A 72,089-nucleotide genomic window follows, 5' to 3' on the forward strand; every position below is an offset into this window, starting at 1 on the left:
CTATTATTTTCTCTTATAAGGCTCTATATTTATCCTACATAAATCTTGATTTTTTACTGTGAGATTGTTTGGTGAGTGCCTTTTTCTCTCACTAGAGCAAGAATTCTGGGAGTGTAGTGTCCTGGTCAATTGTATTATCTTTGATATCTCTATCATTCAGACCATTTGACAAACTCACAAACGATAAAAGAGGGTTCTTGAAGACCATATGTGCTTAGTTGCTCAGTCACACCAGACTTTTTGCGACCCTGTGGACTGTAGCCTGCCAGGCTCCTCTGTTATGGGAATTCTCCAAGCAAGAATACTGAATTGGATTGCCATGCCCTTCTCCAGGGGATCTTCTCAACCCAGGGATCAAACCCAGGTCTCCAGCATTGCAGGCAGATTCTTTACTGACTGAGCCACCAGGGAAACCCTGAAGATTATCTAGTCTACCAAATTTATAAACAAGAGTAAAGAAGGGAATTCCCCAAGTTCATACTAGAAGCCATAGCATGGTTGAGCCTGGAACTCAACTCTCTTGCCACTGTGTCCAGAACTTTCTTCAACGACTCTTTAATCTTGATTAAAATCCCAGGTCATTAGGAACCAGGGTCAAGGGATGGTCAAGACATTCAATATTTACATGTCACCTCATTTTCAGGCCTGTGCAACAGAAATAATTATTTTTCATTAACAAATATTTTTTTTATTTTTTTATTTTTCAGTGGGTTTTGTCATACATTGATGTGAATCAGCCATAGAGTTACACGAATTCCCCATCCCAGTCTCCCATCCCACCTCCCTCTCCACCCGATTCAAATATTTATTGAGCATTTACTATAAGCAAGACACTAGAGCTATAGCTGTGAATAAGTTAAAATCACTGCCCTCCTAGAGTTTGGTAGAAGACACATACAATGAGCAAAAATATAAAATGTTAGAAGCAAGGTCAAAAGACAAATGGTAAACTATTGAAAGCATCTGCAATTCTTATTACATACAAAGGGAGAAATCTATCTAATATATAAAGAACTCTCAACCACAGGAAAAATAAATCAGCAACTTTATAGAAAAGTGGATATTACAGAGACGGTTCTTGACCTCATGGAACTTGTAATCTAGTGAGAGAACCCCCTTTTCTTAAAGGTTAGGGAGAGTGGCTGGACTGCATGGTTTTAAGAGTCCAAAGGAGATGGTGAGCTTTGAGTAGCCCTTCTCATGCTTTCTTAGGTGCACATCTAACAAGACTCTAAACCTCAGCTCTGTTACTTACTAAATATGTGACTCTAAGGGAAATTGCTTAATTTTTTTTGAGCTTCTGTGTCCTCATTTTGTGAACAGGGAATAATTCTAGTTCTACAAGTTTGTTGACAGGAATGATAAAATAGATGTGAGAGTATGAAGTATATAATAAGCACTCAACAATACTTTTTTTTCCTTCCATTTCCCACATCTCATTCTGCCTAGAACTGAGAATAGAGGAGTAGTGCCTTTTCTTCCACGAATATTTAGCTTCTTTTTCTTCTTACCTTGTAATGTCTGGCCTTGAAGTAATTCTCAGCTATGTCATTCTACTGAGTCCCATGAAGTACCTATTTACTAGTTCCATTTTGAGATGGGGAAATGCATAGTCAGAAACATTAGTAATTTACCCACAGTTGTAAAGTGGCAAACTGAAGTTCAAATCCAGGTCTTTGAACTTCAAACTCAATGCTCTTATCACTATAGCTTTGGGTGACAATCTGCAATGCCTGCCACCAATCGAGTGCCCACTTTTAGCATCTTTGTTATTTGTCACTTAATCTAACTGTAGCACCATTAGCAAGAGACAACATTTGACCATCTACATTATAGCATCTTCTTAGGGGTTAGAAAATTTCAGGATATACATTGTAGATTCTGAACTACCTATTGCCATACTAATTGCTGACTCTCCTTAGATGAGCCTGTGGAAACTAACATGCCAATATAGGACAGGAACAAAAAGGAAAAGGGTTCATGGTGATTATTAGCTGTGGTGTAAGCACAAAAGTTTGACCTAAATTCTTTTTTTTTCCCCCCACAAATGCACCATTCTTGCCCTTTGTTTAGTCAGAGGAAACACTAGAAAGATGAAAATGGGATGAACATGGCTTGCATGCCAAGTCAGTGATACCAGGGGCACCCATCCCAGTCTGAATTTAGAGAATATATATTTTAAAGAAATGCAATTTTATTCCTTCCAAATATATGCAAAGGGCTATGACAAGTTTTTCCTCCTTCCTTCCTTCACTGTCCACAACTGTTGCCTATGGGATTTTGCCTTTAGGTGAACCATTGTAGGAAATAGATAGGGGCATTTGGCTAGTTTCTTCAGATAGTTTTGTCATAAATGGAAGCTTCTGAAGAACTCTGATTGGTGGTAAGATATCATCACAAGAATATAAAGTAATTATCCACCAAATAAATTAACTAACTAATTTTAAGAAGAAGAAATGAAGAGTACAACCAACTTGCTTTTCTAAGTCTTAAACAACTCTCTAGAACTCTTATCTTATTTACTTTTTTTGGCTGCACTGTTTGACTTGTGGAGTCTTAGTTTCCTTTTCAGGCATTGAACCTGTGCCCTAGTCAGTGAAAGCATGGAGTCCTAACCACCAAACCACCAGGGAATTCCCATTCATACATTTAGTTTTTCCTTTCCAAGAAGCTAAGCAAAGGTCAGCTCAGACCCTTTAATAGTCATAAATTGGAAATTAATTGAGATTTTCCTGGATAAGACTACCTTGTAGACTGAGATGATAACTGACTTGAGTTTGCTGTTTGTTAACCAGAGCCATATTAAGTATTTTTGTAGATTGCTTTAAAAATCTCACCCTTCATAAATTGTTGCATAGCCTTTGGGCAAGTGACATGACCTTGAACTTCAGCTCTTCATATGTCATATGAGGTTAATTTTAGTGTCTTCCTCATAAGGTTGTTAGGATATTGCATAAACTAATACATACAAAGGGCTTCAGACAGTGCCTGGCACTTAGTGAATTTTCTTGGTAAGTACAAGGCCTTTGCCTTGTTTCTCCCAGAACATGTTTGATAGTTGTACAGGCTTTGCAGCTGCTCTTATTCTAGTACATCTATAGATATTCAAAGATATTCTTGGGCTATATTTACCCTGTTATATCAGTGGTCCCTCAGTTCATACAAGCTCACCATGTTCTTTTTTACCTCTGCAATTTTGCTTGTGTTCATCTTTCTGCTTGGAATGTCCTTCTCTGACTATTGATCTTAATTATCTTTCAAGACTCTTTTATTTTTATTTTATTTACTTTATTTTTACTGTTCAGAATATTTTTTCTTTTTTTTCCATTTATTTTTATTAGTTGGAGGCTAATTACTTTACAATATTGTAGTAGCTTTTGCCATACATTGACATGAATCAGCCATGGATTTACATGTATTTCCCATCCTGATCCCCCTCCCACCTCCCTCACCACCTGATCCCTCTGGGTCTTCCCAGTGCACCAGCCCTGAACACTTGTCTCATGCATCCAACCTGGGCTGGTGATCTGTTTCACCCTTGATAATATACATGTTTTGATGTTGTTCTCTTGAAACATCCCACCCTCGCCTTCTCCCACAGAGTCCAAAATTCTGGTCTGTACATCAAGGCTCTTTTAAAATGTTGCCTCTTCTGTGAAGTCTCTAGTCCAAGCAATTGGAATTAATTTTTCTTTCCACACCCTTGACTCCAGAGTTCCTTGTCTTAAAAATGAAAGAATACTGCACCACCTGTACCTTCTCTGGTTTCTCATGCTTCATTGGATAAGTTTCAAACTCTCAACAGTATATAAGGGCTTCTTCAGTTTGATCTCCTCTTTGCTTCTCTTACACTGCTCTGAGCTAGTATTTCCTTCCCTTACTCTATTCTTGACCCATCAACCTCCTTATCTTCTTGGAATATGCCACATATTTTCCCACCTTAGAGATTTTACATAAGCTGTTTCTTCTGTCTAGAATAGCTTTTCACAATTATTTGCTTGACTAATTCCTTCTTATTCTTCAGTCTCACTTCAAAAGTTACTTCCTCTGAGAGATTTTCTTGACCTATCCAAGCCTTGTGGATTAGGTTCCATGTGTCCTAAGTTTCTGAGAATCCCTGTTTCTTGTCATATTTACCTGTAACTATTTGTTCAACAACTATTTTTCACCACACTGACAGTGCCAAGAAGGGAGCTGTGTTATGTGTCTTGTTCTCTGTATTCTGAGTGCCTCACATCATGCTTGATATTAAAAATAAAAAGCATAGTTGTTGAGTCAATGAATATAGTCCAGCCTCATTTTAGATATGGCTCAGAGAGGGAGAGGGTTTTACTCAAGGTCACATAAAGAATCAGTGGCAGAGAAGACTGTAGTCTACGCCTCCTGACTTCAGGTGCAGTGCTCTTTTCCTTATATTCATGCCACTATAATACTTGTTCTTTGTATGAATCTGGATCCTAGGATAGGCTGTAAATTCCTTGAGAGCAGGGACTACATCTTGCACTTTTGCTGTCCAAATGTGGCAGCTACTAACTACATGTGGTGATTGAATATTGCCATGAACTGTAAGTTTAAAATGCACACAACATTTTAGAGTGTAGAATACCTCATTAAAACATGTTTTCATTGCTTACTGGTTAAGAAAACATCTTGGATGCACTGGGTTAAATAAAATATACTATCAAAATTGCTTAATCTATTATTTTTTTCAAATTTCTAATGTGGTTATTAAAGAAAAGAAAGAAATGTGTGGCTTATGTTATATATCTATTATATGTATACTACTGCTCTGTTGTGTGTGTGTGTGTGTGTGTGTGTGTGTGTGTGTATTGCCCTTGGTACCAACTATAGAGTTTTGCAGCTGATAAGTACTTAACACACGCATGTTGAATAAACTTGAGCTATAGTTGGTATTAATTGCTACCAAGTTTCTTGTCACTCTCACTGGGTTTTGGGGAACCTCACAGTGAACCCTCTGCCCTCAAGTTTATGAGTACATGAAGTTCTTCAATCTTGGCCTGAGGGTGCCCTATGCATTGCATCAGCCTTTGGGTTTCCTTTTGGAGGAAGCCCCAGTGCAATCATATACACAACAATCACCAAGGTTGAGGTGGAGTGTGTGGACACTGGCTTCTTGCACAAGAAGTGGCCTCAGCATTGCAACTGTCCCTGGGGCCTTTTCTTGACAGGCTTCCTATAGTGGGTGGGGGTAAATGAGCAGGGAGTTGAACTCAGTGTTGAGAGGGGCTTCTCATTTCTTTTACGGGGGTGACGTAGGCTAAGGAATGTGGGGATCTTGGGATCCTTCATTTGCTTATGCACTGATGCATTCACTTATTCAACTCACAGTTATAGAGCAACTATTTCATTCTTGGTCCTGTGAAGAAATGAGGGGATCAGACATAGTCTCTATTTAGCAGTTCTTGGTCTGGCAAAAAGGCAGGCAAAGCCAGGAACAATTAATTTTGTCAAGAGATGGGTGGTCACAGAAGGCTTTCCAAGGACAGTAATCATCATTATTTTCTCTATCCATCTTTAAAAATATATGTAAAATCCTTCTTTTCTAAGAAACTTTCTAATCACCACCACCTTCTCACTCTCTGCTCAGGAAGAATCATGGCTTTCTCACTCACTTTTCTGATAGCACTGTGTACCTTCATCAAATCACTTGTCTCACAAGTAGAAATATTTATTTCCTTGGATGCATGCCTACAATCCTCTCCTCTCTAGCTTGAGAATTCCTTAATATGATGTGTGCTGGTGCTCAAACAAGTTGTACATGATTTTTCAAGGACATACAATTAATGAGTTTCAGAGCTGGATCTATAACCCAGGGGCTATAACACAGCATCTAAGACATAGGAATTCTGACTCAAAACTCAGTGTTTTTTTTACTTTTTCATTCCAGCACTGAGTGAATAAATGAATGTGCCTACAGTGTGAGACTCCAGCACCTTCTGCCTGCTCCCCTTATGCACCTCTCTTTCCCCATATCTTGGCTCATAAGTACAGTCAAGCCAAAGAACATACAGAATGAAAGAATTCTGTCTTTTGGTTGGACAACAGACCTAAAGGAAAAGTCCCTTTTTTGTACTGCTGCAAATTTGGCCCATCCCAGCATACTTTGTGTTTGTGAGGTAAAAAGAGACTCTGAGGAGCCCCATGTTATTTGCTGTAATTCAGACCTTTTGCACAGTAGGCATGAGTTGTAGATCCTCCTGACTCTGAACACTCTTTTTTCATGGACCTACTATGAAGCTCAAATTTGCCATCATGCAGAGTACATCATATGAAATTCCAGGCTGGATAAATCAAAACTGGAATCAAGATTGCTGGGAGAAATATCAACAACCTCAGACATGTAGATGATATCACTTTAATGGTAGAAAGTGAAGAGAAGCCAAAGAGTCTCCTGATGAGGGTGAAAGAGGAGAGTGAAAAAGTTGGCTTAAAACTCAACATTCAAAAAAATAAAATTAGGGCATCCAGTCCTATCACTTCATGGCAAATATAAGGGATAAAAGTGGAAGTAGTGACAGATTTTATTTTCTTAGCCTCCAAAATTACTGTGGATGGTGACTACAACCAGGAAATTAAAAGACATTTGCTCCTTGGAAAGAAAGCTATGATAAACCTCAGTTCAGTTCAGTTCAGTCGCTCAGTCATGTCCGACTCCTTGTGACCCCATGAATCGCACCATGCCAGGCCTCCCTGTCCATCAACAACTCCCGGAGCTTACTCAAACTCAGGAACATCGAGTCGGTGATGCCATCCAGCCATCTTATCCTCTGTCATCCCCTTCTCCTCCTGCCCCCAATCCCTCCCAGCATCAGGGTCTTTTCCAGTGAGTCAATTCTTCGCATGAGGTGGCCAAAGTATTGGAGTTTCAGCTTCAGCATCAGTCCTTCCAATTAACACCCAGGACTGATCTCCTTTAGAATGGACTGGTTGGATCTCCTTGCAGTCCAAGGGACTCTCAAGAGTCTTCTTCAAGCTAGAAAGCATTAAAAAGCAGAGACAACTCTTTGCCAACAAAGGTCTGTATAGTCAAAGCTATGGTTTTCCCAATAGTCATGTATGGAAGTGAGAGTTGGACCATAAATAAGGTTGAGTGCTGAAGAACTGGTGCTTTCAAATTGTGGTGCTGGAGAAGACTCTCTAGAGTCCCTTGGGCAGCAAGGAGATCAAACCAGTTAATCATAAAGAAAATCAACCCTGAATATTCATTAGAAAGGCTGATGCTGAAACTGAAGCTCTAATACTTTGACCACCTGATGTGAAGAGCTGACTTATTGGAAAAGACTCTGATGGGAAAGAATGAAGGCAAAAGAAGAAGGGGGCAGTAGAGAATGAGATGGTTAGATAGCATCACCGACTCAATGGACATGAATCTGAGCAAACTACAAGAGATAGTGAAGGACCAGAAAGCCTGTCCATGGGACAGAAAGAGTCAAACATGATAGCAACTCAATAACAACAATTGCTACTTTAATTGAAGATGTTGTTTCCAGGGGGTCCCTGTTAAAAATCTAGGAGAGTACCTTAACTGATAAATGAGAAAAAAAAAGAAAAAGAGTGGGTAGCTGAAATTACTCAATCTCTAGGATATAAGTAGAGAAGAAGGGTCCCTCCCTAGGATGGTGCTCAAGGGACAACCCTGACTCCACCCCAAGTTTTAGTAAGAAACAACAACAACAACAAAAAAGGAACTGAATCTTTCTAGAAGATAGATCTGGGGAAACTAGTCTCAAGGACTAAGCCAATAAATTATTCCAGTAGAAGAAAGTTTTCTACAGAGCAGTGTGAATGTGAGTGAATCCCTATTCAAGCTATCCCCTAGAGCCTCTAGGCCCTGCATATGCAGAGAAGACCATAGTGAGAGAGGGGCAATGATCGAAGGGGTTATAAAGGAACCAGGGAATGTTTGAGTTGGAGAGGCCACCAAGATCATCTAGTTCAATTTCTGTTGGTTAAATAGGAAACTAAGATTAAGGGAGGGAACAGAGCTGGCAGATCTGGGAGTAGGACACAAAACTCCTGGCTCCCAGGATGTGTTTTTTTTTTTTTTTTTTTTTTTTTTTTTTCTCTCTTGAACCTGAATTTATACTACTGTATGTGGCTTGGATAGATTATTCACTGAGCCTTGAGTACTGCAAAGAGTCCTATTTCTGTTCTGTAGACTAAGGACTGAGACTTGGGCACTGCAATCATTGAGAGTGATCATGCAAATATAGCCTGAAAACACAGCAGGAATTGCCTCTATGACATGCCATCTGCCATGTCATCAGGTTTCATGATGTAGTGTCCTGCATAATGGGAATTCAGTCTTCCTGACTGTGAACGGGGACTGCCCAAGGATTGTAAACAAGAGGATCTAGGAAATCGTTTACTTTCTTCTCGTAACTGTCATGTTCCTCATGAATCCTGAAGGTCACAGTTGAATTTAAGGGTCTGATATTATCTTTTCCTTCTCAAGGTCAATTGCTTTCTTTGTAATCAACATGAGAGGGTAGAAAAAGCCTAATATTTGGAATCAGAAAGACCTGAGTGCAAATTCTGCCTTCTCAATGATTTCCCAGTTTTGTTTCTTTAGGCAAGTCACTTCTATGTGTCTCAGTTTCCTCACCTATAAATAGGAATAATGATAATACTATACCAGATGGTTGTTGATTAAATAACACATGTAAAATACATAATAAAAGCATTATGCAAAACATATAATAAATGCTTTGCCAGTGTGAATTTTCTTTTTTCATTCTGTCTTAAGTTCCCTAGATGCCAGAATGCAAGCTGTGGGCAGAACTGTGCTAGCAAGGCCAGCTTCAAAGGTATGTGATATGTAAAGTTTCACAGGGTCTCGTGCTTAAAAAGACCCCAAACCTAGCTTAATGTTCTGCTGTCACCATCTTGATTTTTCCTAAAGGAGCCCTTCATTTTGTACCTGTAAATTTACCCTTGTAAATTATGTTTTGTGCCAATGGAGTTAAAATGAATGTTTCAGGAACGGGAAACATTCCAACAGAGTGAGAGAATGTATGAATTTGGAATTGACAGAAATAGATTCAAATTCCATGTATGACACTAATTTGCTTTTTTATATCAGGCATTTCCTTTTATCCTTCAGAGGATCAGTTTCTCAATTTTGACAATGGACATTTTCATTTGATAATGTCTTAGCTTTTACATTTCAGGACTTCTTCAATAATTCTGAAGAAAACTCTCTGGCCATAGGCAGAACCTAAGGCAGCCAGAGTTCTCTACTCTGACTTTCTGAAGCTTGGGGAATTAATACCTGGTGAAGTTCAGTGGCAGTAGGCAAGAACATGGCAGTGGGGACTGTTGCTGCAGTAGGAGACCCTTTCACAACGGCACTGTTTTGTCATTTTGCACTCAGATTTCCGTTGGCTAACCTCAGCCTTATCTTCCTCATTTCTGTTTCCTCTTGAAGACACCAAAGGCCCTTCAAAACATAGGACCTTCCTGCTCAAAGCATAAAGCCCAGTTCCCTCTGACTTCTGCAGGATGGCTCATCACCAGGGAACCTATGGCTCCTACAAGATGAAGGCACCAATTCAGAAACAGGTATAGTATTCACTTGCCCTCTTTGTTTGGGTTCCCAAACTGGGGCAGTGTCCATGGCTACTAAAGGTGGTTTGGATCTACTCATCTCATTCTCTTTGGACACTTCTCATGAACCCTGGATCAAGGGTGGGGGAGAAGAAGGGTCCCATTGGTCCCCTTCTGTCCTGAATCCTATAATGGTAATAACAGACAGTTTAGAAGACAGCCAAGTGGAAGTGGAAAGTTCTCTGGAACCAGGAGTCAGGATATTTGTATAGCAGTTCTGGTTTTGCTGTTTACCCATTATGTATCTTTGAACAACTCCTTTATCTATTCCAGGACACATATTTTTGGCCTCTTCTGCAAAAAAGAGGAGGGGGAGGATTAGATGAATTGTGTCCAGAGACTTTTAGTTTTTATATTTCTTATTTTGAAGGTTGTCAGCCCTCTGTTGAGAAGGGATGTGAAAGTGATGCTGAGTAAATATCTCTGGGTGAGGTTGAGCAGGGGGTTTAACTATGCCTGAAAAAAAATCCATACTGCTCCCACTATGAGGAGGCCCAACAGGGTCAGTTGCAGGGCAAGTCTTAACTACTTGGTGTGTTAGACCTCCCAGGGTAGGCAGAGAACAGGTGATATTTTGTGTAGTGTAACAGACCAAGAGAAAAGCTTTCAGTGTCCCTCAATACCACTCCATGTAGATATCCACCTCTTCTTCCTATGGGGTTGGCCAGCCTTTCTCAGCTAAACTTGCTTTCATTATACTCTATGGGAGAGACATGGGCTAGAACATCAAAAGTGGAAATAAAATCAATATAGTTTTAGCTCAACTACTGACCCTTTCCATTAATACTGGGACAAAATGGTCTATAAGGCTCTTAAATTTTATGTACTGAAAAGAATCTTTATATCTCTTCATATCTCTCTTCCCTTTGGATGAAGTCAGAAAGGGTGTTCAGAAGGCTGTGGGAACCTCCAGTTTATCCAGGTCTTCTCACAGAAGCTGGTAGTCAATAAAGATGATAATAGAAGAAATGCATCAGTACAGTTCTCTCTCTCTCAGGCCACCCTGAGCTCAAACTCTGTTAATCAGATTCCTTTACTGGCTTCTCCAGGGACCAAGCTAAGGTGTCCATGAGCTCCTATACGAAAGGCTCTGGAAAGGCCGCCAGACACTTTTACAACAATTTTACCAGGTAAGTTTTCTTGTTACCATTTCCAGGGGAGACAACTGAAGCTCAAAGGACAACTGAAACCTAAGGGAAAACTTCCCCAAAGCCATGGTCGGCTAATTGGTGCCCACAGCAGCATTAGAATCAAAGTTTGTCTGATTCTTTCCACTATGGCATATCTGGTGATCATGATTGTTGCTTTGGCTGAAAAAGCCACACTTCTGGGTCACTTGGAATGGATTGGGTAGGTAGAGAGGGAAATGATTGGATAGGTAGAGAGTGGAAAATACTGTTTAGAGCTTTAAGTTTGAAGTCACTCTCAGATATCAAATTGGAGGAGCATGTCACCCTTTTGAGTCTTCCTGCTGGGGCTAGTGGTAAAGAACCTGCCTGTCAATGCAGGAGACATGAGATGCGGGTTCGATCCATGGGGTGGGATGTTCCCCTGGAGGAGGGCATGGCAGCCCACTCCAGTATTCTTGCCTGGAGACAAGAGGACAGAGGAGCCTGGTAGGTTACAGCCCACAGGGTTGCAAAGAGTCAGACTCAACTGAAGCAACATAGCATGCATGCACACACATCACTCCCTTACCAACATATATTCAGCTGAAAGAGTTAAGGTTTATTTTTTTTAAACAAAAATGCACTCTGCTGTTTTATTGACAAAAAAGTCCCTCTGCCTTGTCTTATCTGGGATAAGACCTTCTCATCTCATGAGGCAGTTTTATATTCCTTGGAATGTTTGCAATTTTCATGCCAGTATTTAATATAAGCAAGTTACTTTCTCATAGATCAACTACCACACCTGGGAAGGGGAAGAATTTGACACAGACAACCCAGAACTTTTAGCAATAGGATTTGGGCATTGCTAAGGGAATTCTCTCAGAAGTTCCAGGCATGCATGATCATGCTCCTGGTAGCTTCTTTATTTTTCTGATGACTGCATTGAATGATCCCAGTACCTGACTGCCAAGTCCACTGCCAACAATACTTACACCCATTTTGTGGATGTGGAAAATTAGAGTTCAGAAAGATGGAAAGATTTACCCAAGATTTCTCAACTACTTATGGAAAAGCCAGAATTCATGCCCACACTTAGCCTAAAAGCCTTTGTTCATAGCCATAACACTGTGAGAACATAACGCACTGAGTAGCACATGTAGCACACATAGCATAGGACACTGTGTGAGCTGTGAGAACACTGTGAGAACCATAGGGAGGTGGGACATGGGCATTAACTCTGGGACCTGGTCCTGTCCTGCACAGAGAACCTCACTGTAGCTCAGGACCCCTAGAAATGCCATAGCTGTAGGACTCAGGCCTGAGAACCTCCCAATTGGGCACTGGGACTTCACCTGCAGTATCAACTGGGCCTTCCACATATACCATAAAGATCCTTCTTCTGGTTAAAAGTCTTATTGCCTATTTCATTCACTTCCTTGTTCTGGTGATTCACCTAGTCCCTACAGCCTCTGCAGTTTCCCTGGTGCTCAGGGTGTGACTCCTTTCTCTCTCTTTCAATCCAAGGTCACATCTTCCAGGAAGATCTTGTCTCTCCACCGAAGACCCTGGCCCAACCTCCTGCAGTGCCATGCTCCGTGTATTTGACAAGCTGAGTTGGACACTCCATGTAGTAGTGTCAGTTTGTCAAATACCCCAAGTGTGGCATATGCCTAGCAACTCCAGGCTGGGACACTTGAGATACAACAGAAGAGAGACAGTTGGATACAAGAACACTCAGCAAATACCAACTAAGTTCTCAGAAGTTATTTTCGGTGACTTTGAGGGAAATAAACCATTATATGTGAACATGTGGGAGAAAAATGAAGCAGCTCTGCTATACACAGTGGGAGTCCTAGGGGGACACAATAGTCTTGAAAAGGCATTTGGGCATTTTCAAGGGATGTAAGTGTTCTTTGATTCATACTTTCTTCCTTCACATTCCCCTTCCTGAGCCACCTAGCAAGGACATCAGGACTTAGGCACCCAGTTTCTTGACACTTAATCTTGACTTCTAAACACACTTTGACCTTACTTATCTCTCTCCTTTGTTTCATGGTCTTTCTCCTCCTGGGAACACCTTCTTTATTTCTCTCTTCTCTTCCAATTCTTTCCCATACTTCCTGGTCCAGCCAAAGTCCTTACCTCCAAAGACTTTTGAAAGTTAACTTATATTCTTTCCTGCTTTGTTCTTCAACACACTCCTTGCCTGGTTGCTTGTATGTACCTATTTATCTCTTACTGCCCAATGGTACCTTTTGAATTGCTAGTGAACTTCTAAGGGAGGTAATTTTTAATCCCCCACTATATTGTGAACTCCTAGAGAACAATACTCTTGTGTGATTGCTCTCTCCCCATTCCACCCCTACTCCAACCTCAGCACAGTACTCTAGTTACAGAAAATACTTAATAAATGCTTATTGATTAAAATGCTTTCCACTAGTCCCTTATCTTTGGGCCTTTGGGTCAAACGTTACCCAGGAACTTTGTGAAAAAGCAATTAAATTTTGGTAACCACAATGCTATAGGATGTGTGAGGTAATTGCCAACATGGAGGGTTTTATCCCTGAGAAACAGGGTCAACAGTCAGAGGAGGAGGGCGAAAAAGTAGACTCAGAGAGCAAGTAAGTTTTGGAATCACTTGGTGGCAAAAAGGTATATAGATACTTCATTGCAGGATTTTCCAGAAACTTTAGTATTGAAATATTGCTTTGTAAATCTCCAAGAGAGAGCGATAGAGTAAAACATTTCCCATGCCTATCTGATTATGGAAATTTTTTCTGTGGGCCATTTCCTGGATCTTGTATTTCATGGAACAAAATCTGAGAAACTACCTTAGAGGAACTTTATATTTTTCCTCTCTTCTGGAGATCTTGTCTTTTTCCCAACCAGTTACTTGCTTAAGACAGGTCCAATGTTATCACATCATTTTTGTTTAGTCTACACTGTATAGACTAGGTCTATACTTAGGACTTTCTTACTGGCTTATTTTGTATGTAAAACATTATCAGGTTTTGGACAGAGATGATCTCTGGAAGTTTCCTGCTGTAATATAGATATGATCCTAAGTCTGTAATTTTATCTTTTGTGTGACATTTATCTTTTGTAATATCCATGTTAACTGGCATCATTAAAATAATTTAGATGTTTGCTTTCTTTTTTTTTCCTACTCTGGAACAATTTATGTAGCAACAACAAAAGGCATACAGGCCCTGGGGATGGTACTACTCCTTGATTCATTACTTTTATTACTGTAAAACAAAGGGCTCCTTGTTCACTTTTGTGTATAATTCTGACTTTTGTAATCAGTGTATGGGAGGCAGCTGTTGGTTAAATCTGAAATGACCTTGGAGTTACATTGTATTGAAAAGTGGTGCATGTCAGCTTCCATAGAGGGTGAAGAAGTTGATTTGACATGAATTACCTTAGGAAAAGTTGAACTTGCCCAGAACAGGTCTTCACCGAGGAGAATGATTTAAAAAGTACATTGCATGTGCACATATTCAGAAAGATAAACACACACACACACACACACACACACACACACACACACACACACGCTCACACTCCTAGTATCTATTCCTGCTTGAGAAGAAAGACTTCCATGCTGTGACTTTCACCCCACATTGTAAGAAGATGTCAGGAGATAAAGATGACCTATGAAAAGTATAACTTTTCCAAAGATTTCAGGAATCTAGGAAGTAAAAATCCCTGAGGGTGATGCATCCATGCTTTGGAAAGAAGTTGAGTTCTTTATCTTTGCACCCACAGATCCTGAGACAGAATAAAGACTCCTTTTTTTATGATTTCCAATTAACCTGGGAAGAGTCACCCAGGTGGAGCTGGCAGGATGATTAAGAGGTGAATAGAAGACAGTTGAGTACTCTTTTACCAAAGATTTATTGTGTTTCAGTGAGCTCACTGCTGAAGTGAAGTAAGGATAGTGTGGGTGTGACGGAAGAAAAACCAAAAAAGCAAAGGTTCTATCCATACTCCCAGGGCCTCAACCATCTCAACTAGTCTCCCTTTAATAACTCTTGGTAGGTACTTGAGAGAGGGCCAATATGACCAATGATGTTATTATGCTTAGGTATTTATTGAGCATCAAAAGAATACCAGAACACTAGGCGCACAGTACAGGAGCAGAACTGAACCCTGGTCTGTTCCACGATAATCCTGATTCAAAGCTCTCTGGCACTAGGGAAAGGGAAGTGACCCTGAACCCAACTAATCCTTTGAGCTGGCAGAGCTGAGCCTCCCTCTGGTCATTCAGTGGTAAGAGACCAAAGTTGAGGGGTATCTGGAGACATGGTGACCAAATCCTAGTGTTATGGATACTTTCTTCTGGTGTTTGGAGAAAAGCAATGGAAGCTGTAGGCAGGAATACTAGAAGGGTCTAGGGCATGACCCAGCAGCAGACTTGCTTGAGTTACATATGGTAATTTCTTAGGCAAAACCAGTTACTCTTAGCAACCCTATTGTTGGCAAAGAAGACATGTTGGACTAACCAGGAAGAAACAGCAGGGAAAGGGGCCGTGTAGACTGTCTGGGCTGAATAGGCAATTATGTCAATAGACACCAGCCCAGTAGGACATTTTTAGCAGACAATCTTGCCCTTGGTGGCTAGAAGCTCATAGTCCAGGGGATCTGTATGCAGCAGACAAGCATAGTCACTGTTGATCTGGGTGATGATCTGGTACTCCTGGCCCAGGCAAGGCTCATCAGAGTAGTCATTGTCCAGAGTCTGGGAAGCTGGTTCTTCACTGGAACAGCCACTTGCGAAGAGGGCCACCCTCATTGTTTCACCAGAGCCACTGGCCTTCCTGGCACGAAACCTGTGGTCCAAGAGCCCACCACTCATGAGAAGAAACTTGAATCTGGTATCTTGGTTTCCCGCTTTTCTGCCCCAGTTATTGACAACTGACCATCAGGCACCTGCCACCCAAGGATTCTAGGAACAGAGGGCTAGTGGACTTGGATTATTTTGTGTGTTCACTGGGTCAGGACAGTACCACAGGAGGTGCTTTTGAGAGGGAAGAAAGTTGTTCCCTGACCTTGAAGGCCTCTGGGCTTAATATTTGGTCTGTACCAAACCCCCTTGCCCTCTCTGCCAATAACCAACAAACTTGAGGACAAGGAACAGGCCAAAAGATAGAAGATGAGAAGCTATCTTACCTGGCTACTTCATAGACATGATCTAGAAAAAAAAAAGAAGAAGAATCAAGTCAGAAGTCTCCATAGGGAATGGGTAAGGGCCAAATGTGAGTCCTTGTGAAAAGAAAAGGGAAGAGGAGACAGAAAGGGGGATCTCAATATGTCTCAGCCTTCCAACAAATAGGAGCTGTTAGGAAGGTGGATTGAAATACAGATTTACCTGTTTTTCAACAGATGCAGATTTATTCAGGAAAGGAAGAGGAAGCACACTTGATCACTGTCATCTTTGGCACAATCTGACTCTGGACATTTGGCTAGAGCTTGGTGAGATGGGGGGAGGGACACTGGAACTGGATCCACTCTCCACCCAGGAGTCTTGTCAAATATCCTTTAGGGAGTCCTTATGAAAAACTTGGCAGCCATTCAGAGCCCAGACAAATGCTTCAGTCATTCTCAAGTGCACTTATCCCCATCCTGCATCCAGGAAAGATCTTGGAATAAGTCACCATTGCCCCCTAGTGTCTGTGGAGGAGAAGTAGCTACATTCCATGTAGGCTTAAAAACTCTGTAACCTGGTACAAAGATGGATGTCTCTTAGTACTGCCCTCTAGGTGCTTGTAATCTTTCAGAGATGCAACTGGGAACGTATACATTAAACCACAATAAAGCAAAAACAGAATGCTGCAGGTCTTTTGTTTTGTGATAAAGCCTTACATTTCCATGTCTTACCTCCCTGATTGGCCCGGCACCTTTCATACTGTAGGATCTTTTTCATTTTTATATGCCTAGTGAATGGTACATAGTAGGTACTCAGAAGCTACATGTTAAATTGAGATGATGCCCTGAGGTTCTCTCCCTTATAGAGAGATAGAATGCATGAATTCTGGAAAGGCAATTCAGGAAGGAAAAAGTATAAAGACATGAGGTGTGTCACCTATTTGCCTGTTTGACTCCAGTTACTGGGAATGAAATTAGGTCTAAGAGAATGGTGGGGGTTGACAAGATAGGCCAGAGCCACATTACAGAGGGCCTTCAATGGGGTGCTACATTTTTACCTCTGCCCTCTGAGTCATGGTGAACCCTGGACTGTTTTTGAAAGGGAAATAATCTAATATGGTTACAGTTTATATTCAGTCTCATTGAGACTATGATGAATGTTTTCCTTTTAGTACTCCCAGGATTTGTGGCAACTTAAGATATCTCCACTTCCAAGTTTAGCCTCACGGATCATAGCCATGGTAATTGGCCAAGACAAGAGTTTTTACTTCAAACCCAGGAGAAGGAGAAACTCAAGGCTTCCTCCTCTTTTTGGGTTGGAGAGACCTATGGTAGAAATCAGACTATTAGAGAGTAGGAGATACTTCAAAGGAAGAGACACACAAATGCTAGTTAAAATGACTAGTGCAAAAGGAATTGAGGTGTAGTTAGGCTTTACTTAAAAATAAACATTAAGATTCTCTTTTTCCTCTGTTGGCAAACAGATGTTAAATGACCCTGACAACTACACTTGTAATCATATCACTGCCTGGCTTAAAATTTTAAGTGATTTTTAATGCAAGGTTTAGAGAAGAAATTCCAAATTCCTTAACCTGTCATTCAAGACTTTCTAGAGTCAGGAATGAACTTATCATTTCCTTTGTATTTGTCTATTGCTTGGCTACATGAAGTTTCTCTATTCTCCACTCACATTTGTCTTTTACAATTTCACTCCTTTATTCATGTAATTTCATGTATTTGTAGACTATTGTCCCCTTTCAATGACTTTCATCCCCCAAGTTATGATCTAAGTCTGCCTCCTTCTGAAAGCCCTTGATAATTATTCTAACCCTAACTCATTCTCCTATCCTTTGGATCCCTTTAGCATTGATTATCTTCTCCAAACCTTAACTTCATAGCCTTTATAGCTATGTATTGTTATTGATAAACTACATGACTCTACCTTGATTCCATTAATTAAACTGTAAATAACTTGAGGCAAGTAATTGTGACTTCTCCTTCTCCTCATTAAAAATCCACTATGTAGATGCTGTGCCAGGTTGAGTAAAAAGATTTGTGAATTAACTTTCATATGTTGTACTCTTATTGCATGTCTGTCTCCATGGATTCCCTATCCTCACTTTCAGGGGACCCTTTGAAATACCTAACATAGTGCTTGATACAGAGTTTATGCTCAACTGTACTGCTGAATGAAAGAATAAGCAAAAGCCACCCATTCATATTCATCACTCACCCTGTTGGGATGTCTTCCGGCAGACCATGATATAAGTCATGGTGATGAACACTATACAGCACAAGGAGATGATGAGAATTATGGCAAAGATAGATAGGCCTTTTCCTAGAGGGCAAAACAAGACCAAATGGTGTCTAGTTGAAAACAGTCCAGAAACAGAGACTCCAAGGATCAGTCCAGACTAGCCCACAGTTCTTTCTTTTCCATCTTCTCCTAACTTTCTTAGCTAGCCAGAGAGACAAACAAAACCTTGGATCCATGAGAAAGACTTGAGAAAAGCTAGAGACTCCATGAATGTGCAAGTTATTTCAGATCCACTCATTGTTGGTTGATTGGCCTGGGCATTTGAACCAGTACTCCATGCTTTCCATGGGGCCAGAGGTTTTTCACATTTTCTTAGGAGAAAGTGTTTCCCAGATTCACAAAAACACTACCTTATTGAGATTATGATCAATTACTTCTAGTCACAATGATTCTTTTATTCAAACACTCTGCCCAAGTATTCAGATTTCTTAATCCTCAAAACATATTTCCACTGAGTCTCCTGGGTTACTTATCTAAATCATGCCTATAAGTTGAAGGAAACCCCTGGACTAGGCTTCTGGTCCTGGATCTGTTATTTATTTGCTGTATGACTGTGGTAGGCAAAATAAGGGTCCTCCAAAGACATTCATATTCATATCCCCAGTATATTAGTTTACACTGTAGGGAAGAATTAAGGTTACAGATATATTTAGGGTTGTTAATTCATTGACTTTGAAGTGAGGAGATTATCTTGAAATATCTGGGTGGGCTCAATGGAATCTCAAGGGTCTTCCAAAAGTGGAAGAAGGAAAAAGAAGAGGAGATGATAGTGAGATATTTGAAAATGCTACATTGCTAGTTTTGAAAATGGTGGAAGGTAACCAGAAGCCAAGGAAAGAAGGTAACCTCTAGGAACTGAAAGGAGGACAAAGAAACTGATTATCCCCAGTCTCCAAAAAGCTGAATTATACCTTAATTTTATCCCAGTGTGTCAGACTTCTGATGTCCAGAAGTATAGGATAATACATTTGTGTTATTTTAAGGTGCTAAGTATGGGGTACTTTTTCAGCAGTCCTAGAAGGCTAAATACATAGAAGTCATAGAAGAATAAATACAGTGACTTTAATCAGATTTTTGACTAATACCTTAGTTTCCCCATAAGTTCAATGAAAAGACTGGATGATGTCTAATGCACTTGTAGCTATAATATTCTGAATCTAGGGAGTGAGGTCAGGGGATATGGATGGAGAGGGGAAGGAATCCAAGTATCCTTAGGATTTACTGCTGCAACTGACTTTGTTTTCTCTAGATCCCAAAATATTATACCTTAGAACTCTGGTATTTGTGGTCCTTAGAGCTCTGATTGGAGTTGAGAGAACCCAAGTTATGAAAAGATACAGATCAAGGGAAGGTTCCTCATGGGAGAGAGTCAAGTTTTAAAATAATAGAGGATGTAGGACATAAACCCCAAATATTAGAGTATCCATTCCTCCAAAAGTTATTTTCTCATGTTCTCAAATCAACTGTCTTAAGAAGTATCTTCTAGACCCCCTTCTCCTATGGATATTGCCAAAAGAGACATGGAACTATGGAAGTCTTCAAGCCAAAAGTGACACCACAAAAATGGAACACAAAACAATTTTAAGCTGTGACCTGAGACAACCAAGAAACTCTGCAACCAGGAGGGCAGAAGTACAGAGGCATTAAGTCCACCATCAATGACACACAACCAGAGGATAAGACCAGGAGTGATAGTCATCAAACTACTATGTACCTATCAATCAAAACAGATACCTACTCTAGACTGGGAGTCTTAGAGGTATCCAGGCATCAATACTTTTGTTGCAGGACCATGGGAGTGGTCTAGAGAGTTCTGAGGGATGGGCCAAGGCAGTCAAGGTGATAACGGGAAACAGTGGTTAAAGGAAACATCTAGCATCAACTAGTATTGTTGATGAAATAAAATGATATAAAATACAAGTATTTCTTTGTTTTAATAATCAGTGTAGTCATACCACTGCATACTAGCTATTAGCTCCAGGTGAAAACCCAAAGAACTTATCTTTGGGGTTTGCATCTCTGAGACTTTGACTTAGTGATCCTTGAAACTTTGAAGGAATCAGAAATCAGCTGCAAGCTGCTTGGTGACCTCTGAAGAATTACTCAAGTAATGAAGCCTTGCCACTACCCTTACCTGGTCCAATGCCTGTTTCCCTAGGAGAGCTGGCTGAAGCCATAGTCCCATTCAAATTTTACATAGAATGTTTAGGAAGTATATTCTTATGCCAACAGAGAACACATCTATCACTACCCTTAAACCCATTCTGACTTTGACCATCCCTATATCTCTATCTTTCCCTCTCCATTCTCCATTTTATCCACCTCATCTGTCTAGGAGGTAACAGTTTGTGGAGTAGAATGACATAGAATAGTGTGTATAGTGGAAAGTTTTTGTTTCAAAGTTAAGAGCCAAAAAGAAGGAATAGAAGTGTTAACATTTCCCTTACCTGGTCCAGCACTTGTCTTTCCAATATAACCATCCACTTCTGTTATTCTGCCCCAGGATGTATTCACTGTGGATGTTGCTATAACAACAGGATTATTAGTGTCAGAGACCTCTCTTCCAGATAGGAAATTTTAAGATGGAGGGTGGCTACAAAGAATGCAGTTCTTCCTTGGGTATCTGTGCTAAGATTTCCAGAATTCCTGGCCATGTCATTGACCACTATTATTGGGTTGGCCAAAAAGTTCATTTGGGTTTTTCCATAATACCTTAGAGAAAAACTTGGTTGAACGTTTTGGCCAATTAAATACAATAATGTGATAGCTTACTTTTTTTTTTTTTTAACGCTGGTGGGAAGAAGGGCCATAAAGGAGAGAAAATATACCTAAAGTCCCATAACAATTCAGACTAGGAGCAGAGGAGAAGTCAGTTTTCTTTTTCCACTTTTCCTATAGGGTTATTCTTTTTGCCTCAATCATTTTTACAAAGATATATATATATATATATGATTTATATATATATGATTTATACATATATATTTATTATTTTAAATAATAATTTATTAATTATTATTTATTTATTATATTTATATACATATAAATAAATTTATTGTATATAAACATTTATTATATATTTATATATATATTTACACACACACATATATATATATATGATTCAATTCTTCATGACCCTTAAGTCTTTTTATTTCCATGTTTTTATTACTATGTTCCTTATGAAGAACCCAGTAACCTCTTATTACCTGTCTAATGGCATTGAGCCTCCTCCCTTGGCTTCCATGACACCATTTCAGACCTTCCCTGTTCCCACAGAACCCCAGTAAAACTCACCTTCCAAGGGGGTTTGCATGGTTGGAAGTGACTTAGTCTTGGTATCAAGTGGCTTTGAGGAATCTGCAAGGAAATTTATTGTATATAAACATGTATTATATATTTATATATATATTTACACACACACACACACACACATATATATATATATATATGATTCAATTCTTCATGACCCTTAAGTCTTTTTATTTCCATGTTTTTATTACTATGTTCCTTATGAAGAACCCAGTAACCTCTTATTACCTGTCTAATGGCATTGAGCCTCCTCCCTTGGCTTCCATGACACCATTTCAGACCTTCCCTGTTCCCACAGAACCCCAGTAAAACTCACCTTCCAAGGGGGTTTGCATGGTTGGAAGTGACTTAGTCTTGGTATCAAGTGGCTTTGAGGAATCTGCAAGGAAATTTATTGTATATAAACATGTATTATATATTTATATATATATTTACACACACACACACACACACACATATATATATATATATATGATTCAATTCTTCATGACCCTTAAGTCTTTTTATTTCCATGTTTTTATTACTATGTTCCTTATGAAGAACCCAGTAACCTCTTATTACCTGTCTAATGGCATTGAGCCTCCTCCCTTGGCTTCCATGACACCATTTCAGACCTTCCCTGTTCCCACAGAATCCCAGTAAAACTCACCTTCCAAAGGGGTTTGCATGGTTGGAAGTGACTTAGTCTTGGTATCAAGTGGCTTTGAGGAATCTGCAAAGAAAAGGGAGTCCATTCAAGGGTCCTGGCACCCCTGAGTGAACAGTTGAATGCTTTAGGAAAAAATGGGAAATAAGTAATGGCCAGTCAGATACTTAATCAATCTGGATGGGGAAAAAATTTTGTTTTAACTAACTTCCAGTTGAAATTTAGCTGCTTATTCTCTTGAGAGGGTCTTAGAAGTATTACAAAGAAGGTGACTGTGGTGAGTTAGTAAAGATAACAGAATAATAACCTTCAAATACTTACTTCATAAAAGCAGTGAAGTGACTGACAAAATTTTTCACAATTTTTTTTTCTTTAAGATTTTGGGAAAATAGCCAAAGATTTGAATCAACCCAGGTAGCATTTATGGAAGAAAAACACTCCAGTCTTGTTAAGTACAGCAAATATTGTTGCATTTTAATTTATCTCAGCTCTATTACCCTGTCCCAGGCCAGTAGTAGCCTTGAAAATAAGCCTTGTTCAAGGTACTAGACTGAACAAAACAGATTTAATACTCCCCAAAATTGTCATTATTTGACTTCTGTGGCAATTCCTGAAAGACCTGATTCAAAAGGTTTGTCTTTATTGGTCATCCAGTGCTAAAACTCTTGCCAGGGAAAGGGTGTATTTGTCAGACAGATGCCTGGAGCATTAGACAACAATTGAGGTAAACAAGAGACTTGCCAAAAAGCTTAAAAGAAAAAAAAAAGTAATTAAATGTTCAGAGACTTTGAAAATCTCTGACACATTCCTGGAATCTGGAAAGCCAAGACATGCATAGGGTTGTGTGCATGCTCAGGAAAGACATGAGAATGTCATATGTTCTTATCTCTGACTAGCCTTGAGGCTCTGCATTAGCAGGAAATGAAGGCTACAGCACAGTTATAAACTTACTGGGTAAGCATTGAAAACAGTTAAACAGGCAACAGAACCCTTGGAGTTTTAATGATTCCAAGTATTTAAAGAAATATCTGTCCAATCAATAGTTTACCACTAAATTGATCAGAGACTTCAGTGGTAATCCATGACAAAGAATACAAGAGACTACATAGAATTAGCTCAGACAGTCATTGAACAAACAAATAGCAATTAGTACAGAAAGCAGTGACAAAAGCAAGCCCTGGAGAGAGAGACAGAGACTCAGAATTCTAGATTTTTCACATTATATTTTCAACAAAATATGAGACATGCAAAGAAAGTTATGTCCCAGATGAAAGGGCAAGATAAAACCCAAGAAAAACAGCTAAATGAAGTGGAGATAGGCAAAGTTCCAGGAAAAGAATTCAGAGTAATGATAGTGAAGATGATTCAGGATCTCAGAAAAATAACGGAGGCAAAGATTGAGAAGATGCAAGAAATGTTTACCAAAGACCTACAAGAACTAAAGAACAAACAGATGAATAATACACTAGAAGAAATCCATAGCAGAATAACTGAGGCAGAAGAACAGATAACTGACCTGGAGGACAGAAAGTTGAAAATCACTGCAGCAGAACAGAATATAGAGGAAAGAATGAAAAGAAATGAAGATAGCCAGATAAAAAAATAAAAGATAATTGCAATTGCAAGCCATAATGGGAACATGATTAGCCTAATAATTATAAAATTATTACACACAACTCAGGGGGAGGATCAAGCACAGTGATAAGTGGAAGTGCATACATGCACATATTTTCATCTACTCAGCCAGTCTATGTCTATTGTTTGGTGTGTTTAATTTATTTGCATTTAAGGTATTTACTCTTTACAATTTTCGTGTTTTGGGTTCATTTTCTGTAGGTAGATCTTTTCCTTCTCTTGCTTCCTGCTTGGAGAAATTCCTTTAGCATTTGTTGTAAAGCTGGTTTGGTGGTGCTGAATTCTCTTAACTTTTGCTTGTCTGGAAAGCTTTTGATTTCTCCATCAAATCTTAAGGAGAGAGTCTTGCCAGGTAGAGTATTCAGTTTTTCCCACCACCAGTCCCTCCCATCAAGAAGCTTACACAACTGTAAATAATATGTATAATATATATATTTTTTAGAAAACTTATGAACTTTTGCCTAACTAAAAAAAATTTTTTGACAGTTTGATTTCCACTTATTTGACTTAGTATGAATAGAATGCTAGATTTATAATTTAAAAAAACAGGCAAGAAGTGGCAAAGGTTTACTGTGTAGCATGGGGAAATATAGTCAATATCTTATATTATCCTATAATGGAAAATAATTTAAAAGATAATATATGCATGTATGTATAACTGAATCACACAAGAAAATTCTACATTTTGAAATTTAGTATTGTTTGCCAGTTTTTCTAAATGTCCTATGGATATCTAATAGCAGCATATGAGATATAAAATTTTAAATACATTTTGCAGGATATAAAATTCACGTAAATTTATATAAATAGAAATCAACTGTATTTAAATTATTGACTGCATCATCAAGATGGTCCTATTCTTATATTTTCTGCATTTGATAAAATATTCTCAGAGATATGTTAATATTTCTCACATGATTATATATATATTTTTTCCCTTATACTTCTTCTGAGGTTTTTGCTTTATGTGTCTTTGTTTCTTTGCTGTTAGGTATCTCATGGTTTATGATATCAATCTTTGTGAATTTTGCTTTTTATCTTTAAAAATATTCATCTTTGTTTAATTTAAAAATAAATAAAGTTATTAAAATAAAAAAAAAGAAATTGGAAAATATAGTCCATCAACATGTTAAGAAAAAAAGCAATGAATAGAAACTTTCTCTGAGGAAGTACAGATACTGTACTCATTAGAATAAAATACTTTAAATCAACTAAATTTGTTATTTAAAAAAAAATAAAGGAAATTGTGTCCAAAAACTAAAATAGTGAGGGCAGTTCAAACCAAGTTGTTGTTCTGTCACTTAGTTGTGTCTGACTCTTTGTGACCCCATGGGCTGTAGCACACCAGATTTCCCTGTCCTTCATTATCACCCAGAGTTTGCTCAAATTCATGTCCATTGAGTCAGTGATGCTATCTAACCATCTCATCTGCTGAAATGTTCTTCTCCTTTTCTCTTCAAATTTTCCCTAGGATAAGGGTCGTTTCCAATGAGTCTACTCTTCCCATCAAATAGCCAAAGTACTGAAGCTTCAGCATCAGTTCTTCCAATGAATATTCTCATTACCTTAAGAATTTTCCATACTTTGTGGGTGTTAATGCACACAGTGAAAGGCTTTAGTGTAGTCAATGAAGCAGAAGTAGATATTTTCATGAAATTCCTTTGCTTTCTCTGTGATCCAGCAAATGTTGGCAATTTGATCTCTTGTTACTCAGCCTTTTCTAAACCGAACTTGTACATCTGGATGATATCAATTCATGTACTGCTGAAGTCTAGCTTGAAGGGTTTTGAGCAGAACCTTACTAGGATGTGAAATGAGTGCAACTGTATGGTAGTTTGAACATCCTTTGGTATTGCCCTTCTTTAGGATTGGAATGAAAACTGGCCTTTCCTGTTCTGTGGCCACTGCTGAGTTTTCTATACTTGCTGACATATTGAGTGCAGAACTTTTACAGCATCATCTTTTAGGATTTTAAATAACTCAGTTAGAATTCCGTCATATTCATTAGCTGTTTCTGTGGTCATGTTCTTAAGGCCCGCTTGACTTCACACTCCAGAATGTCTGGCTCTAGGTGAGTGACCACACCATCATAGTTATCTTGGTCATTAAGACCTCTTTTGTAGAGTTCTGCCACTTCTTAACTTTTTCTGCTTCTGTTAATTCCCTACCATTTATGTCATCTATCATGACAAACCTTGCAAGAAATTTTCCCTTGACCTCTCCAATTTTCTTGAAGAAATCTCTAGTCTTTCCATTCTACTATCATCTTATACTTCTTTGCATTGTTCACTTAAGAAGACCTTTTTATCTCTCCTTGCTATTCTCTGGAACTCTGCATTCAGTTGGGTATATTTTTCCCTTTCTCCCATGCCTTTCAGTTCTCTTCTTCCCTCAGCTATTTGGAAAGCCTCCTCAGACAAACATTTTGCCTTCTTGCATTTATTTTTCTTTGGGGTAGTTTTGGTCACTTCCCCCTGTGCAATGTTACAAACTTCAAACCAAGTAGAAAATGTTATTAAACAAAAATTATAAAACAGGAACAAACTAGGAATCCTGGAGATGAAAGATACAATAACCGAAAACATGCATGCTAAGTTGCTTCAGTTATGTATGACTCTTTGCAATCCTATGGACTGTAGCCTGTCAGATTCCTCCCTCCATGAGATTTTCCAAGCAAGAATTTTCCAGGGGCTCTTCCTGATCCAGGAATTAAACTGGCATCTCTTATGTTTCCTGCCTTGACAGTTGAATTCTTTACCGCTTCTGACACCTGGAAAGCCCCAGCTGAAAGAATAAAACCCACTAAAAAGAAGAATTCACTAAAACAGATTTAAACAGGCAGAAGAAAGAATCAGTAAAACTGGTGACAATTGAAATTAGCAGATTAGAGAAACAGAAAGGAAAGTGAATGAAGAAAATGACCAGCACCTCAGAGAACTGCAGGGCACCATCAAATGCACCAATATACACATAATGGAAGTTACAGAAGAGGATAGAAAAGTATAGACAAAATATTCTAAAGTGCTATGTAATGTCAAACAACTTTTGACATTTTAATTTTTTATTGACATTTTTATTTTTGTTACTTTTTTATTCTTGTTCAATTGTGTCTGACTCTTTGCAACCCCATTGACTGCAGCCCCATCTGACTCTTTGCTACCCCATTGACTGTAGCACACAAGGCTTCCCTGACCTCCACTATCTCCCTGAGCTTGCTCAAGCTCTTGTCCATTGAGTCCATGATGTCATCCAAACATCTCACCCTCTGTCACCCCTTTCTCCTCCTGCTCTCAACCTTTCTCAGCTTCAGGGTCTTTTCCAATGAATCTTCTTGGCCAAAGTATTAGAACTTCAGCTTCAGCACCAGTCCTTCCAATGAATATTTGGGACGAATTTCCTTTAGGATTGACTGGTTTGATCTCCTTGCTGTCTAAAGAATTCTCAAGAGTCTTTTACAACACAACCATTCAAAAGCATAAATTCTTTGGTGCTCAGTCTTCTTTATGGTCCAACTCTCACATCTGTACATGACTATTGGAAAAATGATAGCTTTGACTAAAAAGACTTTTGCAGGCAAAGTAATGTTTCTGCTTTTTAATACACTGTCTAGGTTTGTCAGAGCTTTCCCTCAAAGGATAGAATGTCTTAATTTCATGACAGCAGTCACCATCCACAGTGATTTTGGAGCCCAAGAAATTAAAATCTGTCAGTTTCCATTGTTTCCCCATCTCTTTGCCATGAAACAGTGGGACTGGATGCCATGATTTTCATTTTTTTTAATAATGAGTTTTTGGCTAGCTCTTTCACTCTCCTCTTTCATCTTCATAAAGAGGCTCTTTATTTCCTCTTTGGTTTCTGCCATTAGGGTGATATTGCCTGCATATTTGAGGTTGTTGATATTCTCCTGGCAATATTGATTCCAGTTTGTTATTCATCCAGCCCAGCATTTCACATGATGTACTCTGCATAGAAGTTAAATAAATACATATACAATGTGTTAAAATGCAGAGACACCACTATACTGGCAAAGGTGATACCACAGTAATGGCAGAAACCAAAGAGGAACTAAAAAGCCTCTTGATGAAGGTGAAAGAGAAGAATGAAAAAGCTGGCTTAATACTCAACATTAAAAAAACAAAGATCATGGCATCTGGTCCCATACTTCATGGCAATTAGAAGGGAAAAAAGTAGAAGCAGTTGCATATTTTATTTTCTTGGGTTCCAAAATTACTGGTGATGGTGACTGCAATCACGAAATTAAAAAACACCAGCTCCTTGGAAGGCAAGCTGTGACAAACCTAGAGAGTGTATTAAAAAGTAGAGACATCAGTTTGCAGACAAATTTCTGTATAGTCAAAACTATTGTTTTTCCTGTAGTCATGTACAGATATGAAAATTGAACCATAAAGAATGCTGAGTGCTGAAAAATCGATGCTTTCAAATTGTGGTACTGGAGAAGACTCTTGAGAGTCCTTAGGACTGCAAGGTGATCAAAAAGTCAATCTTAAAGGAAATTGGCTCTGAATATTCATTGGAATGACTGATGCTTAAACTGAAGCTACAATACTTTGGCCACCCCATGTGAAAAGACAACTCATTGGAAAAGACTCTGATGCTGGGAAAGATTGAAGGCAAAAACAGAAGCGAGTGGCTGAGGATGAGATGGTTAGATAGCATCACCGACCCAATGGACATGAGTCTGAGCAAACACCAGGTGATAGTGAAGGACAGGGGAGATTGGTAGTCTGCAGTTCATGGCGTCTCATCGCAAAGATTCAGACACGACTTAGCAACTGAATATTGTTTTCCATCTGTCTCCTAAAACAAAAGAAGCAAAAATAAACAAATAAGACCTAATTAAATCCTTTTATACAGAAAAAAAAATCAATGAAACAAAAGACTGCCTACTGAATGAGAGAAAATATTTGCAACTAAGAATGATAAAGTGTTAATGCCCAAAATATATATAGAGCTCATATAACTCAATAAAACAACAACAGCAAAAAATAACTCAATTGGAAAATGGTCAGTTCAGTTCAGTGGCTCAGTCATGTCTGACTCTGTGCAACCCCATGAACTGAAGCACGCCAAACCTCCTTGTCCATCACCAATCCCTGGAGTTCACTCAAATTCATATCCTTTATGTCAGTGATGCCATCCAAGCATCTCTTCTTCTATCGTCCCCTTCTCCTTCCGCCTTCAATCTCTCCCAGCATCAGGGTCTTTTCAAATGCGTCAGTTCTTGGAATCAGATGGCCAAAGTATTGGAGTTTCAGCTTCAACATCAGTCCTTCCAATGAATATTCAGGATTGATTTCCTTTAGGATGGACTGGTTGGAACTCCTTGCAGTCCAAGGGATTCTCAAGAGTCTTCTCCAACACCACAGTTCAAAAGCATAAATTCTTCGGTGCTCAGCTTGCTTTGTAGTACAAATTTCATATCCATACATGACTACTGGAAAAACCGTAGCTTTGGCTACATGGAACTTTGTTGGCAAAGTAATGTCTCTGCTTTATAATATGCTGTCTAGGTTGGTCATAACTTTTCTTCCAAGGAGCAAGCGTCTTTTAATTTCATGGCTGCAGTCACCATCTGCAGTGATTTTGGAGCCCACAAAAATAAAGTCTCTGACTGTTTCCACTGTTTCACAATCTGTTTGCCATAAAGTGATGGAACCAAATGAAATTATCTTAGTTTTCTAAGTGTTGAGCTTTAAGTCAACTTTTTCAGTCTCCTCTTTCACTTTCACCAAGAGGCTCTTTAGTTCTTCACTTTCTGCCATATGGGTGGAGCCACCTGCATATCAGAGCTTATTGATATTTCTCCCGACAATCTTGACTCCAGCTTGTGCTTCATCTAGCCTAGCGTTTCTCATGTTGTACTCTGCATATAAGTTAAATAAGCAGGGTGACAATATACAGCCTTGACGTACTCCTTTCCCGATTTGGAACCAGTCTGTTGTTCCATGTCCAATTCTAACTGTTGCTTCCTGACCTGCATACAGATTTCTCAAGATGCAGGACAGGTGCTCTGGTATTCCTGTCTCTTTCAGAATTTTCCAGGGTTTGTTGTGGTCCACACAGTCAAAGGCTTTGGCATAGTCAATAAAGCAGAGGTAGAAGTTTTTTTCTGGAATTCTTGCTTTTTTGATGATCCAGCGGATGTTGGAAATTTGATCTCTGGTTCCTCTGCCTTTTCTAAATTAAGCTTGAGCATCTGGAAATTCATTGTTAATGTACTGTTGAAGCCCGGTTTGGAGAATTTTGAGCATTACTTTACTAGTTTGTGAGATGAGTGCAATTGTGTGGTAGTTTGAGCATTCTTTGGCATTACCTTTCATTGGGATTGGAATGAAAACTGACCTTATCCAGTCCTGTGGCCACTGCTGAGCTTTCAAAATTTGCTGGTATATTGATTGCAGCACTTGTACAGCATCGTCTTTTAGGATTTGAAATAGCTCAACTGTAATTCCATGAACTCCACTAGCTTTTTCTATAGTGATGCTTCCTAAGGCCCACTTGACTTCACATTCCAGGATGTCTGGCTCTAGGTGAGTGATCACACTATTGTGATTATCTGGGACATGAAGATCTTTTTTGTATAGTTCTTCTGCGTATAATTGCTGCCTCTTCTTAATATATTCTGCTTCTGTTAGGTCCATGACAGTTCTGTCCTTTATTGTGCCCATCTTTGTATGAAATGTTCCCTTGGTATTTCTAATTTTCTTGAAGAGATCTCTAGTCTTTCCCATTCTATTGTTTTCCTCTATTTCTTTGCACTGATCACTGAGTAAGACTTTCTTATCTCTCCCTGCTATTCTTCGGAACTCTGAATTCAAATAGGTATATCTTCCCTTTTCTCCTTTGCCTTTCACTTCTCTTCTCTTCACAGCTATTTGTACGGCCTCCTCAAACAACCGTTTTACCTTTTTGTATTTTTTTTCCTTGGGTTTGATCTTGATCACTGCCTCCTGTACAATGTCATGAACCTCCGTCCATAGGTCTTCAGGCATTCTGTCTAGCAGATCTAATCCATTGAATCTATTTGTCACTTCCACTGTATAATCATAAGGGATTTGATTTAGGTCATACCTGAATGGTCTAATGACTTTCCCTACTTTCTTAAATGTAAGTCTGAATTTGTCAATAAAGAGAGCATGGTTTTAGCCACAGTAAATTCCTGGTCTTGTTTTTGCTGACTGTATAGAACTTCTCCATCTTTGGCTGCAAAGAATATAGTCAATCTGATTTCAGTATTGACCATCTGGTGATGTCCATGTGTAGAGTCTTCTCTGTGTTTGCTGAGACAGGTGAGTTATCTTGGCAAAACTCTATTAGCCTTTGCCCTGCTTTATTCTTTCACCCAATGCCAAATTTGCCTATTACTCCAGGTATGTCTTGACTTCCTACATCTGCATTCCAGTCCCCTATAATGAAAAAGACATCTTTTTTGGGTATTAGTTCTAGAAGGTCTTGTACGTCTTCATAGATCCATTCAACTTCAGTTTCTTTAGCATTACTGGTCAGAGCATAGAGTTGGATTACTGTGACATTGAATGGTTTGCCTTGGAAATGAAAAGAGATCATTCTGTCATTTTTGAGATTGCATACAAGTACTGCATTTCAGACTCTTTTGTTGACTATCATGGCTACTTCATTTCTTCTAAGGGATTCTTACCCACAGTAGTAGATATAATGGTCATCTGAGTTAAATTCACCTATTCCAGTCTATTTTAGTTTGCTGATTCTAAAATGTTAATGCTCACTCTTTGCCATCTCCTTTTTGACCACTTCCAATTTGCCTTGATCCATGGGTCTAACATTCCAGGTTCCTATGAAATATTAGTCTTTATAGCATCAGACTTTACTTCCATCACCAGTCACATCCACAACTGGGTATTGTTTTTGCTTTGGCTCCATCTCTTCATTCTTTCTGGCGTTGTTTCTCCACTCTTCTCCCATAGCATATTTGGCACCTACCAACCTGGGGAGTTAATCTTTCAGTGCCCTATCTTTTTGCCTTTTCATACTATTTAATGGCTTTCTCATGGCAAGAGAACTAGTGGTTGTCATTCCCTTCAGAAGATCTGAATGGTCATTTTTTTTCCCAAAGAAGTATACAGAGGGCTAACAGTCTCATGAAAAGTTGCTAAGCACCTTTAAAAATCCAAGAAATGGAAATTAGAACCACAATTTGATGCCACTTCACACCTATCAGAATGGGTATTATGAAGAAAATCACAAACAGCAAGTGTTGATGAAGATATGGAGAAAGGGGCACTGTAGCACACTCTTGAAGGGAATGTAAAAGTGTTACAGCCACTGTGGAAAACTGCACGGACGTTTCTCAAAAAAAAAAAAAAAAGAAAAAGAAAAGAAAAAAAAAAAACTAAACTAAAAATAAAACTATCATATGACCCAACAATTCCACTCCTGTGCATTTATTTGAAAAAAAAAAAAAGAAAAAAATTGCACTCCAATTTTTATTGCAGCACCATTTACAATTGCCAAGACATGGAAAGAACTTAAATGACCATTATCGGATAAATGGATTAAAGAAAGTGTGAATGGGGAGAGGAACAGGCAAGAAGGGCTAGATAATTAAGAGTTACAAGCTATTATGTATAAAATGAATAAACTACAAGGATATATGGTAGAACCCCAAAATATATAGCCACTATTTCATAGCAACTGTAAAGGGAGTATAACCTTTAAAATTTGTGAATCACTACATTGTACACCAGAAGCTTAATATTGTATGCCAACTATACCACAATAAAATCAATGCAAAAATCCTAAATAAAATATTAGCAACCATAAAAAAAAGATAGCTGATTTCTTATTGAAAACAATGGAGGTCATGAGGCAGAGGGCTTACAAATTCAAAGTATGTGCATGCTAAGTTGCTTCAGTCGTGTCCAGTTTTTTGCAACCCAGTGGACAGTAACCCACCAGGCTTTTCTCTCCATGGGAGTCTCCAGGCAGAAATACTGGAGTGGGTTGCAATGCTCTCCTCCAGGAGATCTTCCCTACCCAGGGATCTAACTCTCATGTCTTATGTCTCCTGCATTGGCAGGCAGGTTCTTTACCACTAGTGCCAAATGAGAAGCCCCATTCAAAGTACATATTCTATCAATCAGTAGTTCTATATTTAGCAAAATTGTACTTTTTCTAGAATTGGAGAATAACACAGAATGTGAAGTATATGTAGGACAGAGATGAATTAGGTGACCAGACTCAAGGAACCATGTTGAGGTGGAAGAGAAGGTAGGTAGAAGAAGCCAAGAGAAAGTAACTTGGATCAGAGAGCAGGAAAGGACATAACTTCTCTGGGCTTCAATTTCCTTATCCGTCAGTAGAGGTCAGTTGTGAGCACTGCCTAATAGTTTTACTGCCTGTAAGCATGGACTGGAAAAGGAATAGACAGGCTAATTGGTTGTTAGCAAGGTCATGCCCAAATGGGCTAGAAATGCACTTATAGAAAGGTGAGAATGTTCAACTTGTCTCTTTATGAAGCACACACATTTTTTTTTTTTTTTACTTTCTGGCCATGTCTTTCTCTGCTTGACCAGATTGTCATCTCTCAAAGAACTGGATCAGTGTCCATAAATGTCTCTCAGGATGAGGCTGCCCTTATTCCTTCCTAAACTAACAGACCATAACTTACAGCACACACGTCCTTACTACATCTAAACTTTGGCAAACAAATCCCTGCAGGCCAAACAGGAGTCTCAAACCAATATCAGCCTCCTAACCCAAGTGGAAGGGGACCCAAGTGCTTACTTTTGTTACACTGAGATATCTTCTGAAGATAAAAATTTCAGGAGGCTCTGAAGATAATCTCCTAAAGGAAGTTAGCCCTCAATGTGTTTTGGGAAATAAAAACCTTCTTGGAATAAGTATCTTCCCTTCCAAGGAGATTTCTTGAAGGGCAACAAGATTCATTTGGCCATATCACTGCTGGGCTGTTCATTTAAATCCCAGTCTACAATCTTTATGCACACAGTTTGCAGGTTTCCAAATAATTCTGTAATAAACATTCAAACCTTGATTAGACATCAACCAGAACTTGCATTTGGCTTAAGGGTAAAAGAGGGGAGATTTAAAGAAACTATGCAGAGATGAGGGCTTTATTTCATAAAGCAAAACTGAATAACCAACCAACAAAATAAAAATAACGACTGCAAAAAACCCCATCAAAGCACAGCAAAAACAAACCAATAAAAATTATCCCAAAAGGTGCCCAGGAACTGGCATAGGTTCAATCACAAAAGGCAATCAGACATAGTGGAAGAACATGAAATCTGAGTACAAATCCTTCCTTGAACTTCCAAGCAGTAAGCCCCTGGACAAGTAGATTTACCTTTCTGACTTGTAGTTTTTTCTTCTGTAAAATAAGGGTAATGATAGCTATCTCATGAGATAATTGTGGGATTCAGTGAGAAAACATGTGCCAACTTCTTCTGCATTGTATATGGCAAATAAGGGTACTTAGTTAAATATTACTTTTCCCTTTACCATCTTCATCTACTTAACCTACATCATGACAGGCAAAGTCTCCAGTGTTATTGTGCCAGTCCAGAATTTTTCTTTAGTAATTGAACAACCCAGGACTCCCTCCCCACTCTGCCCCAATCGATTTTCTCTGGGATAAGTACATTATGTTGATATATCTCTGGAACAATTTAGTCCACTGAGATTCTCACCAAGAAAGAATGTTGTTCACCTTTGACCACAAATTTCACAGTGTTACTGTGCTGCTCAAAGCCTAACCAGCCCTTGATAGTACAGAAATAGGAACCTGAGTCATCTACCACTGCAGACTTCAAAAGTAAGATACTGAAGATTCCTACTTTAATGGGTACTTGGTTGCTAGTCTATTCCTTGTATAAAACATAACTGATCAGGGGAGAACCCCAAGCCTGGCATTGAAGGCTAATCCTCATTCCTTTGGGTACTGTGAAGCCATAGCCACTGCCAGTCATCAGTGTGGGTTTACAAACATATACTGCAAAGGGAAGACAAAAGAGGAGGCTCTGGGAAGTTACAAGGATATGAGAACACAAGGCTGTCATCCATGTTGAGTCTAGGGTTATGAATATCTCTGCAAAGGGAACTAAAAAGGGCTGCTGATGTGGGGAAAAAAGGGAATAAGACAACTTAAATAAAAATAATTTCTTTGGAAAGAATAAGTATCATTTTGTATTATTTGGGGATTTGTGCTATCTGGAGTGAAAAAAAATCAACTGACTAAAACAAAGCCCAAACAGATTTTTTGTTTTGGTTTGGTTTTTCATTTTGCTCTGTTTGCTTGTTTTTGTTCAGAGTTTTTGGTTTATCTGAAGTTTTGGATTAGCAGGGGTCATATTTTGTAAAATTGTCAAGCTAGCTAAGCTTATCTTGACTAATCCATGCATACCCTTCCGCAGAGTTTCTCTGCCAATATTTATCCATTCTCTGATAACCTTATCAGATATACTTATTTTTATGAGTTTTAAGAGAGTCCAAGGATACAATCAGGCTATGGGTGCTAGATTTTCTGGGACACTTGAAGGAGTAGAGATCTGAAGGCCAGAAAACCTTCCCAGCATTTATTAAATTCTGCCACGAGAGTGATAACCCTGAGAATATCCTGTTCACTACCTCTGATTAGTACATATCATTGAAGAGAGACTATGTGAAGGTAAACTAAGGACTCTGGGTTTCTCAGGGTTTTCTAGGATTATAGTCCTTTATTGGGTCTTTGCTTACCAGTACTTTCTTAACACCCACAGTGACTCACGTTTCTGGACCCGGAGTTCAATGATCTTATCTTTCACAACTTGGTTGCCATCAGGGGTCTGCCAAGTGACTTCACATGTGTAGTGGCTCCGGTCATCCATCTCCAGGGTATTCAGGTGGAGGGACACATCTCCTGGAACCTCATGATTTACACGCAGGCGACCCCGGTACTTTGCTTGCTGGATATGGTCTCCGGAGAGGTCACGTAGAAAAATGGTGACTGAGTCAGATCCACGTTCTACCAGCCACTTTACTAAGACTTGTGTATAGCCTTGCAGAGGACCATAGGTACAGGGAATATTTACATCCCCTTTCCAAGGCCCTGTCACACTCTGAGGCACTTCCAGGATGGGATGTCCTGAAGAGCGGGGAAGAGAAGAAGGAAGAAGACACAGATGGTACACTCATCTGAGAACTAAATGGCAGTGACAGGCTTCAAGAGGGTTCTGAGAAACACACCCTTAACTCATACATTCAGATTTCCCATGATCTTTTGTTCTCTGCCAGCTCTCTCATCAATCAGAACCAGTCCTTAGAAGGAAAGCCCTAAAGTTTTTTAGTACTTGTGAGTTTCAAGTTCTTTTCCTGTCACTGCCTTGCTTTGAAGTGACCCTGTGTAAGTCCATTTACACCATGGTAGACCTACTTTTTTCATATATTATATAGAAATTCTGATTGAAATTATCGCTAAGGATCCTACAAACTCTAATATTCTGTAAATCCATGAAAAAAATCTCTTTCAACATTTTCCAAAAGAAGTATGGGAGCAAACGCTGAGCAATCAGGTCTGAGCTATTTTACTGCATGTAATTATGCACTTGGAGAAAAGCGGTGGCTTCCGGGTTCAGAAAGAAAGGACTATCTACCCTGCTTATTCCTCACTGCTCCCTCAGAAATGCTCAGTGATTGGGTCCTTGCACTAAAATTATTTTCTGGAAGGGAAGAAAGAGGTAGGCAAAGGACAATTCTCAGGGTGTAAACTTGTATAAGATGCATTTCTGTTTAGCAAAATCATTAGTTATTGTTAAATGTTAAAAACATGCAATTTGTAAGCTTGACATTTTTTCTGATTTCTATCCTTTCTTTATCTTCCTTTTGGTTTCTCTGAGATCTCAGAAAAAGTACATTGGAAAGTTTTATTCTGAGGAGGAATGGAGAGGAAAATATCTGGAAGGGAAAAGGTTCTGAGTATAATTCTAGAGTTGACTGGTAGGAATGGTGGTAGGGCCAAAGGGTGATTTTTTTCTTGGCTTGCTGGGAAAGGAAACTAAGAGGGAAATGTTGGGGATGTTGAGAGAGACACCACATTCCATCAACAATTTCCATCCATAAGCTCATATCTTGAAGATTTTGTGTTTTATTTAACTGAGTCAGGAACGAGGGATTGCATTTAGATATGTCTTTGTATCTCTCTTAGGAGAGGTAGTTTCAAAGTGTAGAAAGTAAAAGAGTTAGTCACTCAGTTATATCTGACTCTTTGCAACTCCATGGAGTGTAGCCCACCACGCTCTTTGGTCCATAGAATTCTCCAGATAAGGAACTTGGAGTGGGTAGCCATTCCCTTTTCCAGGAGATGCTCCTGACCCAGGGATCAAACCCAAGTCTCCTGCATTGCAGATAGATTCTTTACTGTATGAGCCACCAGGGAAACCCTCAACAAATAAAAGATTTTTATATAACCTAAGATTTCCAGGCTTTAATCAAGCAGATGGAAGATACAGTGGGGGCATGTGTTCCAGCTCCCAGAATGTATTGCCAAATACCAGGGCTTCTATCAATGAGAATGCTAAAGTCTAGCCTTTGGTCTGTGCCCTCAACAGAGACTCTACTACAACTCCTTTACAACCTGCTTGGACCTACCAAGTTATGGACAGTTTCCCTTTGTTGTAGGGAAACTAGAGAGGACACTTTAGCAACAAGGCAGCTTGTCAGCCAATGTGAAATGTAAGTCAAATTAATAAATACTCATCACTTTCCTGGAAAGTTGGGTAGGGGAAAATCTATTTCAGGAAATTCCCAACTCTTGGGGAAACACTTTGCCCATTGTGGATCCTTATAAACCACCAAATGGTGAGGTATTTTGTATAACAGGGTTTGAAGTACCAGGCAGGATGGAATTTGGAGACTTCCAGTATGGTATAGCTCGAAGGTCTTTTGGAATCCATCTAGTCATATTCCCTCATGGTACATATGCACAAGCTGAGGCTCAGTGAAAGAAAGATGCTTACTCAAAGTTATACAGAAAGTAGGGGCACAGCCAGGCCTGGAGGACTAGAATGAAGTCTTTCAGATGCCACACTGCCTCCTTACTTTTTAAACTGATTAATCTATAGCCACAACTGAAACCAGAAACTTGTTATCTGGGCCTATTTGATATGGTTTAACAGTGCTATCCTAGGGCTGGAAAATATCCTCCTGACAGCCTAAAAAATAATTCTCTCATCTGCCACCTGCTTTCTGAGAAATCTTTCCCAGAACTTCAGAGCTTAGCTCTCCTTCCTCAGGAGACTGAATATTATTCAAATATTTCATCCCTTCAGAAGAAAGAAAAGGGCTGGACATTGACTCAAAGGGCTTTGTTGGAAAATGTTTTGACTTGAGAAAGAAGGGCTAGTACTGGTGCCCACACTAGTCCTGGGACCTGGATTTAAGAAGTAAAGAGAGCTGTGGCTTGTGTGATGATCCTAAAGCAAGGAAAGGCCTGGTTTGGGTGGGAGGTTAAGCCCCTTTATGAGATCTATTATGGGCTCCATTTAAAATATTCATCTTCATATCATCAAACAGGCAGTGAGATCTTCTGATGACCCTGAACATCTGTGCCTGGCCTCTCTTCCCCTATTAGAATGCCCACTCAATAGAGGATTAGCTTACATAACAGATATTTGAAAAATGTTTATAGTGTTTATAAAATGCAAATGTTAGGATTTATTTTTATTTTTTCAACATATGTCTTAAATCGAGCGGCTTTTTAGAAATGAAGCCACAGTCCTCCAGAGCTGTCCACCTGGCAGGGTGTTTTGAGATCAGCCAAACTGATCTCCTTACTATATAGATGAGCTGGGGACACTGAGATTAAGGGAGAAGGAAGGAGTTATTGGCCATTCAGTTTGTTCCCAGTCTCAGGTCTGTAGTGTAAGACTCTCAACACAAATGACAGACCCGCTTCTAGGTCTAAATGACCTCCAAAAGCTGTGGAGGGAACAATACACACACACACACACACACACACACACACACACACACACACACACACACACACACACACATGATTTACATTTAACATTTACAAAATGATTCTCTGAGCTCCAGTCCTGTCTCTTTAATTCCCAGATCAAATCAACTGATTTGGAGAAAGTAGAGAGGAGCACTCTAAAATGTATTAGAGAGTGAAAATATTGTATTTGTAGAAAGAACACTAATTTTTAGGAGCATTAACTCTGCTGCTAATGCTTTGTGGCCTAGAGCAAGTTATTTTCCTTCTTTAGTGACTTAATTCAGTGTCTCTTCTAAGTCTGAGGTTCTAGAATTTGATGGATGATGGAGCTCCAGGACAAGGTGATTTAATCTGAGTCGTTTATGGAAAGTTGAATTCTTTCTAACCGCACAAATAGCACCAAGTTAGCACTCATCTAGTCTCTACTTCTAAGGATATGGAATAAGCAGGGATGAATCAAGGATACTTTTACCTTATTTACCTTCACTTAGCTATTACTCAGGCTTAGTTTCCTAAAGGGAGAAGGAAATGGCAACCCACTGCAGTATTCTTGTTAAGAGAATCCTGTGGACAGATGAGCCCAGTGGGCTGCTGTCCATGGGGTCGCAGAGAGTCAGGTAGGACTGAATCGACTTAGCATGCATTGGAGAGGGAAATGGCAACCCACTCCAGTATTCTTGCCTGGAGAATCCCAGGGACAGAGGAGTCTGGTGGGCTGCCATCTATGGGTTCACACAGAGTTGGACATGACTGAAGTGACTTAGCAGCAGCAGCGGTTTCCTAAAAGGCTATTTCAGTTATCAAGGGTATAAATGAGGATACAGTAGGATTTCACAAAATAATGCTGCTATGAGACAGTCAATCCTCTTTTGGTGTATAAGTCCAGCATTGAGCTGGACAAATTACCCTAGACAAATTGGGCCATGTCCACAGGGAAGTGAGTCATCCCAAGAAATGGTAAGAGACCAAATCCCGTGAAGAACAGTTGAAGGAGCTAAAGCTGTTTAACTTGGAGAAGAGATGAATCAAAGGAACATGGTTTATGTCCATAGCACTCTAAAGACCTGTCACAATATGAAGAAGATGTATTCTTTGTGTTTCCAAGAAACAGGGCTGGGATTCTTTGATAGAAGCCACAAGGGAATTGATTTAGTTCAACACAATGAAGTATTTTCTGAAAGTTCATTGGATAGACTAGATGGTCTGGACAGGTAGTGGATTCTTAGTCACTGCAAGTATGTAAACAAATATTCTGAGCACTTGTCCAAAACACTGAATGGTGGATCTAGGTTACTTCTAAGGTCCCATCTAGCTCCTAACAACATTACTTATCCAGAGGCTGTATATCTTAACAAAGATCCAAACCGGGGCACATAGAAGTAAACATATGGTAGAATTCTAGTGGTAGAATTTCAGGTGAAGGGCAATAAATGGGGAAGGGAATTGAGTGGTGTTGGGAACATTTCTAATGTCCCTGAGATACAACAAATACTAGAAAATAATATGTATGTTTTACAGGAGAGGATCCTTTCCAGTTTCTACCCAAACTTATCTCCTGGCTTCTTCAATAACCTCCAACCACTTCCCTCCCTTCTGCCCAAAGCTGAGAGAATTTGGAGCATTGGCTGAGAACAGTCACTCATTTAGCAGGAGTAGGCTTTCCTCAGTAGGCATTCAGTCCCACCTCTCCCCACTCCCCCATTTCTGCCTGTGCCAAAAGTGGCAGCCAGGCCCCCCTTTTGCTACTTTACCATAAATGACCACCAGTAGGTAGCTCAGGAGCAGCAGGCCCAGTAAGAGCCCCATCACAGCCAGAGCCACTTCTGTCCTTTCTTCTGGCCTCCTGATATTAAAAAGATGAACTCCTGATGGCTTCCAGAGTCTGTGCTTGCTTACTTCCTTTTCTTCCTTATATCTCTCACACGGACTCCCAGTCTCATCTAACATTCCCCTTCCTTCCCTATTTCAGTACCAGTCCTTCCCCTATTTCAGTACCAGTCACATGAGCACCCCCCCTACCCTGCCTGGGGGTGGAGTTTTAACTGTGAGTGAAGCAATTCTTCCCCTTACTAAAGTATTGACTTGACTTTCCCTGGAGCCAATAGGAGTTTCCGGTCTTTGATTTCCCAAGCTGTGTTTATTTTGTGTTTCCTCAATAAGATGAGGTTGAGGAATAACATCTGGGATGAGTGTGCTCCCTCCACCATGGGAGTATTTCCCTTTCTGATGTGCCCGGGTAGAATAGGTCAACTTTGCTGGCCTATGCAATATTTAGCAGTCATACTGTTAACCCCTGTCTACTCAGTCTATGCAAATAAACAAAGGGTTGGAGATGGGTATTTGTGGGTCTCAGAATGCAGGAGATTAAGTTTATGAAAGATATTTTTATACATCAGTGCTTACATAATTTTTAAGCTCATGAATAATGTTGTTATGGGGGAATATACCCCCGCATCTCCTATAGGGAAAGCTTTCTCTGATAGCTCAGCCTCTTTAGTGGTAAGGGTAAAGTTTCCATTACTGCTCATAAGGAATCTTTTATTTATTTATTTAGTTGAAAAGTTAGGTCTGGCATCCAGTGTACTTGTCAGTTGATTTGACAGTGGTATGCTCTATTAGGTTGACTTTTTTAATGGTTTTACACTGGTACATACACCTGACCCATAAAAGAGAGATATTAAGCCTTATGAGAAGCTTAATTACTTCTCTTCACAGGCTTCAGGGTGACTTTAAGTCCACCAGAAGTTTGCCTCTAGGTTTGGCACTGCTAACAATTCACTAACCTTTGAAAATATAAACACTTCCAAGAGGAAAAATACACCCAACAAATTCACACTGAAGTGGGTCTCCAAAGAGAGACATTGTCTCCATTCCTGTGTGTAACCACCCCTAGTAACTGTCAAGGAGTCGTTACATATGGATGATTTGAGGCTGGACAAGGGCTAAGAGGAGACTAGCATTTCAGATTCTGCCATTATCACATGGGATTCTGTTAAGTCCCCCCTCCCCCTTCCCCAGCTTCCAAATTCAGTCCCCCTTGTCTGGCTGTCCCTTGCTTTTTGGTTACTTCATTTAGTCTACCTCACTGGAACTTTTAGTCATTCTTTTCCATCAGGTCCTCACTCAGGGAACCCTAAACTTTGGAGAACCCTGCTTTTGTATTTTCCAACCAGCATCCTACTACCATCACCACCATTCACACACACACACACACACACACACACACACACCACTTCACCTACACAGTCTTTTCCTGATGAAGAGCTGAAACCCCATGCCCCCTTGGACTGGTGTCAATTTCTGTATGGCCTGGTGATTGCATTATTGGATTGCCTCTTGCCTCTTGTTAGGATCTCCTAGATCTGAATATAAATAAATGTCCTCAAGAGCATGCACAGCATTTCTCTGGAGAAGACTTCCAGTCCTGCAGTAGGCTCAGTAACTCTGTTGAGAAAGAAGGACATTGAAGGGAAACTTAGAAATTCCATTGAAGGTGAAGTTAGAAATTCCAGAGACAAACCTGACTGCATCTTTCTGAGACTTTAGAGAAGTTAAATCTTTCTGCACCTCAACTTCTCCAACTATAACATGAGCACTGCTAAACTTGATATTTGTATCTTTTCTGATCTTCAAAAATCAAACTATAATATACTTACAGTAACAAGTATAATAATGACAGCTACTATTTCTTAATCATTTGCTTTTCCAGGCACTGTACTAAGCACTTAGTGCAGATTATTTCATTGAGTATCTACAATCTCCTAGGTAGGTATTTTGGTATTATTGTACTCACTCTCATGTCTCTTTTGTAACTCTATTCTCCCTCATACTATTATTCTTTTTCTTTGTAGAACTTGCCAATACTTGGCAGGTTGTATATTTATAATCTGTTGTCTGTCCTCCAATCTAGAATGTAAACACTATGAAGACATGTTTGCTACAATGTCCCCAGTGCCTAGAACAGTGACTAGCATATAATAGATACTCAATAAAGATTTTTCATGAATGAATTGCACAAGTCACCATTTTAAAAATAAGACGGAAGCCCAGAATAGTGAAATCAGTTACCTGTATAGAGCAACCTAAATAAGATTCAAATGCATATCTGTATGTCTCCAAAAATGATGTTGTTAAGCACAGTGTGCATGAGTACCTTGGGTTTGACTGAGCTGGAAGGAAGCAGTGGTGCAAAAAGGAAATCCACACAGGTCTTGCTCAAGAACATGCATACAAACAAACCCATAAACCCATAAATACCATATAAAAACATCGATGCATATACATAAGGACAAATACATATATACATGTGTATATATATGTGTGTGTGTGTGCTAAGCTGATTCACTTGTGGTCAACTCTTTGTGGAACTATGGTCTGTAGCCCACCAAGCTCCTCTGTCCAGACAAGAATAATGAAGTGGTTTGCCATGCCCTCCTTCAGGGGATCTTCCTGACCTAGGGATCAAACTGGCAACTTTTATGTCTCCTGCATTGGCAGGTGGGTTCTTTACCACTAGTACCACATCAATTCACTTCAGTTCAGTGGTTCAGTCATGTCCAACTATTTTAGACCCCATGGATTGCAGCACACCAGGCCACCCTGTCCATCACCAACTCCTGGGGTTTACTCAAACTCACGTCTATGAGTCGATGATGCCATCCAACCATCTCATCTTCTGTTGTCCTCTTCTCCTTCCACCTTCAAACTTTCCTAGCATCAGGGTCTTCTCAAATGAGTCAGTTATTCACATCAGGTGACCAAAGTATTGGAGTTTAAGCTTCAGGGTCAGTCCTTCCAAGGAATATTCAGGACTGATTTCCTTTAGGATGGACTGGTTGGGTCTTGTAGTCCAAGGGACTCTCAAGAGTCTTCTCCAACACCACACTTCAAAAGGACCATCTTCGGTGCTCAGCTTTCTTCATAGTCCAACTCTCACATCCATACATGACTACTGAAAAACCATAGCCTTGACTAGATGGACCTTTGTTGGCAAAGTAATGTCTCTGCTTTTTAATATGCTGTCTAAGTTGGTCATAACTTTTCTTCTAATGAGTAAGCATTTTTAATTTCATGGCTGCAGTCACCATCTGTAGTGATTTTGGAGCCCAAGTAAATAGTCTGTCACTGTTTCCATTGTTTCCCAATCTATTTGCCATGAAGTGGTGTGACCAGATGACATAATCTTAGTTTTCTGAATGTTGAGTTTTAAGCCAATTTTTTCAGTCTCCTCTTTCACTTTCATCAAGAGGCTCTTTTGTTCTTCACCTTCTGCCATAAAGGTCGTGTCATCTGCATATCTTAGGTTATTGTTATTTCTTCTGGGAATCTTGATTGCAGCTTGTGCTTCATCCAGCCCAGCGTTTCTCATGATGTACTCTGCATATAATTTAAATAAGCAGAGTAACAATATACAGCCTTAATGTACTCCTTTCCCGATTTGGAACCAGTCTGTCTTTCCATGTCCAGTTCTATCTGTTGCTTCCTGACCTGCATACAGATTTCTCAAGAGGCAGGACAGGTGCTCTGGTATTCCTGTCTCTTTCAGAATTTTCCAGAGTTTGTTGTGGTCCACATAGTCAAAGGCTTTGACATAGTAAATAAATCAGAAGTAGATGTTTTTCTGGAATGCTCTTGCTTTTTTGATGATCTAGTGGATGTTAGCAATTTGATCTCTGGTTCCTCTGCCTTTTCTAAATCCAGCTTGAACATCTGGAGCTTCACGGTTCATGTACTGTTAAAGCCTGGCTTGGAGAATTTTCAGCATTACTTTACTAGTGTGTGAGATGAGTGCAATTGCGTGGTAGTTTGAGCATTTTTTGGCATTGCCTTTCTTTGGGATTGGAATGAAAACGGACCTTTTCCAGTCCTGTGGCCACTGCTGAGCTTTCCAAATTTGCTGCCATATTGAGAGCAGCACTTTCACAGCATCATCTTTTATTATTTGAAATAGTTCAACTGGAATTCCATCACATCCACTAGCTTTGTTCATAGTGATGCTTCCTAAGGCCCACTTGACTTAGCATTCCATGATGTCTGGCTCTAGGTTGGTGATCACACCATCGTGATTTTCTGGTTTGTGTATAGTTCTTCTGTGTATTCTTGTCTCCTTTTCTTAATATCTTCTGCTTCTGTTAGGTCCATGATATTTCTGTCCTTTATTGTGCCCATCTTTGCATGAAATGTTCCCTTGGTATTTCTAATTTTCTTGAAGAGATCTCTAGTCTTTCCCAGTCTATTGTTTTCCTCTATTTCATTGCACTGATTGCTGAGGAAGGCTTTCTCATCTCTCTTTGCTATTCTGTGGAACTCTGCATTCAAATGGGCATGTCTTTCCTTTTCTCCTTTGCCTTTCGTTTCTCTTCTATTTACAACTATTTGTAAGGCCTCCTCAGACAACCGTTTGGCGTTTTTGCATTTCTTTTCCTTAGGGATGGTCTTGATTCCTGCCTCCTGTACAATGTCAAGAATCTCCATCCATAGTTCTTCAGGCACTCTGTCTATCAGATCTAATCCCTTGAATCTATTTGTCACTTCCACTGTATAATCGTAGGGATTTGATTTAGGATATACCTGAATGGTCTAGTGGTTTCCCTACTTTCTTCAATATAAGTCTGAATATGGCAATGAGGAGTTCATGATATGAGCCACAGTCAGTTCCCAGTCTTGTTTTTGCTGACTGTATAGAACTTCTCCATCTTTGGCTGCAAAGAACATAATCAATCTGATTTCAGTATTGACCATCTGCGGATGTTCATGTGTAGAGTTGTTTCTTATGTTGTTGGAAGATGGTGTTTGCTATGACCAGTGCATTCTCTTGGCAAAACTCTGTTAGCCTTTGCCTTGCTTCATTCTGTCCTCCAAGGCCAAATTTGCCTATGCTGTTGCTGCTAAGTCGCTTCAGTCGTGTCCGACTCTGTGCAATCCCATAGACAGCAGCCCACCAGGCTCCCCCGTCCCTGGGATTTTCCAGCCAAGAGTACTGGAGTGAGTTGTCGTTGCCTTCTCCGAAATTTGCCTATTACTCCAGGTATTTCTTGACTTCCTACATTTGCATTCCAGTCCCCTATAATGAAAAAGACATCTTTTTTTGTTGTTAGTTCTAGAAGGTCTTGTAGGTCTTCATAGATCCATTCAACTTCAGTTTCTTCAGCATTACAGGTTGGGGCATAGACTTGGATTACTGTAATGTTGAATGGTTTTCCTTGGAAATGAACAGAGATCATTCTGTTGTTTTTGAGATTGCATCCAAGTACTGCATTTCAGACTCTTTTGTTGACTATCATGGCTATTCCATTTCTTCTAAGGGATTCTTACCCACAGTAGTAGATATAATGGTCATCTGAGTTAAATTCACCTATTCCAGTCCATTTTAGTTTGCTGATTCTAAAATGTTAATGCTCACTCTTTGCCATCTCCTTTTTGACCACTTCCAATTTGCCTTGATCCATGGGTCTAACATTCCAGGTTCCTATGAAATATTAGTCTTTATAGCATCAGACTTTACTTCCATCACCAGTCACATCCACAACTGGGTATTGTTTTTGCTTTGGCTCCATCTCTTCATTCTTTCTGGAGTTGTTTCTCCACTCTTCTCCCGTAGCATATTTGGCACCTACCAACCTGGGGAGTTCATCTTTCAGCGTCCTATCTTTTTGCCTTTTCATACTGTTTATGGGTTTCTCAAGGCAAGAATGCTGAAGTGATTTGCCAATCCCTTCTCCAGTGGACCACATTTTCTCAGAACTCTCCACCATGACCCATCTGTCTTGGGTGGCCCTACACTGCATGGCTCATACTTTCATTGAGTTAGACAAGGCTGTGGTCCATGTAATCAGATTGGTTAGTTACCTGTGATTGTGGTTTTTAGTCTGTCTACCCTTTGATTCAGAAGAGTAAGAGGCTTATGGAAGCTTCCTGATGAGAGAGACTGACTGAGGGGGAAATTGGGTCTTGTTCTGATGGTTGGGGCCATATTCAGTAAATCTTTATTTCAATTTTCTATAGATGGGTGGGGCTGTGTTCCTTCCCTGTTATTTGACCTGAGGCCAAACTATGGTGGAGATAATGAAGATAATGGCGACCTCCTTCGAAAGGTCCCATGAATACATTGCTACACTCAGTGCCCCCAGCCCTGCAGCAGGCCACCACTGACCCACGCCTCCACCAGAGACTTCTGGACACTCACGGGCAAGTCTGGGTCAGTGTCTTGTGGGGTCATGGTGCACACAAGGTTCTGTTTGTACCCGCCAATAGTTTGCTTCCCAGTCCTGTGTAAGTTCTGGCAGCTTCGTGGTGGGGTTAATGGTGACCTCCTCCAAGAAGGCTTATGCCACACCCAGGCCTGCTGCACCCAGGTCCCTTGCCCCTGCAGCAGTCCACTGCTGACCCATAGAGTCTCTGTGGGGTCTCTGGGTCTTGGTGGACATAACGTTTGGTTGAGCCCTCTGAGCATTTCCAGTGAGTATGGGTTTGATTTTAAACATGATTTTGCGCCTCCTACTCTCTTGCTGGGGCTTCTCTGCCCTTGGACGTGGGGTATCTCTTCACAGTCGCTCCCACACTGCAAAGCTAGCACCACATGGGAAGCCCCATATATGTATGCATATATATGTATACATATGAGTATGTAATGACTATAAGCATAAATATTAATACATAGACACAAAACACATGAAATATACATGCAGACAAAAACAACATACAGACACATAAAACAGTCATATAGATGCACAAATATACACAGACATACACATGGACACAAAAACAAGGGTTGAAACACAGACCCATGTGCTGTGCTGTTTTGTCAGCTATGTCCAACTGTTTACGACCCTATGGATTGTAGTCTACCAGGCTTCTCTGTCCATGGAGATTCTCCAGGCAAGAATACTGGAGTGGGTTGCCATGTCCTCCTCCAGGGGATCTTTCCCACCCAGGGATTGTACCCGTGTCTCCTGCAGCTTCTGCATTGCAGGCATATTATTTACCACTGAGTTACCAGGGAAGCCATAAACCGTAGGACAACCTAAAGACTTTCAACCTTTTCAAAAACAAGCATTGAAACACAGATCCATATATCTAAGAAAAACAGAAGACAACAGCAGAAGCTTGTGCATACATATGCAAACACTCACACACACATATAAAACATAACTCAAATATTAACCAAAGAAACATAAAAAAGAGGGGGATTCATTTAAAAGTAAACTAACAACAAGCCTCACATACTAAATGATAAGGCAATGATAGAAATTTATTTGTACAGTGGGTATACAGAAATGGTAAAAATTTCTATGGACTTCACTGGTTTAAGACTTCTGAGAATAGCTGAAACGTGGACTGGAACCTGAGATTTTGCTAGCATTAACTAGACAAAGAGGATGGAGAAGGAATTATTGATTTCAGTCATAGAAAAAGCTTTGGAATCAAGCAAATTTGGGCTATAGTTTCAACTGTGCTTGATTCCAAAGCTCTTTCTATGACTGAACACTTAGAATAGAAAGGACAAGGGTATATAAGAGAATAAGAAGCCAAGCAAAATATTTCTGAAAAGCACAGAAGAATTGTCAGACGTCTCTTGGAGCTAAGTAGGAGAAACCCAAAGTTCAAGAGGGAAAAACCACTTTGGAGTTGATATGTCTGTACCTTAAATGTGGGTATGTTATAAACATACACACAAGACTAGATTCATTGATTCCATGTATGTACAAAGAATGCAAAGCAAACAAAAAAATTAAAAATGAAACAAGTATTAATATATGCCACCAGTTTTTTTTTTTTTTTTCTTTTTGGGCTGAACAACAAAAAGCAAAGTTTCTCTTGCTCTGATTCTTAAAGTGAAAGAAAAAAAGGAAGTGAGACATGTGTGCTGACTAAGTGGGTGAATGTGATGTATACACACTGTCCACATTTCATGCACTTGCTACTTCCATTCATTTTACCCATTGACTTGGAGAGTTGAGCAAGAAACCCTGACATCCTATTGTCTAGGAAGATCCCTGACAGTCTGGGCCTGCCAATCTTTCCCTTTAGTTATGTTCAGTTCAGTCACTCAGTTGTATCTGACTCTTTGTGACCCCATGAACCACAACACGCCAGGCCTCCCTGTCCACCACCAGCTCCCAGAGTTCTCAAACCCATATCCACTGAGTTGGTGATGCCATCCAACCATCTCATCCTCTGTCATCCGCTTCTCCTCCTGCCCTCAATCTTTCCCAGCATCAGGGTCTTTTCAAATGAGTCAGCTGGTTGCATCAGGTGGCAAAAGTACTGGAGTTTCACCACTCTCGTGAATGGACTTTCAATTTAACTCCAATTCATTTCACTAAAATGTTTGATTACTGACTTGTGTCAGGTTTGTCTTAGGTTCCTTACATGGATTGTGTCCCTTATTTAACCCTAAACCTTAAGGTTATGAAGAAGGTACTAATTTTATTCATATTTTGCAAATAATCAGGGCAAAATGTCTACATTGTGGAATGTAGATAGCTTTCTTGAGGTTTTATAGCTAATTTGAATCAGAGCTGGGAATTGAGCCTATGCAGTCTGTAGTCAGTGTCCATATTTTGAGTTACTCCTATCAGTACTGTGTCTTGTACTATGAGGTTTTTTTTTTTAAAGTTTATTTATTTTTAACTGAAAGATAATTATTTTACAATATTGTGTTGATTTCTGCTGTATTTTAACATGAATCAGGCATAGGTGTACATATGTGCCCTCCCTCCTGAATCTCTATAATTCTGGGCCCAGCCAAGGGCCTAGTATGTACCAGATGCTTAGTGTCTGATAAGTTTAACAAAACTGAATGTAGAAGGTGCTATAACTAAGAGTTTAAAATACTATAAAGTCATAGCAAAATGAAAATTAAATCCCCCAAAGATTAGGAAAACTTCTGAGCAGAAAGTGGTGACATTTGAAATGAACTTTGAAGACATGATAGATCTTCTATAGGAAGAATTGGGGGGAATGGTGGTTTCTTCAAGCTCAAGTTCAGGGTGGAGCATGGCCACTTTTGCATGAATGAATGACTTCCTCTTCAGCACTTCTACCCTTGACTAACATGCTAGATTTTAGCCTTCAGATGTGAGAAGCTACTTTGCCTTCAGACAGGATTTGACAAATGACACACCAAAAGTTACATAATTGCACACCACGTGATAACATTTCTACTGTGCCAAGCCTAAATTTACATTCCCTAAGCACACATCATCTGGAGGATATTAAGAAAATATCTGTATCTATGTTGGTAGGTAGAAACAAGTAAGTCATTATTAAAATTTCATTAACAAATAGGACAATATACAGAGTCAGAAGATAGATTTATTTGTATCCTAGGATTGGGAAATAGGGGAAGGGATAAGAAGTGACTGCTAATAAGTAAAGTTTTCTTTTGGGGATTATGAAATATTCTAAAATTGATTATGATCATGATTATACTACTTTGTGATATTAAATGATTAAATTGTATACTCTGAATAAGTAAACTTCATAGTTTGTAAAATATATATCAATAAAGCTGTAAAAAAGTTCATTATGGTTTTGGAGAAATTTTTAAAGGTCTAGGAAAAAATTTATAATCTAATATTAAGCAATGAAGTGTAGTATGAAACTGTAAATAAGTTATTATCTTAATTAGGTTAATTATATGATGTACTTGCCTATAATGATTCAAAAAAACTTTAAAGTTTTTTTTTTAATTTTCCCATTTTTCCCGATGATCATGTATTTTCTTTAATAATCTTTTTGTAATTATATTAAGTGGAAAAAAGCATCAGATATTAATATTTGCTTTTAGGTGGTGGGCTTAAATAAGTTTCCTTTTATACTTGTTATTTTTCATAATTTTCTGAAATTAAAATGCATTATTTTAATAAACAGATTTTTTAAAGTATTTTAAAAAAACATAAGACACCCATTGTTAATAATATCTACCAATAAATAGAAATGATTTGAGTTACAGCAGCTTTAAAGGTGGAGCCATTGTCACTCTGAGTTTAAGATTCTGCTCATATCATGAGACGTCAGTACAGTAAGTTTTCACCCATTAGTAAGTTTCGGGCACTAGCAAAACAATAGAGGCTACAGGATGTTGGTGAGGCCCTTGGGGTTGCGTTATCACTCCCAAGGCCATACCTTTTCTTTCAGTAACAAACAGATTAAACTCTGACCCTGTGGGTAAGCTCAAAGCAGGAGCTTGTAAGAGAGCAGCTTGAAGAGTCTTAAAAGCCTTTTGAGTCTCTGGTGACCAAACCAGCTTTTCAGTCTTGGCCTGTTGTGTTTCAGTTAGAAGTGTATATAAAAGCCAGGGAAGTTCCCCATAACCTGGAATCCAAATGTGGCAATAGACTGCAATGTCCAAGAATCCTCTTAGTAGTCTTAAAGTCATAGGTAGAGGATTATTTAGTATAGGTTTAACTCTAGAAAGCATCCTGCAAATCAATGACTGAAAAATATTTGGTTCATTCAGGAATTTCAGACAATAAAGTATAAGGGTTAGACACTTATTATTCATATATCTTGAACAAGTCTCCACTAATCATTTGACTTTTTTACACCCAAGGTAAGAGTGTTGCATGGACTGTTACAGGGAATTAATAGCCCTTGTTCTTTTAAATTTTCAATGTTGAGTTTTCACCCATCCTAAACCTTGGGCTTTAGTGGATACTGCTTTTGATGTGGAAATAGGTGAGGGTCTTTGAACTTGATAGCCATAGGAACAGCATTTTGTGCTCTATCCACAGTTTTTCCATCAGTCCATGCTCTAGGATTTACATTTTGTTTAATTAATGGGAGAAAGAGTAGGCTCCATATTCATGAGAACAGAGGCCTAAACCTTGCTCAGTATATCCCTCCTCAGAAGGAGTGAGGGAGACTCTGTCAAGATTAGAAACTTGTGAGAAAACAACACAAAGTCCAAGTTTCAGCTTAGAGGACAATTGAAATAATAATGTTTGGCTCATCCAAACAGCCCCATTATGGTAGTGGGTCAGGAGAAAAGTGAAACAGGGACTTCACTGAGCACAGAAAAAGTTGTGCCAGTGTCCAAAAGGAAATCGTCTGATTGTTCCTCCCCCCACAGTTATTAATACCCAGGGTTCCTCGGGTGTAATTAGGATGGTAGTTTGTGTCCGGACCCCCAGGCACCTTTAGTTCTGATTTCCTTGAGAGTCCGACCCCTGAGGCCTATGCTCACCTATGGTTTTTCCAGTAGTTAAGTATGGATATGAGAGTTGGACCATAAAGAAAGCTGAGGGCTGAAGAATTGATGGTTTTGAACTGTGGTGTTGGAGAAGACTCTTGACAGTCCCTTGGACTGCAAGATCAAACCAGTCAATCCTAAAGGAAATCAGTCCTGAATATTCATTGGAAGGACTGATGCTAAAGCTGAAGCTCCAATACTTCGGCCACCTGATGTGACGAACTGACTCCTTGGAAAAGACCCTGATGCTAGGAAAGATCGAAGGCAGAAGGAGAGGAGATGACAGAGGATGAGATGACTGGATGGCATCATTGACTCGATCAACATGAGTTTAAACAAACTTCAGGAGCTGGTGATAGATAGGGAAGCTTGGCATGCTGCAGTCCATGGGGTTGCAAAGTGTTGGACACAACTGAGCAATTGAACTGATATGAACAAATGAAAATTTTAGCAATCGTTAGAGGACAAATTCACAAGAAGTAATACATTTGGCTAGCTAACACATGGAAATATGCTAAACCTCACCTGTAATAGACAGAAGATAAAAACAGTTGTTATTGCCCATTGTTGGTGGAGGTGTGGGGAAAGAGGCAGTCTCCCATGAGGATGGCCAGAGTGTAGACGTGTGCCACTATTTTGGAAAACAATATGGGCAATATTTATCAGTATTAAAAAAGCATATTTACTGAGCTATTGATTTTTTTAATTAATTTTAAGACATCATTATACAGAAACATTTGGACATGATACAATGAAATACAAAAAGGATGCTTATTGCATCATTCCTTATAATAGGGAAAATTAGAAGGAACAAATCAATATACAAGTGAATATGTCCATTGATTCAAACTATAATTTAAAATTATTTAAATAATTTAACGTAATTTAAATAAATTGCATTTTATCAGTATTATAAAAAATACATGAGGATATATACATATATATATGAATATATGAGGATATATAAATATATATATATGAAAAGAAAAGGGGGAAAAAGATATCTCCACATAGCAGTGTTTAACACTTAATAATGGACACAATGCTTATTTGCTCATATTTACACTTCTAAAGCAAATATCTAGGTATCTAAATTTCAAACAACAAAAATATACTATTCACACAGTCCGCTGAACACAAGGTAGGCAAGGCTTAAACTAAGAGGTTGGAAGATGCAAGGAACCGTAGGACATGCAAAGACATTTATTCTCTCCTGGCTGGCATGGCAGCCATAACACAGCCTCTCTCCTTGCTGATGCAGCAGCTGTAGCAGCAGTCATAACATAACCATAATGTAGCCATTGCGTAACCTCACATAACATAACCATGGTGTCACTCCAATGTAGCCCCAAAGCAGCAGCAAAATCTTCCCATATGGTGCCCATATAAGTGTACTGCACAAAGTAGCCTGTGTATAAGTGTATTGCACAAGGAAGCCCATGACCAAGTGAGTACCTTGTGAAGCACATGTGCAGTGCTATATGTGATCTCAGCTGTTACAAAGTCATTGTTTACAGAACATGGGGCTAGAGGGTGTGAGAGTGTGGGAAAAGAGATCCTGACTGATGCCATCTTGTTAATTTTTCCCCCACCTAATAACTAAAAAAAATAATAAAATGAAAGGGGTCAATTCTATATGTGCAGATACAGAAAGAGGTCTACAATATATTCTTAACTGAATAAAGAGCAAAGTTTAAAAGAATGTATGAGTTATTTTATACATTACATGTATGTATATATATGGGGGGCAAATTTTAAACTGTAATCTATAGGGTGGATTTACAGGAGACTTTCACTTTGTAAAGGAGGAAGATTGAGTTTTAATCCTAGATATGCTACTTTCTAAGGCCTAGGACCTTATACAAATCACTTCATCTAAGCTCAGTTTTCTTATATGTAATAGAGAGCTAAAATTTGTGCATATTTCATAAGACTGTGTTGAAGATAACATGGAAAATGCATATAAATACTCAATAAACATCAGCTATTTCTGCTTTGTGTTATTCTGATTTTTAATAATTTCATGCATTGTTGCTGATATCAGAGAAAATGGTGAAGAAAAAAATAGACAGCCTACATTCATAGAATGGTTTGGTGGCTTTGTCAGAGTATCCAGTAAAGTCAGCAAAAATTTAAAAACTTCCCTATGAGGAAAAGTATCTGGTAACCTAAAAAAGTGCACACTAGATGGTAAAGCCTTAGATCTCTATTCTTAAGGATTATTAGAAACTGAAATATTTTTACATCATTTTCCAAACTCTATCTGTTGTTATTATCACTCTATATGATACAAAGGCTCTTAAGTTTAGTAACTTGATCAGAGTCAAACATAGTGGAACCAGGAATCTAAACCTGTTCCTTGTGCCTCCAAGTTTGTGCTTTTTCATATTGTATGACACTGTCCAGATTAGTTCAAGTGGAGAGCAAGTAAACTTTCCCTGGTGTATCCCCTTAGTCCCTTGCACAGCCATCAACTTTCACACACTAAGATTATTTCTTTGCTTTGGGGACTAGAAGGTGGAAGTAGAACTCCCTATGTTCTGTTTTGGGATATTTCTGAACTGAGCCAAGAGTATGTCCTACTAGGTCATGGGCTTTCACTGACCACAGAATTTGAAAACTCTTGAGCAAATCAGTTTCTTCTGTCTCACTGGTTTGAAAGCAAAGCAGAAGTGGCAAAAGCTGACAAAGCTCAGCTGGAGCACGGATGTTGAAATGGACAAAAATAACATGCCCTCATGATCAACAGACATGTTCTAAACAATTATTTTCCAATGCTTATACTTACTATTTTATCCCTAATCTTAGAGGTAGTAGGTAGTCTTCCTTTTTCTTTCCTCTCCTTTTCCAGGTGCCTCATTGTGCTACTATCACCTTTTTATCCTTATGGTCAAATTTCTTATTGAGGTTCTGTGTAGCTCACTGTTGGTCTCTTCACCCTTTCTCCTCATGGACATAGCTATCTCAAATTTATCTTTAAATCTACAAGAAATAACTTTTTACTATCTTTTCTCAGTCTGCAAAGCTCCTCACCAATTTATCCTCCTCATCTGGCTTTTATTATCCGAGTCCTTAAATATAAATTTAATTACCCCAAATATTCGAGCAGAAGGCAGATGTTAGACACTCAGTCATGTCCGACTCTTTGCAACCTCATGGACCAGAGTCTGCCAAGCTCCTAAGTCCATAGAATTCAATGGGTTGTCATTCCCTTTTCCAGGGTACTTTGCCAACCCAGGGATTGAACCAGAATCTCTTGTGTCTCCTGCATTGACGGGTAGATTCTAAAATTTATTATCTGCTAGAATGTGATCCCTGAGGCAGGGATATTGTGTATTATGTTTACTGATGTCATAAGTTCCTAGACAGAAACACTCAGGGATTAATAAATATTTGTTGAGTGAGTAAATGTATGAGTATTCTAAGATCTTGTTCATTCTCTTCCTGGCTCAAACATGAATCAAACCTGTATCTAAAGCATTTGTTGTTGTTTAGTCACAAAGTCATGTCTGACTCTTTTGTGACCCCATGGACTGTAGCCTGCCAGACTCCTCTGTTCATGGGATTTCCCAGGCAAGAATACTAGAGTGGCTTGCCATTTCCTTCTCGAGTTGATCTTTCTGACTCAGGGACTGAAACTGGATATCTTGCATCTCCTGCACTGGCAAGTGGATTCTTTAGCACTGAGCCACCAGGGAAGTCCACAGAGGCTATATATCCTAAGGAATAAGACTGTATATTTTCTCAAAAACTACTCACTGCTGGATTTTGTTCTTCTGTCCATGTACTCATTCAGTTCTTGAGTACCTGCCATGTGCCTGAAACTAAGCTGGTGACAGAATTACAAAAGTGAATAAAAAGTATTCATGTTTTCAAGAAACAGAGAATATAAAATGAGACATAGACACAAAGACCAACTAGAGGTGTAGTTCAGTTCAGTTGCTCAGTCATGTCCAACTCTTTGTGATCCCATGGACTGCAGCACACCAGGCTTCCCTGACCACCTTCAACTCCCAGGACTTGCTCAAACTCATGTCCATCAAATCAGTGATGACATCTAACCATCTCATCCTCCATCATCCCCTTCTTCTCCTGCCTTCAATCTTTTCCAGCATCAGGGTCTTTTCAAATGAGTCAGTCCTTCACATCTGGTGGCCAAAATATTTGAGCTTCAGCTTCAGCATCAGTCCTTCCAATGAATATTCAGAACTTATTTCCTTTAGAATTGACTGGTTTGATCTCCTTGCAGTCCAACGGACTCTCAAGAGTCTTCTCCAACACCACAGTTCAAAAAAATCAATTCTTTGGTTCTCAGCTTTCTTTATGGTCCAACTCTTACATCTGTACATGACTACCAGAAAAGCCACAACTTTGACTATATGGACTTTTGTCTACAAAATAATGTCTCTGCTTTTTAATATGCTGTCTAGATTACTCATAGCTTTTCTTCCATGCAGCAAGTGTATTTTTATTTCGTGGCTGCAGTCACTGTCTGCAGTGATTTTGGAGCCCAAGAAAATAAAGTATGTCACTGTTTCCATTGTTTCCCCATCTATTTGCCATAAAGTGATGGGACTGGATATCAAGAGTAATGATAACCCTATATGGAAAACAGAAAAAGAGACACAGATGTACAGAACAGACTTTTGGACTCTGTGGGAGAAGGCGAGGGTGGGATGTTTCGGGAGAATAGCATCGAAACATGTATATTATCAAGGGTGAAACAGATCACCAGTCCAGGTTGGATGCATGAGACAAGTGCTCGGAGCTGGTGCACTGGGAAGACCCAGAGGGATAGGGTGGAGAGGGAGGTGGGAGGGGGGATCGGGATGGGGAATGCATGTAAATCCATGGCTGATTCATGTCAATGTATGGCAAAAACCACTACAATACTGTAAAGTAATTAGCCTCCAACTAATAAAAATAAATGGGAAAAAAAAGATCTTAGTTTTCTGAATGTTGAGATTTAATGCAACTTTTCCACTCTCCTCTTTCAATTTCATCAAGAGGCTCTTTAGTTCTTCTTCACTCTCTGACATAAGGATGGTGTTATCTGCATGTCTGAGGTTATTGTCACTTCTCTCAGCAATCTTGATTCCATCTTATGCTTCATTGGGCCCACATTTTGCATAATGTACTCTGTATATAAGTTAAATAAGCAGGATGACAATATACAGCCCTGACATAATCCTCTCCCAATTTGTAACCAGTCCGTTGCTCCATGTCCAGTTCTAACTGTTGCTTCTTGACCTGCATACAGATTTCTCAGAAGGCAGGTAAGGTGCTCTGGTATTTCCATGTCGTGAAGAATTTTTCACAGTTTGTTGTGATCCACACAATCAAAGGCTTTAGCATAGTCAAAGAAGAAGTAGATGTTTTTCTGGAATTCACTTGCTTTTTCTAAGTTACAACGGATGTTGGTAATTTGATCTCTGGTTCTTCTACCTTTTCTAAATCCAGCTTGAACATCTGGAAGTTCTCAGATCACGTACTGCTGAAACCCACCTTGAAGAATATTGAGCATTACTTTGCTAGCATGTGAGATGAGTGGAAAAGTGTAGTAGTCTGTACATTCTTCGGCTTTGCCTTTTTTTGGGATTGCAATGAAAACTGACCTTTTCCAGTCCTGTGGCCACTGCTGAGTTTTCCAAATTTGCTGGCATAATGAGTGCAGCACTTTTACACAATCATCTTTTAGGATTTGAAATAGCTCAACTGCAATCCCATTACCTGCACTAGCTTTGTTTGTAATGAGGCTTCCTAAGGCCCACTTGATTTTTGCATTCCAGGATGTTTGACTCTAGGTGAATGATCACACCATGGTAGTTATCTGGGTCATTAAGATCTCTTTTATAAAGTTCTTCTGTGCATTGCCACCTTTTCTTAATATGTTCTGCTTCTGTTAGGTCCATACCGTTTCTGTCCTATATTGTGCACATTTTTGCATGAAATGTTCCCTTGGTATCTCTAATTTTCTTGATGATATTGTTAGTCTTTCCCATTTTATTGTTTTCCTCTGTTTCTTTGCATTGATCACTTAAGAAGGCTTTCTTAACTCTCCTTGCTATTCTTTAAAACTCTGCATTCAGATAGATTTATCTTTCCTTTTCTCCTTATCCTTTTGCTTCTCTTGTTTTCTCAGCTTATTTATAAGCCCTTCTCAAACAACCATTTTACTTTTTTGCATTTTGTTTTCTTGGCGATGACTTTGATAGCTACCTCCCATACAATGTTATGAACCTCCATCCATAGTTCTTCAGGCACTCTGTCTATCAGAACTAATCCCTTAAATTTGTCACTTCCAGTGTATAATCATAAGGGATTTAACTTATTTTGTACCTGTATGATCTAGTGGTTTTCCATACTTTATTCAATTTAAGTCAGAATTTGGGAATAAGGGGTTCATGATCTGAGTCATAGTTAGCCCTTGGTCTTTTATTTTTTTGCTGACTGTATAGAGTTTCTCCATTTTTAGCTGCAAAGAATACAATCAATCTGATTTCAGTATTAACCATCTGGCTATATCCACGTGTAGAGTGGTCTCTTGTCTTGTTGGAAGAGGTTTTTCGCTATGACCAGTGCCTTCACTTGACAAAACTCTGTCATCTTTTGATCTGCATCATTTTGTACTCCAAGACCAAACTTTCCTGATGCTCTAGATATCTCTTGACTTCCTATTTCTGCATTCCAGTCCTCTGTGATGAAAAGGACATATTTTTTGGTATTAGTTTAGAAAGTTTTGTAGGTCTTCATACAACTGTTCAAGTTCAATTTCTTCAGACATTAGTGGTTGAGGCATAGACTTGGATTACTGCAATATTGAATGATTTTCCTTGGAAACGTATAGAGATCATTCTGTCATTTTTGAGGTTACACCCAAGTACTACATTTTGGGCTCTTTTGTTGACTATGAGGGCCACCCCATTTCTTCTAAGGGATGGAAATGGGCAAATTTAACTTAGATGACCATTTTGTCTACTACTGTGAGTTAGAATCCCTTATAAGAAATGGAGTAGCCTTCATAGTCAAAAGAAGAGTGTGAAGTGCAGTATTTGGGTGCAGTCTTAAAAATGGCAGGGTGATCTCTGTTCATTTCCAAAGAAAACTATTCAATATCAAAACAATCCAAGTCTGTGTCCCAACCACTAATGCTGAAGTTGGAGATGGGAATGGCAAACCACTTCAGTATTCTTGTCTTGAGAACGTCATGAATAGTTCAGGTCAGTTCAGTCACTCAGTCATGTCCGACTCTTTGCGACCCCATGAATTGCAGCACGCCAGGCCTCCCTATCCATCACAAACTCCTGGAGTTTACTCAAACCCATGTCCATTGAGTCGGTGATGTCATCCAGCCATCTCATTCTCTGTCGTCCCCTTCTCCTCCTGCCCCCAATCCCTCCCAGCATCAGGGTCTTTTCCAATGGGTCAACTCTTCATATGAGGTGGCCAGAGTATTGGAGTTTCAGCTTCAGCATCAGTCATTCCAATGAATACCCAGGACTTATTTCCTTTAGGATGAACTGGTTGGATGTCCTTGCAGTCCAAGGGACTCTCAAGAGTCTGCTCCAACACCACAGTTCAAAAGCATCAATTTTTCGGTGCTCAGCTTTCTTCACAGCCCAACTCTCACATCCATACATGACCACTGGAAAAGCCATAGCCTTGACTAGATGGACCTTTGTTGGCAAAGTAATGCCCCTGCTTTTTAATATGCTATCTAGGGTGGTCATAACTTTCCTTCTAAGGAGTAAGCGTCTTTTAGTTTCATGGCTGCAGTCACCACCATCTGCAGTGATTTTGGAGCCCCCAAATATAAAGTCTGACACTGTTTCCACTCTCTCCCCATCTGTTTTCCATGAGGTGATGGGACCAGATGCCATGATCTCAGTTTTCTGAATGTTGAGCTTTAAGCCAACTTTTTCACTCTCCTCTTTCACTTTCATCAAGAGGCTTTTTAGTTCCTCCTCACTTTCCGCCATAAGGGTGGTGTCATCTGCATATCTGAGGTCATGAATAGTATGAAAAGGCAAATATATACACACACACACACACACATATATATATATATATATATAATATTGAAAGATGAACTCTCCAGGTCAGTAGGTGCCCAACATGCTATTGAGGAAGAGTGGAAAATTAACTCCAGAAAGAGTGAAGGGATAGAACCAAAGGGAGAACAATGCCCAGCTGTGGATGTGATTGGTGATGTATGTAAAATCCAATGCTGTAAAGAAAAATATTGCATAGGAACATGGAACATAAGCTCCAAGAATCAAGGTAAATTGGAAGTCTTCAAACAAGTGATGTCAAGAGTGAACATTGACATTTTAGCAATCAGTGAACTAAAATGGACTAAACTTCTAGGCTGCATATTAGTGCCATGTTATATATACCCACCCAGACTAGTCTGAGAGTGGAAAAAGTGGAGAGATCACTTTTAATTCTGTCCATTAATATCACCTTTAAATCCAGTACAGGATATATTTTGTATGGCAGCTTAAGCCCACTAAATATTAACAGAAAAATAGGTAGGTGCCATTAGCATGAATATCCATGACTGTAACTAAAATGTCCCCTTCCTTTAATACTCCTCCCAGCCTTTTCTTCTCTATAATATAAAATCCCAGTTCTATTTACCTTGCTTCATAGGTCATTATCTCATGACCTTCAACACTTTCTTAGGGTTCTTATTAGGATTTCCTCTTAAGGACTATTCCAGTAAGTTACGATAGTCAACCGCATGACTGAGAAGTTGGGAAATTAAAGGACTCTCATGTATGCTGACTGAGATGGAGAAATACCCTTGATGACCCAATAGTGAAATCAGTCCTACATTCCCAAAGATCATCAAGCAACTGGGATGATGTAGCAACAAAGTGGGGTTGAGAGACAGAGGTAGAAAGTGAAAGAAACAACAAAGATAGAATTAAATAGAGTCACCAGAATGCACGGAGCTCAAGAGGTCACCATCCTCACTTGCACTTCCTTGATTGGCTTTTTTTCACTATCACCTAAAGAAAAAGTGGTGATATTAAATTTATTATGTTACTTTGTAAAGCAGTTCCTGGCTGGTACTACTGAAGATGATTTACAAATAGCCCAGTGATGTGATAGCTTTACTAAACAGCCCAGTAAAGTGATGGCTTTACTAAAGCCCGGCTACCTGTGGCAAAACTGGATCATTGGAACTATACCACTGCTGTGTCACATAAGTGTCCGACAGTAGTACCACAGTACAACAGCAGATGCTGCTTTTTTCGATATACATGGACCACGTAACTCAAACACAGCTGTTGCCCATCTTGACTTTCAAAGCCGTTACAAGGAAATAGAGCTTTACAGTTAATCATACTTCTATTTGTTTGTCTCCGTTTAATTGTTATTATCTCTCAAAATGAGAGTTATATCAATATATAACTGAGATGTGAAAAAGACATTGCCAATAGCAATTTATTTTCCCAAAAACTTGATAAATATTTTATATTTTTCAGATATTAGGAAGAAGTATTGGTGTATACTTCTTATGCTATTTGGGGACACATAGCCATGTTGCTGTGGTTGAAGATGTTTCAAGGGTTAAATTGGTTCTAATTGCTCAGGGTGAATTCAAAACTTTATAGATTCAGAAAGTTACTTTTATCAACTTTGATGAATGATGTCAAATTAATCAAATACATAAAGCAGTGTTTCTCAGTGTGGTTATACCTCAGAATCACCTGGTGGAGTTTTAAAATCCCCGTGCCCAGATATTACCTCAGAGAAGTTAAATTGGTGTCTTTTGATATAGGTCTCAGACTCCGGTATTTTGTAAACTTCCCAGCTGATTCCAACGTGCCTCTAAGTTTGAGAACCATTGCATTAGAGAGACCACTGTGTAAATCCAAATGTCATTTGAGTTACTGTGATGACAGTAAGATACAACTAGCAAGAATTCCAGGGATTGCCATTTCTTCTTTCTTCCCCGTTTTTGGTATGGACATTAATAAATACTATCCTGAGAAATCAAGCTAAGTACCACCCTTCATGGTCATGTGATCAAAGTGTATAATCAGGGTCTCACCAGTAGTGGGATGAATTTTATAATTTGGGAAAGTACATAAATTAAATAAAGGGTAAGGTGAGATCCTGCAATTAGATAACAAATAACACATATCCTTCTATATCAGCAAGCCTTAGAAATACTATTGCATAATACTATCTTATATGTAAAGTGATGCAACTATAAAAATTCTTTGGTAAGTTTCCTACTCTACAATTTCTTATTGCAATTTATTTATTTAATGTTAACCAACGTGACTTAAAATTTTATTTTAGCAAGCTCATTTCCTATTCAATTTTTTGGAATACATATGCCATAAAACAAGCAATAACTGCACTTACCATGATAAGATAAAAATAATTAGAACAGGAAACTTCTTGAAGAATTTAGATTGAGTCTTCATAGCAGTGTGAAAGAAATACAATATTTTTTTTTTTTTAAATGAGTATTGGAAGATAGAAATACGAAAGGAAGTAAAATGGCTAAAAGTATTTCAATCACAGAAACAGCGGCAGAATCCTTGCCCAGTATGTGGATATCTTCCACAATGAAATAGAATAGGTTTGGGATTTTCAAAAGAAGTGAAATAGCCTCTTACTTTATTTCAAGCACTTTCTCCAGGCATATTTCTCAATTCTAAGTGGGATGATCCAGACTGAGCATCCGATTTTATTGGATGTTTAGACAATTATTGTCACAAGACCTTGTAGTCCTATTCAAGCACTATGAGATGGTTCTCTGCTCAACATAGAGCTTGCTTGATGGCTTATTCATTTAGGCACTCAAAATACTTATTGAGAGCCTACTGTGTTGTAGGTCCTGAAGAGAGAGGAGAAAACAAGATAAAGTCCCTGCTCTTAGAACTTACAGTGTAGTGAGGAGGTATAAACAAGAAACATGTAAGCAAATAAAATGGATGTCCTTTTTTTTTTTTTTTTTTGATTTATTTATTTATTTTAATTTTTCAGTGGGTTTTGTCATACATTGATATGAAGCAGCCATAGAGTTACACGTATTCCCCATCCCGGTCCCCCCTCCCACCTCCCTCTCCACCCGATTCCTCTGGGTCTTCCCAGCCCACCAGGCCCAAGCACTTGACTCATGCCTCCCACCTGGGCTGGTGGTCTGTTTCACCACAGATAATATACATGCTGTTCTTTCGAAACATCCCACCCTCACCTTCTCCCACAGAGTTCAAAAGTCTGTTCTGTACTTCTGCGTGTCTTCTTCTGCCCTGCATATAGGGCCATCGTTACCATCTTTCTAAATTCCGTATATATGTGTTAGTATACTGTAATGTTCTTTATCTTTCTGGCTTACTTCACTTTGGATGTCCTTTTAACTATCATCAAAGCTTGTATAGTGGGAACATATTTCAAAATAATTTTTAAAAAAATTTATGACAAACCCACAGCTAACATCATACTCAATGGTGAAAAACTAAACATCTTTCCTCTAAAACCAGGAACAAGACAAGAATGCCCTCGTGCCACTTCCATTTAACATAGTATTGGAAGTCCTAACCATAGCAATCAGACGTGAAAAAAAAGTAAAGTGTATCCAAATTGGAAGGGAAGAAGTTAAACTGTCACCTAGAATATGACATGATACTATATATAGAAATCTCTAAAATCTCCACCAAAAAAAATATAGGAACTAATAAATAAATTCTGTAAAGTTGTAGGTTGCAATATTAATATGCAGAAATCTATTGCTTTTATATATACTAGCAATGAAATATGAGAAAGTGAAGGCAAAAAATCCTGTTTAAAACTCCATCAAAAATAATAAAATACCTAGGAATAAACTTACCCAAGTAAAAGAACACTATAAAAAAAAGAAAACATTGACGAAGGAAACCAAAGATAATACAAATAAATGGAGAGATATCACACATTCTAGGATTGAAAGATTTAATATTGTTAACATGCACATATTACCCAAAGCAATCTAAACATTTAATGCAACCCCTATCTAAATATCCATGATATTTTTCACAGAACTAGAACAAATAATGCCAATATTACTATATAACCACACAAAAAACACAATATGCTAAAGCAATCAAGAAAAATAAAAGAAAAAATCTGGCAATATCATGTTCCCAGATTTCAGAGTATGGCATAAAGCCTCACTAATCAAAACAGCATGGCACTGACATAAAAATAGACACACAGATCAATGGAAAATATTAGAGAGTCCAGAAATAAAGTCATGCACCATGGTCAATTAATCTATGACAAAAGAGGCAAGAATATACAATAGAGAAAATACAGTTTCTTCAGTAAGTGTTACTGGGAAAACTGTACAACTAAATGGAAAAAAAAATGAATTAGGACATTCTCTAACACTGTACACAAAAATAAACTCAAAATGGATAAAAGGCCTAAATGTAAGACTAGAAATCACAAAAATCTAAAAGAGATCAGAGACAGAAGAGCCCTTGACATAAATCATAAAGTGATTTTTTGGATCTGTGTCCTAAGGCAAAGAAATATAATCAACATTAAACAAATGGGTCATAATTAAACCTAAAATCTTTAACACAACAAAGGAAACCATTGACAAAAGGATAACCTACAGAATGGAACAAAATATTTGAAAACGATATGGCCAATGTCCAAAATATATAAACAATCTATAGCAGTCAATATCAAAAAGCAAACAGCCCAATTAAAAATGAGCAGAAGACCTGATAAACATTTTTCCAAAGAAGACAATCAGTTGACTAATAGGCATATTAAAAGATGCTAAACATCACTAATCATTACAGAAATGAAAATCAAAAACAGAATGAGAAGCCATCTTACATCTGTCAGAAAGGCTATCATCAAAAAGTGTACAAATAATAAATATTGGTAAGGATGGGGAGAAAAAGAAACATTTATTACTGTTAGTGACAATGTAAATTGTCACATTTACTTTGTAAAACCATATGGAAGTTTCTTTTAAAAAGCTGAAAATAGAAATACCATATGATCCAGCAATTCCACTCCTGGGTATACATCATGAAAAAAAAAAAAACATTAATTCAGAAAGATATAATACTTATAGCAGCATTATTTACAATGGCCAAGATACAGAAACAATCTAAATGAACATCAAGAGATGCATGAACAAAGAAAATTATATATATGTGTGTGTGTGTGTGTGTGTGTGTGTGTGTGTGTGTGTACGAAACCCAGTCACATATATTATCCAGTCATATGTGTGATTAGTGTGACCCCCCTAATGGACTAGGCTCCAAGAGGGCTGGGGTTCTGTCTTGCTTACCACTATATCTCCAGGTCTTGGTACAGAGTAAGCATTCAATAAAAATTTGTTAAATGAAAAGACTCATAGCAATAGAAAAGAAAGTGGTGGTTAACAGCTTTTAATCAGTGAGCTTTACTATTTTGTTCATTCTACTCGGTTTTTAATCAATATTTCCATCTTTTGATATTATTTAAAAAATCACACTTGCAAAAATAGTTCTAATTGCCCCAGGAAACCCTGGAATGATACAACTCATTTGCTATAAATAAGATCAAGCTACAGAGATTTGTTAATTATTAAGAAAATTACCATACTTTGTGGTATTTAAAGTTTCTATTCTAGAAAATAATGTTTGGAAGAATGTTGGGAATCTAAAAAATAAATTTTATTATCAGTTCCCCTCTGACTTTGATGTAGCCTGTATCTTTTCTGTGTGGTCTGAATTTCATTCTAGATATTAAATCTCGAGAACTCCAAGAATAATATGAAAAGGCAAAAGCATATGACACTCAAAGTTGAAGCCCCTAGACGAGTAGGTGTCCAACATGCTACCAGGGAAGAGCAGAAAAAGAGTTACACAAGGAATCAAAAAGCTGAGTCAAAGTGGAAACATCCAGCTGTGGGTGTGTCTGGTGGTAAGAATAAAGTTCGATGCTATAAAGAAAAATATTGCATAGGAACCTGGAATTTTAGGTCCATGAATCAAGGTAAATTGGAAGTGTTCAAACAGGAGATGACAAGAGTGAAAATCGACATTTTAGGAATCAGTGAACTAAAATGGAAGGGAATGGGAAATTTTAATTTAGGTGGCCATTATATTTACTACTGTGGTCAAGAATCCCTTAGAAGAAATGGAGTAGCTCTCATAGTCAACAAGATTTGAAATGCAGTACCTGGGTGCAATCTGAAAAATGACAGAATGATTTCAGCTCATTTCCAAGACAAACCATTCAACATCACACTAATCCAAGTCTTTGCCCCAACCACTAATGCTGAAGAAGCTGAAGCTGAACAGTTCTTTGAATACCTACAAAACCTTCTAGAACTAACACTCTCCGCTCCCCCCCGCAAAAAAAAAAAAAATGTGTCCTTTTCATCATAGGGGACTGAAACACAAAAGTAGGAATTCAAGAGATACCTGGAGTAACAGACAAGTTTGGCCTTAGAGTACAAAATGAAGCAGGGCAAAGGCTAACAGATTTTGGCCAAGATAATTCACTGGTCATAGCAAAAACCCTCTTCCAATAACTCAAGAAATGACTTTACACTTGGACATCACCAGATGGTCAATACATAAATCAGATTGATTATATTCTTTACAGCCGAAGGTGGAGAAACTCTATCCAGTCAGCAAAAACAAGACTGGGAGCTGACTGTGGCTCATATCATGAGCTTTGTATTGCAAAGTCCAGACTTAAATTGAAGACAGTAGGGAAAACCACTAAGCCATTCAGGTATAACCTAAATCAAATCCCTTATGACTATACACTGGAAGTGACAAATAAAGGGATTAGTTATGATAGTGTGCTTGAAGAATTATGGACAGAAGTTCATAACATTGTACAGGATGTCATGACCAAAACCATCCCCAAGAAAACTCAATGCAAGAAGGCAAAATGGTTGTCTGAGGGGAGCTTACAAATAGCTGAGAAAAGAAGAGAAGCAAAAGGCAAAGGAGAAAAGGAAAGATATATCCATCTGAATGCAGAGTTACAAAGAATAGCAAGGAGACATAAGAAAGACTTCCTAGGAGATCAATGGAAAGAAATAGAGGAAAACAATAGAATGGGCAAGCCTAAAGTTCTCTTCAAGAAAATTAGAGATACCAAGGAAACCCTTCATGCAAAGATGGGCACAATAAAGGAGAGAAAAATTAAGGATATAACAGAAGCAGAAGATATTAAAAAGAGGTGGCAAGAATACACAAAAGAACTATGCAAAAAAGTTCTCAGTGACCCAGATAACCACAGCGGTGTGATCACTCACCTAGAACCAGACATACTGGAGTGTGAAGTCAAGTGGGCCTTAGGAAGCATTGCTATGAACAAAGCTAGTAGAGGTGATGGAATTCCAGCTGAGCTATTTATAACCCTTAAAGATGATACTGTTAAAGTACTGCACTCAATATGCAAGCAAATTTGGAAATTTCAGCAGTGGTCACAGGACTGGAAAAGGTCAATTTTCATTCCAATCCCAAAGAAGGGCAATGCCAAAGAATGTTCAAACTATAATATAACTGCTCATTTCACTTGCTAGCAAGGTGATGCTCAAACCCTCTGAGCTATTCTTCAATAATACATGAATCAATAATTTCCAGATGTACAAACTTGGTTGGAAAAGGCAAAGACACAAGAGACCAAATTGTCAATATCCTTTGCATCATAGAAAAAGCAAGGAAATTTCAGAAAAACATCTACTTCTGCTTCATTGACTACACTATAATCTTTGACTTTGTGGATCATAACAAAGTTTGGAAAATACTTAAAGAACTGGGAATGCCAGAACACCTAACCTGCCTCCTGAGAAACCTTTATGCAGGTCAAGAAGCAATAGTTAGTAACTGGACATAGAACAACAGACTGGTTCAAAATTGGGAAAGGAGTACTTCAAGGGTGTATATTGTCACTGTGCTTCTTTAACTTCTCTGCAGAGTACATCATGTGAAGTGCTGGGCTAGATGAACCACCAGCTGGAGTCAAGATTTCTGGGAGAAATATCAATAACCTCAGATATGCAGAGGACACCACCTTCATTGCAGAAAGTGAAGAGGAACTAAAGATCCTCCTGATGACAGTGAAAGAGGAGAGTGAAAAAGCTGGCTTAAAATTCAACAGTCAAAAAACTGAGATCATGACATCCAGTGCCATCACTTCATGGCAAATAGATGGGCAAAAAATGGAAACAGTGACAGACTTTATTTTCTTGGGCTAAAAATTTACCTCAGACTGTGTCTGCAGCCATGAAATTAAAAGACGCTTGTTCCTTGGAAGAAAAGCTATGACAAATCTAGATGGCATATTAAAAAGCAGAGACATCACTTTTCTGACCAAGGTCCATATAGTCAAAGCTATGTTTTCTCCAGTAGTCTTGTATGGATGTGAGAGTTGAACCATAAAGAAAGCTGAGGGGTGAAGAATTGATGCTTTCGAACTGTGGTGTAGAAGAAGACTCTTGAGAGTCTCTTGAACAGCAAGGATATCAAACCAGTCAATCCTAAAGGATATGCGTCCTGAATATTCATTGGAAGTACTGATGCTGCAGCTGAAGCTCCAATATTTTGACCACCTGATGAGAAGAGCTGACTCATTGGAAGAGACTCCAATACTGGGAAATATTGAGAAAAGGAGAAGAGGGCAACAGAGAATGAGATGGTTGGATAGCATCATCAACACAGTGGACATGAGTTTGCAAACTCGGAGAGTAAATGAAGGATAGGGATGCCTGGCTTGCTGCAGTCCATGAAGTCATAAAGAACCAGACATGACTGCACAACTGAACAACAGTGAAGTACCAAGAGATAACAATTTTAATTGCATTTTATAATTGCTGTAGTTAAGAGATAATAATCTAAGAACAAACATTAGATATCCAAAGATAAAGGGATCCTTGTCTAATTTCCAGCATAATTTCTACAAAAGAATTTCTTGGAAGCCATGCAAAGTAATAGTGCATCCCTTTGATAATATTGTTTTCATTACTTTGTTGTCAAATCAGAAACATCATAATATATTTTCTGTTAAGTTTTTATAGCAGTTTTCAGAGTTCTTTCATATAGAATTTTCTATTTGATATTCACAAGAACTTAAAGCAAGAAAAAGTAAGTTATTATCTTTTGTTTACACAACAGTAAACTCAAGTTCAAAGAATTTAAGTTATTTTCCCAGAGTCATCCAAACAGTCCTAAGACAAAGACATAAATTTTCTAATCCTTCTACAAATATGCTTTCATATTTTTCCGATTAACTCCATGTAGACTTATCCTTCCTTAATTTCTCATCAAACCTAATCTCTAGATAGAAAGAGAAAGAACTGGTATATTTAACAACCATTAACATCATTAGAGATGATGTCAATACATTGAGAGGTTAACAAAACTGAAGGGAAGATATTTCCATTTATTTTCTAAATATTGTAGTTTTCTTCTCTAACTGTTCTTTAGATAGGAGGGAGAAAATCAATTGATGGTGCAGTAAGAATCAACTGTATGATGTAGGCCCAGGTGTTTGAACCAATATTGACCCATATTTATCTGCTAAGACAGAAATTAATATAGAAAATATCAAATTTGAACTTGAATTTTTGAACCCTAATGATAAGGCTCATCAAACATATCTAGTCTGTCTGGCAGAAACAAAACTTCTTTCAAGTCATCTTGGCTAAATAATATAGCAATAACCAATGGATATCAGGGTTTATTTAGTTTCATTAATTATTGGTCAATGACAAAAAATAGTTTGCATCTAGAGGTCTTCCTATGCTTCCCTGGTGGCTCAGATGGTAACAAATCTGCCGGCAATGTAGAAGACCAGGGTTCGATCCCTGTTTTGGGAAGATCCCCTGGAGAAGAGAATGACGACCCACTCCAGTATTCTTGCCTGGAGCATTCCACAGAGGAGCCTGGTGGGCTACAGTCCATGGGGTCGCAAAGAGTCAGACACAAATGAGTGACTCTCACACACACACACACACACACACACACACACACAGATCTTTCCTAGCTGAAGAAATACAGTTGTGGGGAAAGCAAGGGTTTTTTGTTTTGTTTTGTTCTGTTTTGTTTTTTAATAGCAGTAACAATAAGACCTTCTTAAACTTAAAAAAAAATTTTTTCCCAGGAAGTTGAGGAAGAACTTAGCAAAGGTAATTTTCCGTTATAATTATGGCCTTTCATTAATTAACTCAGTCTGGTTGAAATGGATTTCTTTGTATAGCTTAAATTTGGTTACTTATTCAATATATGTGCACTAATGTTTTTAACATTTAGATATTTAACTATGCCACAGTCTAAAATGCACAGATTTACCCTTTATCATATGTTCTCATTAAAATACCACAAAATTATGAAAGACGAAGTAGGTAGCCTTGGATATGATGCAATGTTAAAAAAATAAAGCAGATTAATAATGTGACAATACTAGCAATTAAGCTGTGTATATATATGTGTGTGTGTGTCTGTGTGTCTGTGTGTAGGTATATACATATACACATATATATTATCTTTTCTGACTGACAAAATACTTTTAAAAATACTTCCTTAATTATGCTCCACAATCTCCTTAGCTACACACGGCAAATGCTCAAGAAATTTCTGTTATTCAACATTGTATTAGAATAAAAGTCCATTGAATTAGACATATTTCCAGGTTTTGATCATAAAGACAGAGGCAGACTAAAATTCCTCTTCGTATAATTCATAAAGTAAGCAATTAATAAAAGCAATGGTTTACTTAGAAAAAATTGTCAATTAATTTGATCAATAGCCATTTGCAAATATGTGAGCAAAGAATTTTTACTTCACTATCTCATATTTGTTACATCAAAGTAACAAAATATTTTAAAAAAGCTTATTTAAATTGAACTTTTTGGTAATTAGTCAATATTAGATCAGAAAAGAAAAAGTATGTGTAAGGCAGTGGGAGGATATATACGGTGTGCTTTAAGTCATCCTGTTTCATTTAGTTAACTGAAAAGTTTTCTTGCTAATAACCAGCTTTCATGGTGATCTTCAGTATGAGTACAATTTAGGTTCTTGCAACTGGGTGGTATATAAAAATCAATAAAGAAATTAGAGGAATGAATCTTAGAGTTATTTCTGCCTTTACATCCTTGTTGAATAAAGTTTCAGTTTCATTAATCATCAAAATTGGAAGTTCAGAGACTGAAGAGAAAAAAAAAAGAATTATAAACAAGATTTTCTAAATACAGCAACTTAAGTTTCAAACCTTTAGTTATGGGGAAAATTAACTTACACAATAGCAAAGAATAGTATGACAAGAAGAGGACTTTACATAAATGGAAAGCTGTTATTAAATAATCACAATTCTGCACAATGGCTACCTTCATACTTATTATTTTGTTATAATATATATGTTATATATGCTATATATATGCTATAAGTTATTGAAGAAAAAGTAAAATCACCACATAATATCAAATAAGTTTTTATATTAATATTGGGGAAAAGAGACTATAATAGCTTCTTCACTTTCCAGTTTTGAAAATCAAGACACAAAAATCATATACAATAAATCATTGTAAAAGCCAAGATAAGAATGAAAATATTCTTGAATCTCAGGCCTAACTTCATCCTTTTAGTGTCAGTTTTCATATTTCATTCTCTATTTTTGTTGAAGCACCTTCATAATGCAATAAAATATTTAAAATTAATTGATATGCTTATCTCATTGATATGATCAAACTCATAATTCATTTTCTTTCTGATAGCAAAGACTTTTTCTTCACCACTTTAGCTCCAATACATTACATGAGCATCTCATCCCTTTAATGACAAGTGGAGGAGTGAGGAGTCAATAAGTTCTGTTGGCAAGAAAAATGGAAAAAAAATAATAAATTAACAGCCAGGAGACCCACAACCTCAAGATGAATATGAGAGTCAGTCTTTGATAAACTACCCCAAATGTAATACATTTAACAGATAGTGTCATCCTTAATCAAGAAACCACAAAGCATATGGCGTTTTTCTAGCTGCATATATTTTACTTCCTGACAATAAAGCCTAATGTTATTCATAAGATTTCAGTGCATAATTCATTGGTTATAATTCAGGCAGAGTAATCCTCTTTTAAGTAACTAA

General features: G+C 38.6%; 1 protein-coding gene and 1 long non-coding RNA gene across 5 annotated transcripts; one reads left to right on the forward strand and one right to left on the reverse strand.

Annotated features, from left to right (window-relative positions):
• The first annotated feature begins 9,466 nt into the window (after window positions 1-9,466).
• LOC136153976 (uncharacterized) lies at window positions 9,467-13,856 on the forward strand. The gene is made up of 3 exons (XR_010660465.1): window positions 9,467-9,582; window positions 10,677-10,757; window positions 12,261-13,856. It is a non-coding gene; the product is annotated as an uncharacterized lncRNA (long non-coding RNA).
• A 767-nt stretch (window positions 13,857-14,623) lies between these two features.
• VSIG4 (V-set and immunoglobulin domain containing 4) lies at window positions 14,624-40,710 on the reverse strand. Of its 4 annotated transcripts, XM_065915502.1 has the most exons (9): window positions 40,535-40,710; window positions 35,571-35,927; window positions 22,157-22,219; window positions 21,824-21,886; window positions 21,493-21,555; window positions 20,649-20,726; window positions 18,118-18,222; window positions 15,909-15,930; window positions 14,625-15,568 (listed from the first exon to the last, which is right to left on the reverse strand). In XM_065915502.1, exons 1-9 carry the CDS (start codon window positions 40,587-40,589, stop codon window positions 15,331-15,333), a joined length of 1,044 nt encoding a protein of 347 aa, XP_065771574.1. In that variant the 5' UTR covers window positions 40,590-40,710; the 3' UTR covers window positions 14,625-15,330. The 4 variants fall into 4 exon arrangements, with proteins under 4 accessions (XP_065771577.1, XP_065771574.1, XP_065771575.1 ...); XM_065915505.1 differs by lacking the exon at window positions 18,118-18,222 and having other exon boundaries at window positions 14,624-15,568; XM_065915503.1 differs by lacking the exon at window positions 21,824-21,886.
• Window positions 40,711-72,089: the final 31,379 nt, after the last annotated feature.

The sequence above is a fragment of the Muntiacus reevesi genome, chromosome X, assembly GCF_963930625.1.
Source record: "Muntiacus reevesi chromosome X, mMunRee1.1, whole genome shotgun sequence".
Taxonomy (NCBI): Eukaryota; Metazoa; Chordata; class Mammalia; order Artiodactyla; family Cervidae; genus Muntiacus; species Muntiacus reevesi.

Excerpts from the sequence above, each read along its gene's own strand:
- VSIG4 (XM_065915502.1), bottom strand. The coding sequence starts at position 40,589 with ATGGGGCTCTTACTGGGCCTGCTGCTCCTGAGCTACCTACTGGTGGTC. Across the intron at positions 35,928-40,534 it reads CCTACTGGTGGTCATTTATG|GACATCCCATCCTGGAAGTG; the intron begins GTAAAGTAGCAA and ends CCCGCTCTTCAG. Across the intron at positions 22,220-35,570 it reads TGAACTCCGGGTCCAGAAAC|ATTCCTCAAAGCCACTTGAT; the intron begins GTGAGTCACTGT and ends TTTTCTTTGCAG.